The following is a 72,089-nucleotide window of genomic DNA, read 5'->3' on the forward strand; positions in this document are numbered from 1 at the left end:
GCTGCCTTTTTCTTCTCCCAAAATCTCATCTTCTCGCTGTGGCTCTTCTTGCGATCTTCTGACCAGGTTTTGTTGAAGGTACAGGGTAGTGTTTGGATGATGTTTAAAGCGGTGATTGTCGACTAACTTTCTGAACTTAGATCTGTCTAACACAATGTTATATGTGATGCCTGTTTCCTGAAGATCTTTTCCAACTTCAAACAGCCATTTTTTTATTATTTTTACTTTCATTGATAGGGCATGGTTCAGAATTCTTTTGGTCAATCCCTGATTACTCATTCTGAGAATATGTCTGTAAAATATCAAACTTCTTTTCCTAAATGTGTCTGAGATTTTCTCTGAGTGTTGCTACAGGTCATGAGATTCCCTTATCATCCAGATTCCTCCCGAGACTGGTCCAAAAAATTCCTTAAGATTTTTCTTTCTTACTTTTCTATAAATCAATGATCTGCCCTCAATGATCAGTGTTTCAGATGCATATATTGCTTCAGGCTTGATTATAGTGTTATAATGCATTTATTATTATTACTATGATTATTATGATTATGATGATGATGATTATTATTTTTATTATTATTGTACCGGGAGGTACACCTCTACGCCACACATTTAAAACTTGCGTCTAAAAGAACTCCTCTACTGGAGGAACCGTGAACTTGAAACTAGACCTATTTAAACCTTTACTCACAAGATGTCGCCACTAAAACCTGATGGTATTTTGTTATTTTGAAGTTTCCTGAACTGACTGTATTTCTACTTGTTTTGTTTGCCCTTCATCAAGAAGTTTGGACATTCTTCCATAGATGTCACTGCTAAAAAAACTATGATCATGCACCCTGGTGCAAAGTGAAAGAACCTTTGATTTGAAGAAGTTTTGTATTCTTAAGTTTCTTGACTAATTGATGTCCATTTATTTTTGGGTTGGCAATATTTATCTTTTCTTTCCGCCAGTTTTGAATCCAGCCAGTCCCTAATTTCTGTAATTAATTTTCTACCAATCACAGTCTTCTTCTTCTTCTTCTTCTTCTTCTTCTTCTGCTTCTTCGATTTTCAGTGTAACTTTCGAACTGACCAATACATTGAGAGGGTGTGGCTGGTTTATTCGCGAAAGGTCTCGAACTTGCCCCGAGGGTTTATAAACTGCGGATTTTCTCGTCTCTTGGTCAATTGATCGTCATCTAACCTAGTGTGTGTGTCAAGCAGGAGGCGGGAGGTGCCTCTTTCATCAGGCAGCAGTACACCGACAAGGTAATGGCCACATAACATCTTTATTTCTTGCTTGCTCCGCAGTTTAACCTGAGGGAAAGGTCCGAATCATCACCTATGTAACCTACTTTTTTGAAAATGTAACTTCTGCCAGCTTATGTAATAACTTCATAAAATCTTTAACTGTTAAACGGGGATAGAGAGTGATGTACCCTCTCGAGCTCCCCTTCATATTAGTTAGAGGTGACTACATTTTGTAACTGGTTTTCTTCCTTTCTGTAATGTCTTAATTTATTCTTATACTAGCTGATGTACCCGTGCTTCGCTACGGAAATCTAAATTTTATACAGAATTCTAGGTTAGGTAGTGTAAACGTTGTGAGCAAGATTGTATTAAGTTGCATAGCTCTTAACGTTGCCCTAGAAGCACGACGGGCAAGTCACCAACATCTTTTCTCAATCAAGACTGGGTTAGGGAATTTTCATTGTAATGGTAGGCCACCTTGCCTACCGTCATTCACAATCAGGTTGGGGAGTTTTCATTATAATGGCAGACACTCACTCTCCGCCTGCCTTTACAGATTCTCAGAAAGACTCTCTTAGTGGTTTTCTCAACTGAAATGAACATAGGTCATTACAATGACGTCGGTAGGAATGGCGCGATTAAAAGCCTTCATATGAAATACTCGATCAAATGAAAAACCACACATTGTTTCACTTTTAACGAACAATACTGTAACAGTAAATGTGGTACTTCGGTAGAGATGAAACGCAGGGCGTGTACCATTCGTTGAAGTGCATACAGAGGGAGAGGGTTTGTTTAAATAAATCTTAAAATTTTTTTCCAGAGTTTATTAAGAAATTGAAAGTAATGTCACCTCTGTACAGCGGATACAGTAGAAAATGTTCCTCGTCCTATGGCTGGCGATGTCCTTGGATTCCGGCAGCTCCATTTTCCATATCAGCGAACCACCATTCGTCCCCCGATGGAAGTTCTAGAAAATCCATTCGATGTCTTGAAGATCCATGCGACGTTAATGAATGGCGTTGAGGTAGTCCTTGTGAATGGTGAACATGAATGAACATCGTTAAGCCCTGGGGCGAGTTAATGTAAAGGCTGCTTCTGCACAGATGAGAGGAACGTTTATAAATGGTTTTAACAAGGTTCAAGCACAAAATGTATCTTTATCACACGGTGAAATGTCACTCAATTTTGTCCCGTGTTAAGTGAAAGAATGCCACTAGACTCGAATAAGCATGTAAGTTAATACTCATAAAATAAAAGTCCACTCGAAACTTATCGTCGAGTTTAACAGAGTCACTTAAAGTTTGTGGCACTTGGTACAACGTAAGGTAATGCCGCATGACTTAGTTCTTTGAAGCACTGTTCAACATAATTCATTGAAAATAAAGATGTTCCACTCGTGAATTAGAACTCATTCACGTATTGCAAATAACATGAAATTAAAAGACGAAATTAATCGAGTATTGCCAGTCCTTGGTTCGACTGTTCGTAAACTGAATGTTCGCAGAATTGAAATGTGCTGTTTATTAGAATTGAAATGCACTGTTCACACATGCACAGTTCACAGTTCACAGTTCATGACCTAAAATATTGACACAGTTCATGGAATGGTAAATTAAATTTGGATTCAAACACAGTCTTATAACTCGAAGTATTTAGTACTCGGTAAGGAGCAATCAGTTCTAAGTCCTGTCCATAACATAAAACTTCAATTTCGAGCACTCGAAAACGTTTGCGAGTCTTAGACACTCGTATAGAGTAACAGTCAATAGATAATGTCCAGACGATACACAATTCATCTCACGTCCTATCGGAGTAAAAAGTTGTCACAGTATAAAGAAATCTGCAGAAGTCCATATTCAACACGATTAGGTGAAAGTCCACGGACTTGAAACTTAATAGCGGCTTCACGCTCGATCACGGTGCCCGCGAATCGACTGTGCGAACACTACAGTCTAGCGTGCACATTGATACTCCGGCCACACACTGGCATCACACTCTGGCAACATGCTGTAACACACTGCAGCACACTCTAACATGCTGGAACACACACTGGTCTGCTGAGCGAAGCAGTACGTATTTATATCTAATCCGGGCCTCCACCCCTTGTTCCATAACTTTATCGTCCCAAGTCAGATTCACGTGAAATTCGGCAGGAACATAGCTAAGGGATCAAGTTATATGGTGATGTTGTTCAATTTGTTCAATTATTATCGTGGGAAAAGTTATTACCCGTCGAAACTCGAAAAACAGTCTACATCAGTCTAGGCTCTGTAGTGCGGCGAGGCATGCTGTGACGTCACCCGCTCACTACGTCACACGCGCACAGCTGTTGCTCGCCGTCCAGTCAGTCCTTCGTAAGCGGCCCGGAGCGTAACACGTAAGTTTTAAAATTTCTATGACGGGGACTTAGTTTGTACCGCCGTTACCGGTACAATACTATGCTGCCGAACTAACAGTCCAAAGCTACAGCGCTGGAATGACCAAGACGCAGACATCCGTGATCCATGAACAATCTTCGTCCTTTATTTCGGCGGGGGGGGTGTGTGTTCAAATAGTGGATAGTCCCAGGGCAAAAACTATGCCCGTTTACTTATCTGTTTCCTGGGAGTACCCGATGAGTCGGAAAATCTCAATTCACTACACTGGCGGGGGAAAGAACTATCTGACGTGGAGGCAATTTTTCCTCCAAGCCAGAGAAGAAACCGCATCTTCGCTGCTAATTTGGAATAAAATTAATGTAGATTTAATGAAAGTGAAGAGGAAGAAGCTTTTCCTAAGAAACAGCTCTTTTCAAGATTGAATTTTGAGTTATTTAGTGAATTCTGGTACTATAATTTGGAATAGGGCTAAAATGTAATCCCAGACCAGTTCATACTACTACTAGAGGAAAATCGGGTAATATGGAATAGTCGGGCAATAAGGAATACCACAATATCTTGCCTGTAAGGTACTGCTCTCACGTGGAAACTCGTCGAATTACGGTAAATGTTCTCATGATGCTTTGTATTCAGTTTCGACATGCTCGTGAGTGAGGTTAGTGCGTGGAGCAAGAATATTTGTTTTTCATATTTGAAAAGCTTTTGCAGGTAATTCTTTTAAAGCTTGTATTAATGACCAAGGCTGAGTTTAGTCATGGGAAATCCAATGTTACATATTGTACAAGAGTTACTTATATTGCTGCACCACTGTAACTTCCTTGTTGTGCAAAGTTTAGGGCATGACGAATCCTTTAATTCAAACATGGTGTGTCGGGATATATGGAATACTGTTTTAGTTTCAAAGTAAAATTACGTTTAAAATTAATTGCATTAATCCTGGTATATTATAACATTTAATTACCTACATATCTCAGTTTCTGCATCTGTGACTTTTGTCACTGAATGAACAAGTGGCTGTAAAGAGAAAACTCTGAATAATTAGTGTATACAGATTATCATTTAAGTTAATTACCAATTTTATTCTTTCGATTTTTAAAATTTCTGTACGTCCACCTGTAAGAACGTTCCTTAAATATAACTGAATGAATTTATTGAAGTTGTATTTTAATTTACATATTATTTACCCTACTATTCCATATTACCCACCAAGTGCAACTTTTTGAAAGAAATAATTTTGACGTGAAGACATTAACAATTTACAATTTAAAAATATAGAGAATCTTGGCTAATTATTTGAATTTTCAAACCATATTTATTTATATTTCATAACTGATTTCGGTAAGAAGTTATACTGCCAAAAGTAGTATCGAATAGCTGGCATACTATGATGAACCAGTGTGTTACGTACCAGCAGTATCAGAAAATGTATGAACCAGAGGATTGGCATGCTAAAGAAGAAAGTTATCTAACTCCTCAGCTATTTCCCGCCAATATTAAGTTAGGCTGTTATACTCGGTACGCAGCAGTAATCCCATCTATCGGAGTTGAATGTCAGCATAAGAGACAAAGAACATTACAACAAACAACGGTCTGTGTAATCGTATTGTTGATCTATGTTACGCGCTTTCGATATTGTAGGCCTTCACATTATTAATTGTCTTCCGGTTCTGAAATACCACTCTAATCATAGTCGGTACGGTAAAACTGAATAAAACATAAATGATCGGAAATTATTTTTTCTATAACTTTTGTTATGTAGTACTTTTCCATAGGACCAAGAACATAGGTATTTAAAAATTAAATTTTAGGTGCCTTCCCCTAAACTACCATTTCACCCAGGGTGAATAACATTGTTTATAGTTTAAACTGTAGTTTCTTATTCTCCGACTCTATATACCGATTTTCATTAAATTCTCTTTACCCATTTTGTCGGGGCTCGGCGTTGATATGAACTTAGCAACAAAAATCCAAATTCATTAATATCTCTGTTATCATAGCCGGTACGGTAAAAATGCCAGTATCCAGTAATCGGGAGATAGTGGGTTCGAGCCCCACTGTCGGCAGCCCTGAAGATGGTTTTCCGTGGTTTCCCATTTTCACACCAGGCAAATGCTGGGGCTGTACCTTAATTAAGGCCACGGCCGCTTCCTTCCAATTCCTAGGCCTTTCCTCTCCCATCGTCGCCATAAGACCTATCTGTGTGGGTGCGACGTAAAGCAAATAGCAAAAAAAAAAAAAAAAAAATGCATAAGACGTAAATGATCAGAAATGATCAGTATTTATCGATATGACCACTAGTAATATAAATATTTGAGAATTGAATTTTAGGGCTTCCCCTAAAGTACCATTTCACTCAGCGTGAATAAAATAATTTATAGCCTAGATTGTAGCGGCTCACCCCCCGACTCTACATACCGATTTTTATTAAATTCTCTTCAGCCGCTCTCTCGTGATGCGTCTACAGACAGACAGACAGACAGACAGACAGACAGACAGACAGACAGACAGACAGACAGACAGACAGACAGACAGACATTACGGAAAAGTAAAAATTGCATTTTCTTGTTACTGTGGACATGATCGATACAGAAATACCATTCTTTTCAAATTCTGAGCAATGTACAGACAAAACTCTTATTTTATATATATAGACGAGTCACCTCAGTAGTTTGGGAATAGCCCCTGTTTCACCGGCCTAGTGCCCTTTAGGTTTTAAGGGTTCATATATATGAGTGCAAGCGCGCCTCCATTCAATTTGTGTTTCGGGCCATTTACTTCACCTGTTCTTTTCGGCAAAGGCCCTGTAGGTTGGGTACTAGATACCTCTGTGTAATTGATTTCTATTTGTAAATTGTGCCTTGTAAGGCCAGAGATGATTAGAGTTTCAGGCTATATTGCCTTGAGTAGGCTTGGAAAGCTGAGAGCACGGTAGCTCTTTTTCATGTGTTGTAAAAGTGCCTCTGGGAGGCTTAATATTGCCATTTTGAGAGCAAGTGCTCCAGGTATTAGGGGATTTCTGCCCTTTTGTATATTTGTGTTCTGTTGTAAATTTGAGCTAGGAGCTCGAGAATTGTAAAACTAGGGGCTTGTAGCCCGAGAGTGTTAAAGTTCTGAAATCTTGAATATTTCTAAAGTCTTGTACCTGAACTGTCATTGTTATCTCACTAAGTGAAAAGTTGTTAAGTTTGTTGTCTTTCGAAAATATAACCTTCAGTTTAAGTTTTTAAATCCTTTTCTTGACATTGTAGTTAGACCCATTCTTCCCGGTACCTTCTTTTACCTCGGTGATCCACAAAAAAACACGGAACAATTATTATTATTATTATTATTATTATTATTATTATTATTATTATTATTATTATTATTATTATTATTATTATTATTATTATTATTATTATTATTATTATTATTGTTCCGAGGTATCTGTGGAACAGCAGAGGTGAAAGAAGGTGCGGGGGTGAACAGGTCTCAGGCTACGAAATTAAAGTTAATTTAAAATTTAACAAGGTTATATTTTCTTTTCAAAATTCAGAAATAACAAGAATGGCAGGTACAGAGTAGCAAGGCAACAAAAGTACAATTACAGTATTTACCGGATTTGGGCTTCGAGCCCCGAACTCACAATTCTTGGGCAATTAGCCCAACTTTACTCCAAAATAAGTTTTAACAGAGGGGCAGAAAACCCCATTCATGCCCAAGAGCACTTGCTCCAAATTACACAGAAAAGCCTCCTCAAGGCATACAACACTCAATTTTCAAGAAAGAGCCACTCGCTTTCAAACTTTAAGCCTATTAAAGGCCACACCAAACTCCACCTTCAAGTTGTCCTATAAGGACATAAACACAGGGGGGAAAAATACCCAACCTACTGAGGCCTATTAAGTGAGAAAAGGTTAATTACATGGCCTCTAAAATACCAATTTGAGAGGAGGCGATCTGCACTCCTAATACATTTTGTTTAAAACCTAATCTGGCTCTCGGCCGCTAATGCAAGGGCTAATCCCATACTAAAGAGGTGACTTTAGAAAGAAACAATTTACATTACGTTAAGGAAGAATCGGTTGTGAAAAATAAGTTCACCTCAAAACAATATGAGTGGGAGCTCGAGAGGGTTAAGCACTCTCTATCCCAATATGTAGCTTTAAAAGAGAATAGATACTAAGAGTCTTTACATTTTAGGGAAAAGTTACATGGTGAAAAGCTTCGGACCCGCCCCGAGAGTTAAACTGCTGAGCTAGCAAGAAAAGAAGTTATTAAACGGACATTACCTTGTTGTTGAACTGCTGGCCGAAGAAAGAGGTGCTTCCCGCCCCCTGCTATGTACTTTACACACTGAAAGATGGTACTGAAGTGGCGCAGAGACCCGAAAATCAGCAGTGTATATACTCTCGTGGAAAGTTCGAGGCGTTTCAGAAATGAGAACACCCGCCCACAAAAACTTTATTGGCTAGGGTTAAGCAAGATATTCCAGTTGGAGAAGATACACCTGATTGGTCATAAATTAATTAAAGAAATTCGGGATTGGCTAAATTCAAAACAAGGGGAAAGAAAGGGTTATACAGCCAACTTAAACAATAACAGAAAGAAATTTAACAAGGAACAAACTTTTGAAATAAAAATTTCTCCAAAAAAACAGTTCTTTCACTTCGCACTAGGGTGCACCATTGTAGTTCTTCAGTAGAGTCCTCTAGAAGAGAAAGTTGACACTTCTTACTACAGGTAAAACAAAAATACATCGAAAACGACCCAGTTCAGAAACTCCAAAATTTCCAAGTAGTGACATCTTCTGAGAAACTTGAAAATTAACACCTTAGATAAAGTTCAGACTTCCTCCAGCAGGGGAGTTTCAACTGGCGCAAAGTTTGAATTAGCGGCGTGGAGGTCTACCGCCTGGTACAATTATTATTATTATTATTATTATTATTATTATTATTATTATTATTATTATTATTATTAACTCGGGAATGGGGTTAAGAGAAGTAGAGGGAGACCAACAACCAAGACGATGGTTAGACGCGGATTCTAATGATTTAAAGATAAGAGGTAGAGAACTAAACGAGGCCATAGAGTTAGTTACAAGTAGAGGATTGTGGAGGTGTTTAGTAAATTCACCGAGGCTTGTAGACTGAACCCTGAAAGGCATAATAGTCTACAATCCTACTCTTTTGTCGGAAATCTCCCGGAAGGAATCGAGCTACTTTTCTTTGTTTTTTGTTTTTTTCTCGAAGCAAGTAATCTTGGTGAGGGTCCCATACATCCCACACATCTTGTAGATCACTCAGTATTCTCTTGGAAATTAGCCACTTAAAAGCAGTACCCGCATCGTAGCTTATTCGAATCAGTTGAGATTAATGCCGATAAAAGTCACTTCGAATGGTCTTATTTCTAATAATGACAATATTACCGTTACTCCTCCAACAGCTGGTATTATTCTCGTGCGTTAGAATGTCAGACACATACAAGATAGTGATAAGATAACTTATCGCATTGACACGTGGGAAGCCGAATAATTTCGATTGAAAAACCTCCCATTATAATAGCAGTATCTATGTGCTTCACTGCACGTACAGTCCGACTCGTTGGCTGAATGGGCAGCGAACTGACCTTCGGTTCAGAGGGTTCCGCGTTCGATTCCAGGCCGGGTCGGGGATTTTAACCTTCATTGGTTAATTCCAATGGCTCACGGGGCTGGGTGTTTGTGCTGTCCCCAACATCCCTGCAACTCACACACCACACATAACACGCAGTTACCTACACATGGCAGATGCCACCCACCCTCATCGGAGGGTCTGCCTCACAAAGGCTACTCGGCTAGAAATAGCCACACGAAAAAACTGCACGTACAAAAAATACACAAAAAAAAACTTTTAAGAAAATAACACGATAACGTGCATCTTGCCCAGTGTTGCCAGGTCTCCCGAAAAAAAATTTGCAACACACCAGAAAAACAGAAAAAGCAAAAAAACTCCCGAAATTTCTTCTAATCCACATTTAAGGAAAATGAATAATAATGGTGCATAATATATTTGTGCGGAAAAGCTCTTTCCTCGTCTCACTGCGTGACGTGTTATCGATGACATCACTCGTTAGATGCAGTACTTCCCCGCATTCATTTTAGGCTCTTGCCGGGCTGAGTGGCTCAGAAGGTTGAGCCGCTGGACCCCAACTTGGCAGGTTCGGTCCTGGCTCAGTCCGGTGGTATTTGAAGGTGCCCAAATACGTCAGCCTCGTGTCGGTAGATTTACTGCACGTAAAAGAACTCCTGCTGGTCTAAATTCCGGTACCTCGGCGTCTCCGAAAACCGTAAAAGAGTAGTTAGTGGAACGTAAAGCCAATAACATTATTATAATTTTAGGCTCGAATTACGTAATCTCTCCCCTCTTACTGAACTCAAAACTCACGCTTGACTGCATCATTCGAAGGGAAATCCCCGACCTGCTAAGAGTTCAAAATTGACACACGATTTATACGCCTGATGAATAACTACATTTACAGGAAGATTGGGGAGTAAGATAAGCAGCAGCAGAAGAAGAATAAGAAGACAGAGAGTATGGGTGACTGAAATTGTATATTTTTCTCACAATAAGTTAAAATGACTATTGCATTCTGTAATTTAGTTTTATTATAACATTTCAGTGCTCGAGAAACTACCGAGTCCACCTCTGTGGTGTAGTGGTTAGCGTGATTAGCTGCCACCCCCGGCGGTCCGGGTTCGATTCCCGGCTCTGCCACGAAATTTGAAAAGTGGTACGAGGGCTGGAACGGGGTCCACTCAGCCTCGGGAGGTCAACTGAGTAGAGGTGGGTTCGATTCCCACCTCAGCCATCCTGGAAGTGGTTTTCCGTGGTTTCCCACTTCTTCTCCAGGCAAATGCTGGGATGGTACCTAACTGAAGGCCACGGCTGCATCCTTCCCTCTTCCTTACCTATCCCATCCAAACTTCCCATCCCCCACCAAGGCCCCTGTTCAGCATAGCAGGTGAGGCCGCCTGGGCGAGGTACTGATCATTCTCCCCAGTTGTATCCCCCGACCCAATGTCTGAAACTCCAGGACACTGCACTTGAAGCGGTAGAGGTGGGATCCCTCGCTGAGTCCGAGGGAAAAACCAACCCTGGAGGGTAAACAGATTAAGAAGAAGAAGAAGAGAAACTACCGAAATTTTCATTAAAACTCCCGAAATTTTTACGTACAACCTACTGATTTTTTATTTGTAGACCTGGCAACACTGATCTTACCAGCGAAATTGACCAAGTTACATAACGCCGTCAGTACCGAGCAGTGTAACCGCGCCTGTTACCACACTATAATTATACAGAGTGTTTCAGAACTTTGCCGGCAAAAAGAATCAGGGATGCTCATCGTGTCATGTTAAGAACGATGCTGTAATTGGATTGGCGGAGAAAATTTTTATTTTCGGTAAAATGAGATTACTTTGTTAAATTCGGGCGCGCGATTCAAATTGACGAACTCGCCGTATTTGCTATGCCAGAGCACACGCCGCTGTCGTGCTTCAGGGAAGACAAGGGGAGGGAGGGGAAGTGGGGTGTATGATGGAGACAGAGATAATGCTCCAGCACAAGTTTCCTCGTTCAACTCGCACAGGACTGCCCTTGCCTCTTACAGACAATATCCACAGTTTTTCATTAAACAGCTGTAACTCCACATACAGTATAATGAACACATTGTAATTAAGACACACTTGTCAGACAAGGAATGCACCAGATCGGTTACCCTCTCGTCTATTGGTCGCAGTAACGTTCTTTATTATTTAACATGCTCGAAGATGCAAGGCATAGACAAGTGGACTGAGTGGTGCTCGAATTATGGTTTCAGCTCAGGACTGGTATTACTACTCCAGGGAGCCCTATTTTCTGCTCCAAGCTCGCCGAGAGCACAGTCTACGTTTCTGCCTTCTCCACCGAATATTACAGAGCAGCGAAGTGGATCGTCATGTCTCCTTACGCCGTTACCATCACCAGCGAGACCAGTACCACCACTACATCGACGACTTCTGTTGCGTCAGCCGCCCTCGACTCCGCTACCGTAGCCTACCATGCTGCCATCATGTCCTCCTTCGCTGATCCCAACTACCAGGCGAGATTTCTACAATAAGTTCCATCTCCAACGTGGGACACCAACATCCCTCAGTATAAAAGGTCCCCCGAACCACCCCACCAGAAGATGCACAACCAACCCGACGCTTGGCGGTAAGACGGGCAGATACTCGTCACGTCAATCTCCATCTGAACCCTCCCACCAGCGACTCACTTCCAGTCTCAGGAGCCCGCCGTCCTTTCAACAATTCACCCCACCTACTGGTACCCACCTCTATCTCCTTGAAAATCCAACTCAGCTCCCCACGCAACATACTTTTCACCCTCCTTAAGTTTAAGATGTGCCGTGAAGAGATTGTAGACATACGGCAAACCACCAACGGCGTTATCATGAAATTGAATGGAGACCTCGCTGCCCAAAATATTACTCTGTCAGTTGGAGCAGGTCAATTTGGTTTCATCGCTCTCTTCAAGCTTCTGCCAAAACCAGCGCTCAAAACACTACCTCCGCCACCCAGACATAGCCTCTTCAGCTGTGTCGTTCGTGGTATAGATCCAACTATCACCGAGGAGGAAATCTTCACCGAATGAATCTCCGAAGGTATTTCAGCTCGTAAAGCCTACCGAATTCGGAATGCAACAGGCCCAACTTACATGGTCAAAATTCTACCTCCTACCATTTCAGATCTCGACAGGGTGATGACTTCAGGTGTGTCCATTTACCGACGCCACTACAAAGTTGAATCTTCACGTGCACCACCATCGCCACCTACTCGCTGCGAAAGAAGTCTGGTATACAACTCACACACTACCAACAAGTGTCGAGCTACGAACCCTAAGTGCGGGCGTTGTTCATAAGAACATCCAACGTACCAGTGCCCTAACACTGCGCAATCTCCTGTCTGCAACTCCTGTGGAGAAGCACACCCGATCTACGCCTGCAGATGTAAAGCTCGCCCCGCCCCTCCTCCTGATAACCCCGAACTCGTCGCCGCTATCCGCACAGTCGATTCACCTACCAGTTTCAGCCGCTCTCTTTTCCCATATCCTACAGTCGAGGATTTAATTCGATTCGTCACCATAGCCCTCTACAACATTCTCCTGTGCCACCGTCCTCTCGTCCTAACCCACATACAAGCTGTCGCAAACCAAACCCTAAATTTCCATTTTCAAAATTCATATTCCGGCCTAAATACTCACTTCCATTTCACTCCATTAGAAACTCTTGCCTGAACCCTGTCCCTCACTCCCCCCCCCCCCCCCCCCCCCCGCCAACCCTTCCCTTCAGTGAACACTGTAGCTTCCAGTCAGCAAACAGAACGATGATGGGGGAAGAGAACTCCACCACCACATCTTCGACAAACACCCACCGCTCTTCCAGTTCCAGGAGGATCGTTTATCGATTTTTTTCTACTTTGTATTATTTAATTATTTTTTATCCAGTCATGTAACTTTTTATTTTAAATTTATTTTTCCCTAGATCAGAATATAAGTATTTTTCGGTAACAACGCTCGTTCTCCAGAGGAGAAATACAAAAAGGAAAAAATTATTTAACAATCTTATTGGTAGCTCTAACTTGCTCTCTCTGTTCAACTTGTCTGTCCCTAATCCATCTACACGCCCAAAATATGTTACTTTCTACTGCTCTAGATCAAGAACCCAACAACATAGTAATTCACCAGTGTTAAACTCAATGAAAATATTTAATAAATATAGCAATGAGTATAGAATAGATATATTTGCAACTACATACACATCCATAGTAAAACAATGTAAACAAATAGCTTAATTGTTTTCTGTTCTAAGTTAAAATCCCAATTTGCTGATTCCTATTGTTAACCTCACAACTTTAGTTAATATTCTAGTTTCTAGTTATACCATCTAGCTCATCATCATTATTATCTTTGATAACATCACTACCATCATGTATAATTACAGTACTAATGCAGCTTTAAAGCAGTTCGTAAATCATTTTAATTGTAATATTTTAAATACCTTGTTATAATATGTGCATATGTAACTGAATATTTGTAATACTATGTTACTGAAGAAAAGTGTATTTTTTATTTCATTTATGACTTTATTTTACAAGGACTTTCATAAGAGGTATTATAATTTTAATTTAATATTTGTTTTTATCTAATGTAATATTATATGTATATGTGTTTCACATCATTAGGTTTGTACCTGTCTGAAGCACAATAAATAAATAAATAAATAAATAGCTCCTGTAAATGTAAACGAAATAAAATAAAGTTATTCGTTAGCTGAGAGGTCAAACCCCCTCTCATCTCCTCCCTCTTCACATCCTTTACCCACCTCCTTCCTCCATCATATCTCCCCAACCCGCCCGCATCTCTTGGCCAGAGAGAGGGAGTAACCCTCTAGGTGGCCCACCCCACTCCTTCAGGGTGGGAATGAAAACATTGATATATATATATATATATATATATATATAGATAGATAGATAGATAGATAGATAGATAGATAGATAGATGCAACGCTGCCTTCCTTCACTCACAATATTATAAATGGAATGGAATACTGAACGAAGGATCAATACATCCAGTGGTTTGATTACAGGAGATGTTCACTATGTCCCCTTCCTACTACGATGCACAGTTCACAACGATATAGTAGTGCCCTTTGGACTCTGTTCAGGATGCGTGGTGTGTCGTGAACGACCTGGGAAGCTGCTTGTATTCTCGGTACAAGTTCATCTTCTGTTTCTACGACGTTCGCATAAATGTCAATTTGTGCAAAACAAACTGTACACTGCCTACTGGGACTGAGAAGCGACTAAGCGAGATGAACGGGGAACTTGTGCATTCATACCGAGAATTACCTCTTTCTCCCACTTTCCACTTCCCCTCCCTTCCCTTCCGTCCTTGGACACACAGCAAGAGGGAGCGGCTGGCTCTCTGGCATAGCAAATACGAAAAATTCGTCAATTTGAATCGCGCGCCCGGAAGCATCTAACTGTTTTTTGCTATTTTGCTTACGTCGCACCGACACAGCTAGGTCTTATAGGGACGATGGGACGGGAAAGGACTAGGAATGGGAAGGAAGCAGCCGTGGCCTTAATTAACCATTTGCCTGGTGTGAAAATGGGAAACCACCGAAAACCATCTTCAGGGCTGCCGACTGTCGGATTCGAACCCACTATCTCCCGGATGCGAGCTCACAGCTGCGCGCTCCTAACCGCACGGCCAACTCGCCCGATGGAAGTAACGAACTAACTACATTTTCTCGAAAAGAAACATTTTCTCCGCTAATGCGATTGCACCATCATTCTGAACATAACGCGAAGAGCATCCGTGATGTTTTAGTTCTGATACATTCTGTATAGCCTAGGACAGGGATGGCGAACCTATGACACGTGAACACGACTTCTGTGACACGCCACACAACATACTACCATATTTTAATGTTTTTTTGTACCGGGCGGTACACCTCCACGCCGCTTATTTAAAATTTGCGCCAATTGAAACTCCTCTGCTGGAGGAAGTCTGAACTTTATCTACGGTATTAATTTTCAAGTTTCTCAGAAGATGTCACTACTGGGAAATGTTGCAGTTTCTGAACTGGGTCGTTTTCGACGCATTTTTGTTTCCCTATTGTAAGAAGTGTGAACTTTCTCTTCTAGAGGACACTACTGAAGATCAACAATAGTGCACCCTAGTGCGAAGTGAAAGAACTGTTTTTTGGAGAAAGTTTTATTTCAAAAGTTTGTTTCTTGTTAAATTTCTTTCTGTTATTGTTTAAGTTGGCTGTATACCCCTTTCTTTCCCCTTGTTTTGTATTTAGCCAATCCCGAATTTTTAAAAATTAATTTCTAACCAATCAGGTGTATCTTCTCCAAAGGGGATATGTTGCTGTACCCTAGCCAATAAAGTGATTGTGGGCGGGTGTTTTCTTCCCTGAAACGCCTCGAACTTTCCGCGAGAGTATATAAACTGCTGATTTTGGGGTCTCTGGGCCACTTCTGTTCCATCTTTCTGTGTGTAAAGTACATAGCAGGGGGCGGGAAGCGCCTCTTTCTTCGGGGAGCAGTTCTACACCAAGGTAATGGCCTTTTAATAACTTCTTTTCTTGCTAGCTCAGCAGTTTAACTCTCGGGGCGGGTCCGAAGCGTTTCCACCATGTAACTTTCCCTAAAATGTAAAGATACCTTGTATTTATTCTATCCTTTAAGCTATATATTGGGATAGAGAGTGCTTAACCCTCTCGAGCTCCCACTCATATTGTGTTGAGGTGAACTTATTTCTCACAACCGATTCTTCCTTAATGTAATGTAAATTGTTCTTTTCTAAAGTCACCTCTGTAGTATGGGATTAGCCCTTGCATTAGTGGCCTAGAGCCAGGTTAGGGTTTTAAACAAATGCATTAGGAGTGCAGTTCGCCTCCTCTCAAATTGGTAGTTTAGAGGCCATGTAATTAATCTTTTCTCATTTAATAGGCCTCAGTAGGTTGGGTATCTTACCCCTGTGTTTATGTCCTTAGAGGACAGCTTGAAAGTCAAGTTTGGTGTGGTCTTTTATAGGCCAGAACATTGAGAGCGTATTGCTCTTTGAAATTTGATTTCTGTGTGCCTCGAGCAGGCTTTACTGTGTAATTTTGGAGCAAGTGCTCCTGGGCATGATTGGGGTCTTCTGCCCCTTTGTTGAATTCCTGTATATTGTAAAATTGGGCTAATTTTTCAAGTATTGTGGGTTTGGCTCTCGGAGCCCATCCGGTAACTCTGTAATTGTACATTCTCGAATTGTGGCCTTGCTACTCTGTACCTGCCATGCTTGTTATTTTTTGATTTTATAAAGAAAATATAACCTTGTTAAATTTTACATGAACTCTAATGTCGTAGCTTGAGACCTGTTCACACCCGTACCTTCTTTCACCTCTAACTACCACGGAAATCTCCGTAACATTTTTAACATTAATAAATAGGTCGAAAATCTACGAACATGGCATAATATTTTAATATTACGCTTTAACAAAGAGGTATGTCATAATTCTATGGACATACTTTTTACAAATTTTATTAGGTTAGTTTATGTTGGAATCCGTTTCACTCCTTCCCCAAATTCTGAACTGTATATTTAGGGATTCAGTCAACTTCACAGCAATCACATAGCACAACAAGGAACATTCGACTTCGTTTTTAAAACTTAACTTACAAGTTCGCCGCCTTCTCGATTTACAGCAACATTGCTTGTTCAGACGCAACGTCATAAACCAAGAATATATCTTATTCTTAAAATTTACGTTTTTGAAATGTAATTTCCAGTGATGGTTGCAACATAAAATCATGAAACATTCAGTCGAATAGATTTTTTTTTTTTTTTGCTAGTTGTTTTACGTCGCACCGACACAGATAGGTCTTACGGCGACAATGGGGCAGGAAGGGGCTAGGAGTGGGAAGGAAGCGGCCGTGGCCTTAATTAAGGCACAGCCCCAGCATTTGCCTGGTGTGAAAATGGGAAACCACGGAAAACCATTTTCAGAGCTGCCGACAGTGGGATTCGAACCTACTATCTCCCGAATACTGGTCGAATAGATTTATATGTAATGTAATCCAATACCAAAATGAAGTCAAATGAGAGGATTTCATGTATTTTAAAGAGAAATAACCGATGATTCACTAAACAGTAAAAACTAGTAAACAAGACATTAACTGACACGCTAGTTGGAAAAGGTTTACCATCCCTGGCCTAGGGTGACCAGACGTCCCTTATTTTCTCTGAAGAGTCCCATTGTCCCAGCAAAAAAAATATGTGGGATATATATTGTCCCATTTTCCGTGAACTGCCCGATATATTTTAAAATACCGTGTTTAAACTTTATTTACCACAAAGCTCTGATGTATATTCCTCATTGTGTAAAGTAATTATAGTTTGTTTGGTTGGCACTAAATGTAACACCGAGCTCGATAGCTGCAGTCGCTTAAGTGCGGCCAGTATCCAGTAATCGGGAGATAGTGGGTTCGAGCCCCACTGTCGGCAGCCCTGAAGATCGTTTTCCGTGGTTTCCCATTTTCACACCAGGCAAATGCCGGGGCTGTACCTTAATTAAGGCCACGGCCGCTTCCTTCCACTTCCTAGGCCTTTCCTATCCCATCGTCGTCGCCATAAGACCTATCTGTGTCGGTGCGACGTAAAACAAATAGCAAAAAAAAAAAAAAAAAAGCTAAATGTAACAAACCAGTGAGGCAGACATATATGAAATGTAAAAATGGCAACCAGCCATCCTGCACTGTTTTTTGCAACACTTGATGTTTTGGTTATGTATTGGAATTGGGCCGCTTCCATGTTTAATAATAATAATAATAATAATAATAATAATAATAATAATAATAATAATAATAATAATAATAATAATAATAATAATAATAATAATAAAACCTAACCCCATGGCGCAACAGTCCCACAGGACCTTGGCCTACGAAACGACCGTTGCTCAGCCCGAAGCACGACGAATCCTCTTGGCCGTTTTCTTTGGCTATCTAGACCAGGGCCGCTATCGCACCGTCAGATAAACGTTCGCTGCTGAATGAACCTCGAACCAACCCTCAGATCCTGGTAAAAATCCCTGGCCTGGCCAGTAATCGAAACCGAGGCTTCCGGACAGGGTGCGAAATCAGAAGGAAATGGTGGTGGGGGGAGAAGGAACATAGGGCTTAACTACTAGTTTTTATTTCAGGCAGTATTCCACGGGGGGGGGGTATAAATTTCTCCTTTAATTTTATTACCCCCTTCCCCCCAGAAAAATATAGATTGTAGATCTTTTTGTTTAAATTTTGTTGTTATAAAGAGAATGATAAACAGAACGTTATTCCAACCAGCTGAGAAGTTTATGAAAGACTGTCGCTTTCTTAAGAAAGGCCGGACGAGGCGCTATTTGTCCTGATTTATTGCTTTATTAGTGGAACCTTCCTCTATCAGGGCTAAGTTTTAACTGAACAAATTTATCGGTTTGCACACTGCGTAAGTGAATATTGTCCTATTGGCTACCTATCGGAAACACATCCTCTCCAAGGAGCACAGGAGTGGTGTAAGCTCGAGCTACTTAGAGCAATGATAAAGGAGGAGAGATTCAAGTTATTTATATTTTTGCCCGGGTTTCAGACGAACTTGTCAGAGTGAAATATGAATAATAGGCTGCAGGTCCGGATTACCACTGCTGCGTTGTTTTATTGTTCAAGGTCCGGCAGCTATTTGAATTAATGCTGATATTTTTATGAAAATACGCACAGTAAAAATAATTAATTTTAGTAATAAATTATATGTGTTCTACATTTTCCTCATTATTTTATAATGAAAGAATCCCCCCGGGCAATTTTAGTGGGGGGTGGGTAACCTCTGAGATAAAATCGTCGGTGGGGATGGGGAAATCCCCCCTCCCCCCTGCGATTTCGCACCCTGCTTCCGGGTAGAAGGCAGGCACGCGACCCCTACACCGCGGGGCCGGTGAATAGTAAAGGTTAGGGTTGCCATAATATATTTTACAAGACATTTCCAAATGTTATACTTAAACGTGTGGGACATTCAATATTCCCTTTAGGAAAATCAATTGATGATAAATATGTCTTTCAATGAAATGAAATGTCGTATGGCTTTTAGTACCGGGATATCCCAGGATGGGTTCGGCTCGCCGGGTGCAGGTCTTTCTATTTGACTCCTGTAGGTGACCTGCGCGTCGTGATGAGGATGAAATGATGATGAAGACAACACACACCCAGCCCCCGGGCCATAGGAATTAACCAATTAAGGTTAAAATCCCCGACCCGGCCGGGAATCGAACCCGGGACCCTCTGAACCGAAGGCCAGTACGCTGACCGTTCAGCCAACGAGTCGGACTGTCTTTCAATATGAAATTAAAACTCATGACGACTGATTTATTTGTGTCTAAAGACCTGTTTCCTAGAGACATCTTTATGGAATTTGGAGTCGACAAGTGTGGGATTCAGTGCTTCAGAAGGGGAAAACTGACTCAGGGCCTATGAAACAACCAGGAATGAAATAATCAGTTCTCTAAGCATAGTGACATGAGGCCTCTAAGTGTCTCAGTCATGGCCATCTATCAATACTTCACACCACAGACCTCAGGGTTGCTAGGTAACATCGCATCACATATTTTGTATCGCTCCTCATTTCAGATAACCCCGGCCATAAGACATACGTCATGAAACCGGGATGTGATTAAATTACAAATTCAGAAATAAATCCATCGCATATCTTAAACCACAAGTCACTGTCACATTAAAATATTTTAAAAAAATACTTCAGTCCGCCTCTGTGGTGTAGTGGTTAGTATGATTAGCTGCCATCCCCAGGGGCCCGGGTTCGATTCCCGGCTCTGCCACGAAATTTGAAAAGTGGTACGAGGGCTGGAACGGGGTCCACTCAGCCTCGGGAGGTCAACTGAGTAGAGGTGGGTTCGATTCCCACCTCAGCCATCCTGGAAGTGGTTTTACGTGGTTTCCCACTTCTCCTCCAGGCAAATGCCGGGATGGTACCTAACTTACGGCCACGGCCGCTTCCTTCCCTCTTCCTAGTCTATCCCTTCCAAACTTCCCATCCCCCCCCCACAAGGCCCCTGTTCAGCATAGCAGGTGAGGCTGCCTGCGCGAGGTACTGGTCATCCTCCCCAGTTGTATCCCCCGACCCAGAGTCTGAAGCTCCAGGACTCTGCCCTTGAGGCGGTAGAGGTTGGATCCCTTGCTGTGTCCGAGCGAAAAACCAACCCTGGAGGGTAAAGAGATTGAGAAATAAAGAAAGTTACTCCATAATGTACGAGAGTAAAGATCATATTTTAAAAATTCATCGGAGTATTCATCAGATTTAATGAACGTGTTGAACACGCTCAAGAAATTCCTTTCTTTTGATACCTGGGCATGGAACTCAGCTCAAAACAAATTCTTAAATTATAACAATAATTGCGCGTGCTTATTTCTAGCCGGGTGCAGCCCTTGTAAGGCAGACCCTCCGATGAGGGTAGGTGGCATCTGCCATGTGTAAGTAACTGCGTGTTATTGTGACGGAGGATAGTTTTATGTGTGGTGTGTGAGTTGTAGGGATGTTGGGGACAGCACAAACATCCAGTCCCCGAGCCAAGGAAATTGACCATTTAAGGTTAAAATCTCTGACCCGGCCGGGAATCGTACCCGGGGCCTTCTGAAGCGAAGAGCACTGCGGTAATCATTCAGACAAATATCTATCCTCTATGAATTATCCAAAGAGCCTCATATATCTGTCTCTCTGTTAGGTCATCATCCCAGAGGCTGGTTGGATCCTCAATTAGCACCACAAAAGGTTATGTGGTTATAAGGAAACCCCAAAAACCAATGGCAGCACCAAAATGAGGCGTACTAGGCAAGATGAGGAGTGAGGTAGTTTGCCATTGCTTTCCTCACTGGGTCAGAAAGTACTACTGCTGCACGACTGACCCTATGAGCAGCACCTTTCATAACACTCAGATGCACTAGTCATGCTCTGAATGTCATTACTCAGCACTACCCATACCCCAGCAACTTCCATATTGTCACAGCCATGGATGTTGACTGGGACTTCGGTGGAAGCTACACTTTACTCTGGCCTGTGCTAAGAGATGGATGCAAAAGTACTGTATCCATCAAGAACTGACAGCAGGCAGGCCCCATATATATATATTTATTTATTTATTTAAAACAGAATAACTTATGTAATCCATCCTTCTGTTTCCCCTGAAGAACTTGTAAAAGCGCTATATCTGAAGAAGAAAAAGTCGGGACACTATTTCGTGCAATTAAAATTCAGGACGAATAGGAACTCAGATATGGGTATAGGACTACATTACTCCTGTCTTAACATGATAACCCTAGATGAAAGTAGTAGTGTTCTGCTCTGAATTATGACCTCTTTGGTCCTCTATAACTTACTGCACAGCGCTATAAGGAATACTGTCAGTGTCGTGTTACAAGTTGCTATCAATACATCACTGTCTCATGTTTGAATAATGGTGAATACATTCGGTACACAGCTGTTGAATGTCTACAGTTATAGTAACTGTACAAAGTGGCAGTTTGTGTGAGCCAAATATGAATGTGTAACTCACAGCTATTCAGTGTGTCCAAAATAGACATATTCACCATTCAAGTTATTAATATACTGTACTTGCCGATTCTAGAGTTCAGAATTCAGGAGATCTGTTTAAATGATAACAATTTGGCTTGGGACCTACGCCGAAATAATGATGGTGCCAGCATAACACAACTAGAAAGTTACGAATCCACCGTACGAGTGGGTGTTGTGGGAAACAGGTGTCAATAGACTACAGAGAACTTAACGAGTCGGTACATATGGGAAAGTGGTCTCTTTCGTCACCCAGGACAAACTGCAAAGCTTCTAAGATAGCGCGAAAAGTTCGGCAGTATACACGCCAAGAAACATCTATATATATAAAATAAGAGTTTTGTCTGTGCATTGCTCAAATTTTAAAAAGGATGGTATTTCTGTATCAGTCATGTCCATAGTAACAAGAAAATGCATTTTTTAATTTTCCGTAATTTCCGTCTGTCTGTCTGTCTGTCTGTCTGTCTGTCTGTCTGTCTGTCTGTCTGTCTGTCTGTCTGTCTGTCTGTCTGTCTGTCTGTATGTATGTATGTCTGTATGTATGTACACGCATCACGAGAAAACGGCTGAAGAGAATTTAATGAAAATCGGTATGTAAAGTCCGGGAACAAGTCGCTACAATCTAGGGTATAATTAATCTTTTTCACGCTAAGGAAAATGGTAGTTTAGGGGAAGGCCTAAAGTTTAATTCTCAAATATTTATGTTATTAGTGGTCCTATCTTAATGAAAACCGGTATGTAAAGTTCTAAGATAAGTCGCTACAATATAAACTATAAATAATCTTATTCGCTCCGAAAGAAATGGCAGTTTAGGGGAAGGCATACAATTTTATTCGCAAATATTTGTTATTATTAGTCCTATCTTAATTAAAATAGGTATGCAAAGTCGACGAATAAGTCGCTACAGTCTACGCTGTAAATAATCGTATTCATGCTGAGAGAAATGGTAGTTTAGGGGAAGGCCTAAAATTTAATTCTGAAATATTTGTTATTAGTTGTCCCATCGTAAATAAAATCGGTATGCACAGTCGGGGAACAAGTCGCTACAATCTAGGCCATAAATAACTTTATTCACGATGAGCGAAATAAATAGTAGTTTAGGGGAAGGCCCAAAATGTAATTCTCGAATGTTTGTGTTGTTAGTGGTCTTATTGACAATTATTATGTAAATAAAGTGACATAGTATTAAATTTTCGATCATTTATGTCCTATACATTTTGACCGTACCGGCTATGATAATGGAGATATCCATGAATATGGATTTTTGTTGCTAAGATCATATCAGCGCCGTCACGACAAAATGGGTAAACAGAATTTAATGAAAATGGGTATGTAAAGTCGGGGAATAAGGAACTACAGTCTACGCTATAATTAATTTTATAAGACGGCCTTATATTACAGAGTCGAAAGAAAACTGAATGTAAAGGCCTACAATATAGAAAGCTCATAACATTGATCAACAATAACATTACATTGACCATTGTTTGTTGTGATTTACTTTATGTCTCTGTTGCCATACTGCTGTATACCGACTATTTTTTTAATTTGCTCTACGTCGCGCCGACACAGAAAGGGCTCATGGCAACGATGGGATACAAAAGGGCTAGGAGTGGAAAGGAAACCGCTCCTACGTTAATTACGTTACAGCCCCAACATTTTCCTGGTGTGAAAATTGGAGACCACAGAAAACCATCTTTAGGGCTGTCGACAGTGGAGTTCGAACCCACTACCTCCCGGATCCAAGCTCACAGCTATGCTCCCCTAACCGCACAGCCAACTCACCCGGTCGTACAGAGTATAACAGCCTGCCTGAAAATTGGCGGGAAGTAGCTGGGGAGTTAGATAAATTTCTGATACTATTGATACGTAACAAACTGGTTCATCATAGACTTCGAGCTATTCAATTCCCACTCTGAGGCACTGATTGGAATGAGCAGTGTGCATATTTAACGGAATAATGGCAGAGAAGTGTTCACGGCTGTCTGCGGTCTGGTCATTGCAGCACTGGAACTTTGGACTGTTAGATCGGCACCGTAGTACTGTTCGTTAAAAGTGAAAAAAATGTGCGGTTTATTAATTTGATCGAGTACTTTATATAACGTTGCTTTTAATCACTACATTTCTTCTGACGACTTCAGGTAGGAAAACCACAAAGACAGTCTTTCTGAGAATCCCATCGCGAAGCACGGGTACATCAGCTAGTCAGGAATAAAACAGCGGAAACATCAACGCATGGAAATTAACACAAAAAAACAAGACATGCAGCACCACAGCATACCATTCACTGGAAAAGCACCATGCCAAACATCCAGAGCCCTCAGACGGACACAAACTCCGCAATTCATAAAAAGGTCGAGGAAGTGTCCATTAATCCCCCTCCCGAAGTCCGCAACTTGCCCTTCATAGTAGTGGGCGAATCTAGTGCAGAGAGGCACTGAAATGTGCTGTTAGACGTTTAGGATAGTGATAATGAAAAAGGAGGCAGCGTAAATGCAATGTATGGTGAAAGGGGTCAGACACTCCTATTTTTTAAAACTTTACATTCAGACATTGTAGGAAAGTGAAATCTACTATTGATCAGGGTCGGAGATGCTCGAAGAAGGAGAAGAACTGTAATGCCAAACTTTTAACACTGGGTAGCGAATATGTTTTGTCTAGGTACGTGGGAAATCACACTCATGATCCATTTTGAGAAGAGTACAAATATACCGTTAAAATCGGCTTAAAAGTGTCGACACTGCTTCCGAACCAAAAGCTGACAAGAAAACTAAAGAACGACATCCAGAAGTAAATTGTGCAATGGTAAAATGGACAGATTGCACTTTTTGAAGGTGTTTCGTGCAAAGTTGAAATGTTATCATTAGCTTAGAAATATCTTCTGAATAAAAGTGCTTGCAAGTTTCGTACAAATATTAAATGTTATCCTTAGATTAAAATATCTTCTGAATAAAAGTGCTTGCAAGTTTCGTACAAATATTAAATGTTATCTTTAGCTTAAAAATATATTCTGAATGAAAGTAGATGCGATTGAAGCTCGTTATTATATGGCTTACTGACATGTTGCTGGGAGTGGCCAAGAAATAATCACAGGTCTGCTGCTAGTTGCGGAGTTCGGGTGCTGAGCAGGTAAAATTTGCGGACCGAGCTCGATAGCTGCAGTCGCTTACGTGCGGCCAGTATCCAGTATTCGGGAGATAGTAGGTTCGAACCCAACTGTCGGCAGCCCTGAAAATGGTTTTCCGTGGTTTCCCATTTTCACACAAGGCAAATGCTGGGGCTGTACCTTAATTAAGTCCACGGCCGCTTCCTTCCCACTCCTAGCCCTTTCCTGTCCCATCGTCACCATAAGACCTATCTGTGTCGGTGCGACGTAAAGCAACTAGCAACTAGCAAAAAAAAAAAAACGGAGTTCGCGTGAGCCGGAGCCCTCAAAAACCATACCATATTCATCAGTTTCTCAACCATAAATGAGCTGGGTCGGATTCTACCACACTCAGTCAATACACCAGATACATCCAAACAGACTGGTTTATATAAAATGCCTGTAACAAATGTGAATGTTTTTACATTGAAAAAACAACTAGAAGAGGATATCACATCAGATTCCAAGAACACCCGGCGGCACTTCGGCTACATTGGCAGAAAAAATCAATAGTTGCTGCACATGTACGTGACATAGGACATTCAAAATTCTCTCACCATTTTACACACACACATCCAAAAGGGATAAAATTTAATATTTTAGGAACTCCAGAAATGTATAGATGACAATTAACTCAATATATGCTCAATGATAAAAATGAATATGTAAAATCAATATTAAAATTTAGCAGCACCTATATATTTCTTGGAGACGATAAACACACATAACTGACTCAAAATGGATGTTATAAATCCATAATGCACATAGCTTCTACTCTTAAATGAAATACAGTAGTTTAATTTTCTTTGAAAACAATTGTGTATCACCTCCAGCAGAGGTGCTCAGCTGGGCGCCCACTGAGGCTAGCCCAGTGCGGCCGGGCTGGTGTGACGTAAATGCGGGCAGCTTACGTAGCAAGCATTACGTCACAGTGAAGAGAGAGAGCGAACACACTTTGCGGGGAAGGGAGGGGGCATTGACGTTCAATTGTCATTACGAAGCTCTCCTCCATAACTCAGCGAAATTTTGATTGCGGTACAGTATTAAAAATAAAACTCTATAATTGATTTATACTGAGCTCTATATAAACAGTCTGTTTTGTTTTCTTCTATTTATTCAATCAATGAAAATTGACACGTTATAATTTTTGTGGTACTGTCTAGTGTAAGGTACAGGTTTTAAGCCTACAAGCTGCGATATACAATTTCTTGGATGGAAATGACAATATTTCCGTTTATAGAAAAGTAAAATTCCTTTTGCTCATTAAGTAAACAGTAATATAATTACATAATTCAACAAGTTTAGTGCTTAATTTTACAAAGTGTTGTAGTGTTGTGTGACTTTCCCTGTTCACTGAATTTATGAAAATAGGATTTTAAACTTATCAGGCATCCGATGAAAATAGCTAGCCTCCAAATGGCGAGGGAGTTTAATCATGAGTGAGGACATAAGATATTTACTATCCAAGGTTAACGTACAACAACAATGCAAATGCATCTACCAAATAAATATACAGTGTGCCTTCAAATAAATAATCTAACTGATTTTATTCCCGGTAACCATGATTCGATGGTTGGTGTTTTTATCAGATAATTTAAACCCGAACAACTACAAGCCACAGTTTATCCATCTTAAATCCGTATTATATTAGAACTGTTTCTAAAGCACCTCTTAAAACGTAACAGTGAACACTGTAATACATTACGTACATTATAAAAATATTTGTGGTTGTAGGCCTAACTGTTTACTGTATCCGGTAAAAATACACAAACTGCAAGGAACATTTTTTTGCTAGTAACTTTACGTTGCACCGACACTGATAGGTCTTATGGCGACGATGGGACAGGGAAGGCCTAAGAGTTGGAAGGAAGTGGCCGTGGCCTTAATTAAGGTACAGCCCCAGGATTTGCCTGGTGTGAAAATGGGAAACCAGGGATGCCGACAGTGGGATTCGAACCCACTATCTCCCGGATGCAAGCTCACAACCGTGAGCCCACAGTTCATCGTTGGTGGTTGGCACTGGGTCAGAGCGCCGCACCCGTCGTTTCACCATATCTCACACATTCTCGATTGGCGACAAGTCCGGTGATCGGGCGGGCCAGGGCAACAGCCTGTGAAGCGTTATTTAACAAAATACGCTTGTTATGTGACATACTCTGGATAGTCAACTGTCTACGCGACATACATTTAAATTGTGTCTCTTATCGGCAATTGTAATCTTTGGTGGATTATTTCATTCTGCTAAGGATCTTGTATTCGCGGCCTAGTGACTGTACGGAGCTGTGATATTACCACGATTATATGAGACTGAAATTCTACTATATTTGAAGTATTGCATGACTAAACTTTGTATCTGGTTGACTCTGATAATTTAGTGCAGGAGCGCTCTGAGCTGTTAGCCTACTGGTCATCTACTCTGTTTATATGTGGCGAAGAGGACCTTTCGTCACATAGTAATTCTGCATGTATTACCCCTAATGGTATAATTGCATTGTGGACGGCTACACGAACTTCTACGCCATCTATGAGAGTACGTAGCTACTGCTGTGTATGTTTAGACAGCGCCCACCAGGGCGAGTATCGGGTCTAGTCCGTGCCGCTCCTAGCGGGGAACTTGGAAGTGCGCCGGTCTACACTTGAAGGTGTTTGAAGGCAGACGTTATCTCGGAGCAATGGCTTACGTTTCCGCTGGAAATACAATGCATCTGCAGACTGGTATAGGGTGATGCCCTAAAAACCTCCACGCCTGAGGAATTATGTTTTTCTAACCGTGTAGTTTTGTACTATAGTTCTTCTAGTGTAAATATGTAGTTGTAATAATGTGAATATGTAAATTTTATTTCTTACTGGTGAGTTGTAGTGATAGTTCAGAACACGGTTGCCTTACCTAGGCATATATGGATTAATGTAAGTACGCTTTTATCATTTCTTTGTGCTCATACTTTTTGTTTCCCTTGTGTAAGTCTGTTATATGATCGTGCGTGTGTCCTTTGTGATTTTATAATATATCTTAGTTTGGTGGTAAGACGTCATGTTTCAAGTGTGTTCTGTGTATAACGAAGTAGGCCATTATCGCCTAGGTAATTTCAAAATTCTCCTCCGCCTTGATTGAAAGTTGATTTCCCCTTGGTTTTATTTGTTTTCTGTATTTTGCGTGTTATTTTGACCTTTGTTTGTATGCGTGTGCCGTTCTTATTTGAAAAAATATTGACATTTTTGCTGTCGTGCTGTGTGTTTGGTACACGTAACGGTGTGCTATGTGGTTGTGATACTCATCTAAAATTATTCGATTTGCTTTCTGTGTGTTTTGGCATTTCATTGCCCGTGTTCGAACTAACACTACGCTTACACTAGTCTCAAAATTTTATTATTATTATTATTATTATTATTATTATTATTATTATTATTATTATTATTATTATTATTATTTTAGTAAATATCTTAAATTGTTTTATCTCTTTGGGAAAATTTATTTGGATATAGTTCGTTTATGTTCATTCCTATTGCGGGGTCTTAATGAGATCCTTGTTCTAATTATTTTAGAAACCCGCATTTATGTTGACGGTTGGTCAACAATGCCACTGTAACGTGTTCACTTAATCGAGGGCTTGGACATCCCTAGTGCGAATGATATGGAGCCTGGTTCTTAGCTTATCTATCCTGATTATTGTTGTTTATCTCTTCGTGCCTGACGGTTACGTAACTTATTATTGGGGATGTTGTGAATTGTCGCGGGCGCGATGAGAGCATCTTGCGGATTGCTCCGTGAATACTATTATGAATTGTTTTCTTCTGAAACTGTGTGTTTATTTTTTTGGTCTCGGTGATGTTATGTGAACTGGCTCGATCCTGTAAATTATGTTCCGGTGTTTAATTTATTGTCTCTCCTTTACATGACCTTGTGATTTTAAATTTGGGTTTTATCTGTGTTGTATTTTTATTTCTGGGCGTGTCTGCTGTGGGGATATTATGGTCTGTATTTGTTGTGTTCTGTGTCAATGGTGATATGTCGGGTGTCCTTCATTAATATGTGGTTTGGTGGGATTTTGCTTCCACTGGGGTGCTGTCAAAAGCCCTCGATTTACCATCCAACCGTTTGTGTTAAATTTTAAATTCAAATTAATATTTATATTTTCAAATATGTGTTCATCAAGGGTAATTAGTTAGTTATGCTGATGCATCAGTATATATTTTTTCGGGGGGGGGGGATAGAAAGGAATGAATTATTATAGGTCTGAATTTATTCACATCTGAGTCATTTATTTTAAGGAATATTCATTATACTCCTTAATGTTGTGTTTTTTGCAAGTTTCATTATTCTTCAGAGTTATTTATGTTTTTCAAATATGTATCGTAGTTGTAAAAGATTATTTATTAATTATATTTTTATTTTTGAAAATATTGATGTCACTTTGAGGTGATTTGCTTTGTAGTTCCTTGGATCCCCTCCTCTTTCCTTTTAATGGGTAGGTTCCAGCACTCTTCCTTGCTCCCTTGTAATTTTGATTTCTTATTTTCTGTTTTGGTTTCATTTGCTCCTTGTTTATATTTATCTTGTGTGCACACGTCCCTATGACTCACGTCATTCATCATCATTGTTTGGAGGTGTTGCATCTGACCTCCTGTGACAACAAGAAGGCACGTGTTTGTGCAGCAACATGTGGTCGCGCATTGTCGTGCAGAAAGAGTATGGCTGCGGGTCGCAGGATGTCATTCATGTACCCAGACTGCTCACAGTCCCTAGACATGCAGCAACTGTGATTTGTGGTTGTACCTAATAGCATCCCACACCATATGGCCTTAAGTTGGCACTGTATATCTTGTACGAATTTAGTCAATGCGATGCCTCTCCCACTGTCTGTGGCGAACTAAAATGCGGTCATCATTTTGAAACAAACAGAACCTGGATTCGTCCGAAAACACTATCTGCTGCCATTCCTGTCTCCAGCGACTTCGTTCCATACACCATTGCAATCTAGCATGTTTATGCACATTAGTGAAGGTAACGGTAGAAATGGATGACGTTCCGGTAAACCAGACCGTAATAAACGGTAACGGTCTGTCACTCCTGATAGTGTACGATGTGTTACTGTTCCACTGTTGCGTCAGAGCCGAGGAGGACGCAGATCTGTCCTGCAATGCCATTCGAATGAGATGGACGGGGTGGTGTGACCAGACCCATCTCGTCGTGTTCTGCGCCCTTCTGTGAACCATTCTGTACCCACCCGTTGCACTGTCGACACACTTCGTCCCACACGAGCAGCAATTTCCCTGATGGATGCAACACGTTCTCTCATGCCAATAATGCGCCTTCTTTCAACCTCACTCATTTGACGGTACGGTTCTCGCATACGTCTGCGAGACATCCTGCACGTCTGCTCTAGTCACCTTCGGTTTATAGAGACAACGAGGGCCGCAGGCACATTTTACCAGTCGGTTGTAGTGCACCGAGATATCGATGTGGTCCTTGAAACTGAGGACCGGCATGGTTCAAATGCTAATCATTTCTTCAGAACATACTAGTGCACATGTCCTGTGAATATGAACTTCCTATCTCTAGTCTTTCAAGATGTTCTGATTTCTATAAACACGAGTGTACTAATCAGTAGGCCCGGATTCTTATGTAATTACATATTCCATTCCTTTACTTGTAAACAACTGAAAATGTCGACGAATTGTGGATCTGATAGGTTACACTTCAGTTTTATTTTACATGTTTGTATACACTAAATGGCCAGAAGTCATGGGAAGACACTGAATGTGATGTTAATAACGAGTTGTTCCTCCGCGAGCCCTCAAAACGGCAGCAATGCGGCGAAGAATCGTCTCTACAAGGTGTTGGAATCGTTCTGGTGGGATCTGGACCTACGTATCTTGCACTGCTACCCACAGTTGGTCTTGTGTAGTTGGTGGGGGGTTTATGGAACGTACACCAGCATCGACAGCATCCCATAAATGCTCGTTTGGATTAAGATCGGGGGATCTGGAGGGCCAATACATGGTCGTAACTTCACTGGAGTGCTTCTCCAACCACCTGTGTGCACCACTAATGTTAATTCATTGCAACATGTGTATAAGGAATGTGCCGATATTGCCGATATTTTTGTTGACAAGTGCGTTAATGTGATGATACAATGTTTTTTAAATGAGAAAAATGACAAATCTAACCGTAAAAGTTCAGGCAGTAATGCTAAAGAAAAAAAAGTAATGCATAAATGAAAGATCAACCCATTTCGCATCTTGTTTATATATCTAATTTCAGTCTTTAAATAATAACCTTTTAATTAATTCTTCATTCATTTATCCAGAATTGCTTTAGCAACTTCGAAGTTAATATCTCACTAATACTTTCTTTCTAGGCGTAATTTATTTATCCATTTTCGTATATGCATTTCCATTGATATTTGAATTTAGCGTGACTTTTCAGGTCAAGTCACTAGGAGCGCCACCGTCGAATTGTCTCCCATTTTAACAAGGCTAAAATCCGTAAGTGTCGTTTATTGTCTCTACTGTATTTGTTTATAGCTATATACATGAATAATGGAATTTTTACAAGGTGGTGTGAAATTTTTACAATTTTACAGCTAGATATTTACAGCTAGATATTTACAGTTTTGCAGGATATAATTTTTACGATATTGATTATGTTGCCAAAAGATTTTTACAGTGTATAGATGTTAAGTCGTTGAATACTTTGGTCTGGAGAGTACTTGCTTCTGCAACAGGTAAATTGTATTAATACATTCCTTTTAGTGTAATTATTGATTTATTGAGGAGAGGGAGGAGGTCGACGATGGCTCACTTGTTTTTATGATTTTTGATGGTTTTCTTGTTGTGTGTGGGGTAGCAGATACTCCAAGCAGCATGTTGTATTCTCCAAAGAAATACAAAGGTTTTGGACGCTACAGAGCTGCCTGGGAAGTATACCTTCAACGTATTAATGTATGTCATCTCCTTCTCGGCTCTAATGAATGTTCGCATAAACTAGATCTACAGTTAGTCGAAGTGAAACTCATACACTACTGTAACTATTATATGTTTATGAATAGAAATGTGGACAATAATTTATGTTCGCATTTAGTGTGTGGAACAATAAAAGTATGTCTTGAATTATTAAGTCACCACAGGAGAGTTAGTGTATCCCTTAACTTAGCAAGATATAAAAGTACAGACAAGTTCCGGTGCTATCATGGGTCGTCAAAGAGGACAGTCTTCGAAAGAAGAAGGAGAACTGATTATTTTTCGCCATAAGAGAGGAAAATCACTCCGAAATATTGTTAAACTTGTAAACATGAGTCATGGAACTGTACAGTGCGTTATAAATAGATATAAAAGTACACACAGCATTGAAAATAAAGATGAAGTGAGTGCAAGAAGAATGTTCAACCTCAGGGAGGAACGTTAGATAATAAGACAAGTGAAGAAAAATCCAGTGAATAGTGCTCCGAAACTGGCTGTGATGTCTGAGGAACACACCAACAAGAGAGCGCATCCAGAAACTATTCGACTTATCCTAAGGAAAAGTAACTTGCATGACGAATAGCTAGGAAAAAACATTTGTTAGCAACATTAATAGGGAGAAAAGGTTGAGCCTCGTTAAGGAGTATATAGAAAAATATTTTTACTTCTGGAAGACCGTTATTTTTACAGACGAAAGCAAATATAATCTCTTCGGATCAGATGGAAAGGTTAATGTCTGGAGGAAATCAAATGAGGAGTTGAAACCTAGCAATCTACGTCCAAGTATCGAAATGGTGGAGATATTGTAACTGTCTGGGGGTGCATGTCAGCTAGTGGACCAGGAGAGTTGACTTTTATTGATGGGACCATGGATCAATATGTGTATCTAAATATACAGAAATAACATTTACGAACTAGTGCACAAAAGCTTGGAATCCTTGATCGATTTAAGTATTACCAAGATAACGACCCGAAGCTCAAAGCGCATAAAGTACGGATGTGGCTGCTGTGCAATTGCCCAGAAGTACTCGAGACATCTCCACAGTCGCCAGACTTAAATGTGATAGAAAATCTATGGCATTACTTGGAAGTAGCGATAAGGAAACACCAGATTTCAAACAAAGAGGATCTGAAAATGTCTTTATGTGAAGAATGGACGAAAACAGGTCCATCTTATTACGAAAAGTTGGTACAATCTATGCCTAACCGTTTAAGAGCCGCGAGAAGTGCTAAAGAGTATCATATAAAGCATTGTGTTATTAGTAATCTCTTAGGAACTACTTGAAGGTATGCGAGTTTTACTTTTACCTGTCCCATGCACGTTTAAGAATAATGTATTAATTTTCTTTGTAAGTTTAAGAAATGGGAGTTGATTTACTTTGTACTGTAACTACTTTTTTGATGAATACTGATAAATAAAATCAATAATAAAAAATATATAAATAAAATTACTCAAAAACTTAATAAAATTAATAAGCATAATTAACCGAAATGTCCGTAGTATGGGCGCCAGAGTTCACCAGAATGGATCCCTCGAATTTAGATAAGAGCATGATAAACTTTATATCCCAGGGCGTGTACATAATGCTGCGTACTGGTACATCTGCTGCAGGCCTTACCTAACCTCCTGAAAACGACTAATTAGGTAGGAACTGAACCTAGGTTCATCAATAACACTGATTCTAAAATAGCTAACTATATTCTTAACAAATTCCGTGCATGAGCACCTCATCAACATACAACATTATACATATAATACACACATAAAATATTGCTGGAAGACTCCATATTTACAACAACGACAATAATAATGAAAATCGTGGGAAAACGAAAGCGAGAACTAAGTTACCATTTGTAGATAGTCCGATGAACAATGTACATGTATGAAGATAAATACCCTTCACTGTCTCTATATCAATTCGACTTACCGATTCTCATAATCGGCAGTTATCACATCACACAGATACAGTACCTTGTACTACTGTGTTCACATATTTTAACACTTGTTGTAAAGATATATACACACGTCTGTCGATCCTCAACATAAATTTATGGAAAGTCTGAGATAGCTTTCACCAACATATAATGCTAGGCCGCCACAAGTGCTACAATACTTAATGCGCAAGCACTCTCCACAATCAGTCACTTTCCACGAACATAACAAGACTACGCTCCACGAACGTTTGAAATCCAGTCCATTGCAGCCGTGTCACTCCAGTACCGTGTATCAGCACCACTTCCTTCCCGTACAGTGCGTCAGTTGTAGTTGTAGTTGTAGTTGTAGTTATCTTCCTTCTCGTTCCTTTACAATCACCTCTACAATCACCCTTACAATGTTCTCGGTTGCCGCCGTATGATCAACCTTTATAGACATCAACATCCCCCTCCTCACAGATGATACGTCTGGATTGGTGCTTGCCAGCCAATCATGAGTGAACCTCTTCTTTCTCCCAAGTTATAAACAAACACTCGGGAGTTTTACATGAATCACCAAATTTCCCTGGTACAACAACAAGCTCATCTCATCAGGCTGGGATATATACATGACTAATGGAATTTCCTGACACAAGTACATCACAACAGACACTGGGGTAGCCATATGACTCATTCAAATTACCAGAGTTATTACAGCAATGTTTTCCCACTCGTGCAAAACAAATTACTCATACCTACATATGTGGATATCTTCCAGCTTACCAATATAAATGGCAAAGTATACAAATGAAATAATAATAATAATAATAATAATAATAATAGAATACTGACAATAATATCTCTAACTTCTACATATAATTCTGGGGTGTGATATATGTACTATCACAGTACCTTAGTACAGAAATGTATATCTGTTAAACCAGAACCAAGTCTAAAATAAATAAGAGTTATAATTTTTTGCTGAATACAATTAAACAATCTTTCCTCTAGTGTATTAGTTTCATCTTGTCTCACTGTATGTATCAAACAGTCCAATTCAGAACTTGTAAGTGCCCGTCAACTGAGACAAGACCTAGTTTAGTTTACTAATGTTTTATTTTACCTGGCAAGATTAAAGCCTTCAGGCCTTCTCTTCCATCTAACCAGGCACTGAAATATACATATATTACATTGTTTTACTTTACACTAATGAAATTAAATTAAGAGAAATAAATTAGATATAATAAAAGGAAAAATTCTACGTGTAAAATAGAGATAATACAAAAAATTAATAATATTTGAAAAAAAAAACGTTTAAGAATTTTAAAGTAATCTTCTACCAGGGCATACATGACAATAGAATGGTTGTGAGTAGCAGCATCAAGTTTACAGATGATCCTTACTGGTGCGTAAAATGTCTCCAAAGTGCTTCCTTGAAAGTGCGAATGCTTTGGGAAGGAGGTTCCACTCACGGCAGGCAATTACTGTGAATGAATTATCGTAGATGGTAGTTCTATGGATAGGTAAAACAAGGATGGAATTATTAGTAGATCTAGTGTTAAGACTGGGATAGGATGAGAGGTATTTGAAATATGAAGGTAAAATGGCTGTGAAGCATGAATGATTTTATAGAGATGGCATAGTGTATGCACAGTGCAACGGATTTCTAGTTGAGACCAAGATAGGTGATTATATGATGGAGTTACATGGCCAGAGTACCTAGGTTACAGACGTACTTCATACACGCAATTTGACCACGTTGTAATCTGCTCAATAACCTGCACTTAGGATCTCTAGGCCTATATGTCGCGTCACAATAGTCGAAATGAGGGAAAACCAGAGCTTTTACCAGCAATTTTTTTTTAGTTTTTCAGGAAATAAGTATTTATACCAGCGGAGCGTGTTCAATGCAGAGAATGTTTTCTCGGTGATGTTCGTAATATGCGTTTTCCATGACATGTCATCATCGAAAGTAACACCTAGACCTGCGCCTGAAAGAATATAAAAGATGATGCTCGTTACATCATAAGGGCAAAGGGGTGACAAGATGGGTGACAAATCCTGACAGATTATCGAGCAGTGAATGGGGAGATTCATTCAAAATCATTGCTAACGTTTGTCCGTGAGAAGTTGTGAAATGGTGCTGATAACATTAGCCATTGCCGATATGCAGACAACAAATATAGCGCGGCTGTACCATACACCAGCCTAGAACTATGCGGTCGAAAACGATGTTTACTAATGCAAGGGGTGCATTAGACCGGCAGCGCTGAGTAACATGCTGCGAGCGACACTCCGTTTCTTATTTCTTCATATTCTGATGTAACCTGCCCGCTGGCAGTAGTTCCCCTGTGAAAGTCAGTTGGTAGACATCCCATTCATCACTTGTGCATGAGGGGCATTTATAAGTAGAAAGTACGGCGTTCGAGAGCCACCTGGTATATTGTGCCAGTAAAAGATAACCCGTCCTAACTGATGATTTAAAAGAGTATGGATGACAGTTTTCAAGACGTTTCCTAGGCGAAAATAGCTAGGGCTTTGTACAGGAGGATAAGTTCTATCTACAATAAGTGAAGATATTTATATTTTGAATATATAATGTATTCAAAATTATTGACAAGTTGAAATTCATATCACCTTGGTGCAGTGACCCACCATCTCCCGAATAGTCTTCCCGAATGGTTCTCCAGGCAAACTCGTACTCCTGGGTCCTCTCGTCACCATGGAATTGGACTCGTACTCCAGAATCCTTTCGCTACCATGCAACGAACCCGTACCTCATTCCGCAAGGTCTCGAATTTTTCGAAGGTCTGTGGCGATCTTGATGCAAGGTAAATCACTCGTGACTTAACTTTATACTAGTGTCCACAGTCGTACAGTCCCCCGACACGTTCAGAATCATTTGACACCAAAACTGACTTTAATTAATGTAGTTTGAAGTATGCCAAAAACTTCACTCGACACTTGCAGATAGAAATTATTGAATGTTACTTCAAAAGTTGAAAATGCGGATAGCATTGATTTAAGAAACGAAATGACGGAACACAGTTCATGGTTATTTACCACTGAAAATGATGCTAGGGGCTTTACGTCGCACCGACACAGATAGGTCTTATGGCGACGATGGGATAGGAAAGGCCTAGGAGTTGGAAGGAAGCGGCCGTGGCCTTAATTAAGGTACAGCCCCAGTATTTACCTGGTGTGAAAATGGGAAACCACGGAAAACCATCTTCAGGGCTGCCGATAGTGGGATTCGAATCTACTATCTCCCGGATGCAAGCTCACAGCCGCGCGCCTCTACGCGCACGGCCAGCTCGCCCGGTCTGAAAATGATGAAACTGACTTGTAGTGCTCTGCCTGTGGTTACTTTCCACAACGAATAATAATATTGTCGCACTTGGCACAAAAATGGCTATTTAAGAATTTGTCCGTAAGACACTGCTAATATCGATGAAAGAAATAATAACTTGTCAGTCACTCTTAGCACAGTGAGTCTAGTAAAATAACGAAGTCACTGAAGAACAGTTACAAGTAATTATGTACAAGAATGTGCAGAAATCAGTTCGAATACAGTTAAGACCAACACTATAATGGATTATCAGATTACGTCGCTCACTTTTAAAAGTGCGTTTGACAGTTTATCGTACTCAAAATTTATCACCAGTTAAGGAGCACTTAAGTGTTGAAATGCAAGAAATAGACCAACACGTGTGTTATCACGATGAAATATTTTAACACCTTTAACATATCACAGTTACTGAAATAATGTGTTAACACTTGCATAAAAATTAAAGTCATCTTCGTACAGGTCATGAAGGCCCTTGGAGGGGTAGAAGGTAAAGGCTTCCACCATTCGTAACCTCGGCATATGATGGGGTAGAGTGGTTAGCTCTGCGCCCGGCCGCCTTTGCCCCCAGGAATTAACCTGGTACTCATTTTTGGTGTAAGTTGAGTGAACCTCAGGGCCATAGGCACCTCCGGAAATGGAAATCTCGTTTCTTAAATTTTGCGACTTCCTGACGGGGATTCGAACCCACGTCCTTCCGGGCGAACCGAGCACGTCTTTACCGCCTCGGCCAGGCAGCGCCTGTAAACACTTGCATCGCAATGGAATAAGTTAAAAACTTCCCTTGGGTTTTGACCGAAAAAATACTAAGTATCACAGTTTCTGAAATAATATTTTAACACTCCATAGCAATGGAATAAGTTAAACACTTCACTTGGTTTCTGTCCGAAGAAAAATTAAGTCGCGTAGTTTGAAAATTACACTGAGTTCGGTTCTCGGCGTGAGAATTTACAGGTCGCGCTTGATAATTACTACGTTGTCGCTCAACTCTACTGTTGACTGCATAATAACAGAGGGTCTGGCCATGCAGAGCTCTTGTCGAAGAAAGCTTGTCTATTGCTGGGTAGCCTCGCCTTTTATATGTTCAAGGCCTACACGTCATCAGATAACGTGATTATTTAGAAGTGGATTTACTCAAAAATCCCTCGGTGGATTTTCTTGACATTTGATAGTGGAGACGTTCTTGTAATTGGCTATAGAATGGCGAATCTTCCAAGACGATACAACCATTATTAAAGTAGTTTTCTAAATCTCTAAATCGAAAGTTCTAGAAAGCCTGACTCTTTTTCCATGTGTATCCACGTCACGAGGCAAGTTGATGAGTTAGGCGGGTTAATCTACCTTGCTCCTACATCTACGTCACTCATAGCTATTTGCACGCATGCTCGCTCGTCTTGGTAGATGTAAACATATCGAGCTCCGAGTTCTCGGCGCACGTGATGATTATACGACTTCGCTCTTAGAAATACGGCAAATACCGTGCGTTCCGCGTACATTATATACAGTATATATATCAGGGGCGTATTCTCCTTGAATGCAAGGCATTCATTGCATGCGTTATGATAACACAAAGAACTGTCTGATGTAAGATTTTAGGTTGTTTCAAGTCAAATATTAACGATTTCATCTCTCAGAAGTTCAAAAGGTCCGCGCAACTGTATTGGTTCCGTTGCTTGACTACGTGTGGTGCTGGTGTAGTCTCGCCGTCTACTCCACTCTAGGAAGGAAGAGACAGCGAATGCAGGAGTTACGGATGAAAGGCATTCAATCTTAAAATTGCATTCAGTGGCAGACGTAGTACTGAAACCCTCCGAACGATGTCGCTGCAATTGAAACTTGGTCAGAATTTGTCACCCCATACCCGTGCTACCGTCTGCCATCTGTTAGCAACTTGGAGAAAGTCGGCATCTTTACCCCCCGGCGAGAACCCAATGTGACGAAACTGACCAATGCCACTGGGTGACCTACCTCCAGTGCTTGAGTTGTGGCTAACAAGTGAGTTAATTCATTGTGTTTTCGGTGTTTTGTTATATTTTGCGCACATGTGGTATTAACGATGGATGAGTCTAAAACGGATATAATTGTAAATCAGTTTGAAAAGCCATTTACTGGCCGTTCGTTTGATGAAAAGATTCAAATAGTTAAAGCCGGGAGACCTCTACCTTCCCTCGTAAATTTCTTCTTCTTCTTCTTCTTCTTCTTCATCTGTTTACCCTCCAGGGTTGGCTTTTCCCTCGGACTCAGCGAGGGATCCCACCTCTACCGCCTCAAGGGCAGTGTACTGGAGCTTCAGACTCTGGGTCGGGGGATACAACTGGGGAGGATGACCAGTATCTCGCCCAGGCTGCCTCACCTGCTATGCTGAACAGGGGCTTTGCGGGGGATGGGAAGATTGGAAGGGATAGACAAGGAAGAGGGAAGGAAGCGGCCGTGGCCTGAAGTTATGTACCTTCCCGGCATTTGTCTGGAGGAGAAGTGGGAAACCACGGAAAACCACTTCGAGGATGGCTGAGGTGGGAATCGAACCCACCTCTACTCAGTTGACCTCCCGAGGCTGAGTGGACCCCGTTCCAGCAGAGCCGGGAATCGAACCCGGGCCTCCGGGGGTGGCAGCTAATCACACAAACCACTACACCACAGAGGCGTACTCTCGTAAATTTAAAAACAGAAAACAAGAATTGTGTACGCACGTTCAATACAGAAACTTACAGTAAAACTATTTGGCTCGAGTTCATCTACATGTAATTAGGATGAGTAGAATTGAAATTTACTTAATACATTGTGTTAACTGCATGGTTACTAGTTGCATGCCTCAGTGGAGATTCCAGGATACGCCACTGATATATATATATATATATATATATATATATATATATATATATACAAGAAATAATTTCTTCATTTTTAAAAGAAATTAAAGATATAAATTGTCAATTCTGTAACATGATAAGTTTTTGTATATACTGTAGACACACTTATTTCAAAATTTAACCCTATTTTTAGTACCCTTTAAGTGGATTTTCCGAAAACAGCTGTGTTTAGACCGCTGAATTTGAACACAGTGCCACTGGCTACACAACAAACAGTGACTGTTCGTTGGTTCGATTCCACAGTCCAGTAATTCACAGAGTCACATGCAGTGAACAACTCAACAGTATTCAACAGCAGGACGATACTCACAACAGCGAACATTAACACAGGTCTATTTATCCTCTCACTCACGATAGCGGGTTTCCTCGCTGACTCATGGCGATACCCAGTCCACAGAATTACACGAATACGCAGTGCAGCCTTCCTTTCGGTCGTCTCCACCCCAGTCACTTGACTCTCCGACACCACAACAGCTCCTGGTTCGGACAGCGACAGCTAGCAACTTTGTCGCTCTCAGCCCAGCCACCGAACCCCAACACACCGAGCCTCACACCGACTCCACCTCGGAGCCCAACTGTCACTCCGAGTCCAACACTGAGTGACTATCCGCGGCTAGCCTCCCTTTTTGTAGCTCGCGTGATTTGAGCCAGATTTTTCGTGATGTCACTAGAGGCAGAACATTCCCGTTGAATCTCCAAGAAACTCACAGGTAAGCCGGCTGACGAGAACAATACACGGAAAGGCCGGCCCCATCCCACAAGCCGGCTGGGAGATCCCAGGTCGTCTGAGTCACCAGCCCCTTCCTGGAAGTACCGAAATGGGCTAACACGGGGCTGGCACGTAACAATACGATCTCTGGTGCAATGCACACCAAGAGAGTATCATTTTCGAAGTAAAACGTGGTATTTTGGTATATATTTTCATTGCTATACTGTAATTACGTTTAAATAATTTGGTGCAGGTCTTTTGTGAGGAACGAGTCGTGGTGTTGTGAGAGATGGCTATGTGGTGGTACACTTAACACTATGACTGTTGCTAGATGCAAACATATGGCAATTCCTCAACATACAAATTCTAAAAAAATATTTCGACTGAATTTACAAAACCGCCCGTACAGAGTGACATTACGCTGGATATGTATATAAAATAACATGTCCTGACTGACTGACTGACTGACTGACTGACTGACTGACTGACTGACTGACTGACTGACTGACTGACTGATACATCGTCGCTGAGACAAAACTACTGGACATGTAGAAATGAAATTTTGGGGATACACCTATGGTACAGTGCAGGTGCTCACTAAGGGAGGATTTTTGGATATTCTGTCGCTAAGGGGGTGAAAACGGGGGGGTGAATTGTTTAAATGAATATGTCCATATTTCAACAACTTAAAAGGGTTACGGACGTAAAAATTGGTATTTCGAATTTCCCTTAAAAATAAAGAAACACGTATTTTTTGTTTTCGGAAAATTCCATTTGGAGGGATGAAAAAAGGGTAAAAAGTGGCTGAATACTTTTTATGAGGATACTTATATCTCAAAAACTGAAGATATTACAGACATGAAAATTGGCATTTGGAGTCTCTTTTAGAAAAATAGAACCACGTATTTTTTGGTTTTAGGGGCCGATAACCTAGATGTTAGGCCCCTTTAAACAACGAGCATCATCATAATTTTTTTGTTTTGGAAAATCCAATTAATGGCGGGTGGTAAAGAAGACTGGCAAAGGGGGTGAATTTTTAGAAAGACTATATCTACAGTATATCTCAGAAACGTAAGATGTTACAGACGTAAAAATTGGTATTTGGAATCTCCTGTAAAAATAAAGAAACAATGGCTTCTTAAACAGTGGACAGTCGAGATTTCCTTCTGATGAGGCAGAGCACAGTTCTCTGCGAAACGTAAAGAATTTCACCTTATTTTCTTGACGCGGCATAAGCCCAAAAGCCTATACAGTATCATGTCTATAAGTACGGGCCGTGAAAGCATCAACGGCAACATTATGTAGAAAGTTTGCTGAACATTTAACTTTTGCCACACATATTTGACAACAGTCTATAATGCCAATAAGAAGTTGGTGTAGTAACAATCAGTCAACTGATTTTCAAACGAGATCTCTCTGCACGAAGGTAATTATAGACTACTGTAGGCTTATCAGTTGTGCTGTTGGATATTTTTTAACTTGATTTGTGCAGTATTTGATTTAATTTCGTTCGTAAATTTTATGGTGTGTGATCTAAAACGTTATTATAAGTGAGACTTCCGGATCGACTACAGAGTATAGTTCTGTAGTTACTTAAAAATGAAACCAATTAAACTGGTAGGTCCATGATACGCCGGCACGGGATTCGCGGCTGTAGGCCGTCATGGGTGAGGACATTGGGAGGTTGAGATTTAAAACAATGCATAACCCCTTTGTTTGTATAACTTGACAATGAATTGCATTACTTCTGCCTGCTGTGATTAAATGTATATTAGTTATTTATAGGTTTTACATTTTATTTGAATGGGCCTGCATATTTATTTTGGCAGGCGGCCCCGTATGATATGCGGTACACCCCTGTGAGGAGGTTCTTGAATCACAACCCGACCCAGAAGGCTGTAAACGGGAAATAAAGAAGAAGAAGAACTGCTGGTCTAGCGGTCATTGTCCAAACGTTCCATTCTCTGCTCCTCCTTTTCTCCACGCGGACTAGGAAAAGTGCAGATAAAATATAAGCTGGATCATAAACTTTTCAATATCGTCACGTCTTGACAAATCTTCGTTTTTTTATGTAATTGTATAAGCACTGCTGCAGTTGTGATAAGAGACAGAGCGTGCAAGAGATAAAATGTTTACGTTTAACAATAAGAAATCAACTTAGGACGATACAGTTCGTATTTATTGTGTGCATTTCCTAACAATAAATCTGCATGGACAAAGAAATAACACATAGGACCTCTCCATATGGTTATTATTATTAAATGAAAAGCGCACAATGTGCAAAAACAATTTTTGTACAGATGGTCAATTATGCTAATGCTATTCTTAATATTGAGATTGTCCTCATTTTGCAGTTTTGTGCATGGTACCTTTCACAATGATCGTTGCACAGGTTACATACACAGTCTTCGTTCGGCTGGTGGAAGTTTTTGGTTTGGCAGAATCTGTGGTGAAATCCATGAGTGGCGTAACGTGTAATTACGTGCCGTAGCTCGTCATTTGCTTGTTTCCACTCTTCCGTCATTATAGCGTCAGTGGAGTAGAAGTCGGACCAAATAGCTTTTCGTTTCGCATTTAAGGTTCGGCGTGCTTTCTCGTAGGGCTTGGTGTTTGGTAGACAAAACTGTGTTTTGATATCGTCAAGGAAGTAGTCCTCTTCGGTTAGAACTTATGTTAACCTTGAAGGGGCTGACTTCCCAATGCTTAGGCCCGGTTTCATCAACACATGTTAGTACTTAACAAGGTGTTAAATCATTTTAACATACGATTTAAGAAAATTTGCGTTTCATCAACAAATGTTAACATTAACAAATGTTAAACTGCGTATTAAAGTTAACATCAGCCATTTCCAATGTTAAATGGCTAACATTAGCATTTAGCAACCTGTTCCAAAATGGCTGCTGTGAATCTCGCTTTCGAGGCGGAATTGCTCTATTTAGATCTTTTACAAAACAGTCCTGATCGAAGAAGAGTTCAGCGACGTAATGACTTTGAAAATTTGACGGATCCGAAATTTCTTCATAGATACAGGTTATCGAAAACAGTCGTTGCTAAGGTTGTTGACGAAATTCAAGTGAGGTTAGAATATCCTACGAAGAGAAACCTACCTCTTTCTCCAATGTTGCAGGTACTGATAATATTACGAGCTTTTGCTACTGGTTATTTTCACATAATGGCCGGAGACAATGCTGGAATTTCTAAAGCCACTGTTAATAGAGTTGTTTGTCGTGTGTCTGCAGCCATAGCATCCATGAGAAGGAGGTATATAACATTCCCTTCAGTAGAAGAGCGTCAGTAAATTATCCGCGACTTCTATGAAATAAGCCGTTTTCCTGGTGTTTGTTCTACATGCAATAGATTGCACACATGTAAGAATCCAATCACCTGGAAGCAATTGGGCCGAAATATATCGTAATCGAAAGGGATATTTCTCTGTTAATGTTAATGTTCAGGCGATTAGTGAGCCTAACCTCCAAATCAGGGATATACTTGCTAGGTAGTCTGGTTCTGCACACGACAATACAATATTTAATAACTCCCATATCGGAACACAGTTTGCAGTGGGACAATTAACAAATTGATTTTGTTAGGTGACAGCGGATACCCGCTAAAAAAAAAGTATCTGTTTACCCCCGCTGAAAACCTCGCGGACTTTTCCCGCGCCTCGTCCTTTTCTTTTATCGTAAAGCCATCTGTGCGCTTGCACTCAATAACTTATATATATATTTACTAACTAATTCAATTAACAACTCTTCTTCGAAGGAGGAAAATATAGAACTACGATTCCGTTTCACTTCACGCGCCATATTTTACAGCTGTGCTCAAACAAAAGCGCATCGGAGCGCGCTGTAAAACGGCATGTTCGTACCACTGCCTCCTTGATTCGCACCAGTTCGCAATATTGGGAGAGTTAACAGTCGATTAGTTAACATTTCACAAGAAAAGTTTGATGAAACGCAAGAAACCTAACAAGATGTTAAATTTCTAACTCCGTATTAACTAACTACTTGTTAGTATATATTTAACATGTGTTGATGAAACCGGGCCTTAGAATTCTCTTGAGATATTGGGCCTTGACTTTTTCTATTGTCATCAGGTCGCTGAGTGTGAATTTTTCCCAGGTGATGCTAATCCCATAGGTTACTATTGGTGATATGGCTGTCCTGAACAGTAGCATTGCTGTACGCAATTATATTTGTTGAGGTTGTTGAATGTTGTAGATGGCTTTTATTGCCGCGGCTGCTCTTTCTTTGACGTGGATATTGTAGGATGTTAGAGTAGTTTGGAGGGTGACTCCAAGGTACTTGAATTTCGGCACTACTTCTAGAGGTTTGTTGTGCATGGTTATTGTATTTTTAGGTGCATGTTTTCCTCCTTTCCTAAAGGTCATTTGTTTAGTTTTGTTGCGGTTTATTTGCAAACCGTTTCTTTGTGCCCATGATGTGAGCCTGTTGAGGACCTCTTGGAGCTCTTCTATGTTTTCTGAGCCTATTGCCATATCATCTGCGTAAAGTATAAGCAATGTTCAGGTATCTATGATTATTTCTGATGTCTGCTGTCATGATGTTGAATAAAATTTGGCTGATTGGATCACGTTGTAGGACTCCGTTTGTTTGGGTTACGTTTTTCTCCATATGGTTATGAAAGTGTGGTTTACAGTAGGGTAGAGTGGGGTAATTTGATGGTACATTTTGCCATAGGTGATTATGACTTATCGCTGGGGATCATCTGAGAATTTACGCTACGACATTGGTGATACAAAATGTGAAAATGAAAAACCTACAACCTATTTTCCAGTCATTGACCGGGGCAGGGATGGAATGCGGCGAGGATAGGGATTGTGCCGGCTGCCGAAGTCTGTCGCACTCCTCTGATTAATAACTGACAGATGAAATGAAATGATAGTGGAGTGTGTTGCTGGAATGAAAGATGACAGGGCCGGAGTACCTGGAGAAAAACCTGTCCCGCCTCCGCTTTGTCCAGCACAAATCTCACATGGAGTGACCGGGATTTGAACCACAGAACCCAGCGGTGAGAAGCCGACGCGCTGCCGCCTGAGCCACGGAGGCTTTGATACAAACTGTTTGACGCGATAATACCTGAATGTGTAATATAACTATTTATAATAGTTTTATTTAAATCCGCCTTGGTCAATACACTCAATAAATGAAAGAAACATTATTAATTAAACCATACATGTTTCGGGAAATCTCAACCATTCCCTTCATCAGTGGTTAGATCAAAGAATAACACAATATGACACAATCTTTTGTTTTACAATTTGAAGGAGTATTGTGTCCCAATACATCATATCAAAGAGTAAAGAGAACTTATGAAATATTATAAAAATGATCAATACATACAATTTTGGTTGAACTGAATGAGAACACTACACAAATTTAGGATCTTCAAGTTTTTCTTCTTTTCTTCTTCTTTTTGTTCCTTAAATGATTATATGCTAGCCTAAACAGTGGGTTATCTTCTGTACTTTTCCCATTTAAACTTGATTCAGAATTACATTTTTGTGTACGGTAAATTTCTAAATTTTCCAAAACATTCATCAGTTTTCCCTTTTTGGTCGAATGTAATAATTTCATGTCATTGGAAATGTCTGTAAATTTATGATTCATTTCAACCATATGTTCTCCCATTGCCGAATATCTTTTATGTTTGACAGCATTAACGTGTTCTTTGTACCTTATAGCCAAACTTCTTCCGGACTGTTCTATGTATCGTTGTTTACATGTTTGGCATGTTAATTTGTAAATTCCTGATTTATTAAATATACGTTTATTCTCTATTTTATCTGAATTGAAAATTATCTTATTAGTATTATTATCCGTTTTGTATGTGACATTGATGTTCTTTTTCTTGAAAATTTTAGCCAGTTGATAAGAGTGCTTATTTCGAAAAGTTAGAACTACGAATTTCTTTTTCTCTTTTCGCTCTTTAATTAAAGTTGTTTTAGGTTCATTTTTCACTTTATTTATCATTATATTAATAAATCTGTTGGAATATCCGTTGCGATAATACCTAGCAACGGTGCAGGCTGTGATGAAAAGTATTGACGGATGACCATGACTGAGAGACATATAGAAGGCTCTGTTATCAAAGTGGCCTCATCTCATCACACTCTAGAGCACTGATTATTTCATTCGTGGTAGTTTCATAGGGCCTGAATCAGTTTTCCCCTTTCCATTCATTGAATCCTACATGTGTCCACTCCCCATTCCATACAAATGTCTCTCGAAAACGATTCGTTAGATGCAAATAAATTAATAGTTTTCAATTTGAGTTTCATTTATTCAAAGACAAGAGGGGCCCATTCACAGTCGAGCGGGTTGGCGATCCGGTTCGTGACCTTGGTCGCACTGACCGGCTCGAAGGTGTATGGGGGGTTGTTGAGGGCTGGGCTCGAGGTTGGGTTCGTGTTGGCGGTTCGACAGCTAAGCCGGCGAACCCGACCGGTTCGCCAACCCGTCAGTGTGTGGATGGCCACTACCTGACCGGCTCGCTGTGGTTTCGTCTGTATCTTAATTTTGTTTCTGTGTGAGTTAATTAGGCCTACCTCGAATAACAATGACTTTTGAGGAGAATAAGCAGTTTTGGGAAGAATTTATTGAAATGTACCGGGCGAGTCCTGGAGCTTTCCCATCCTTGCGTCACGTAATACCTTCCATGTGTTAGTGCGACATTCAAACACTAACAACAACAAGAAGAAGAAGAACCCATGGTCTCCCGATACCCTCCTTCAAATATTATTAGCCTATAGACCAATCTGATATGGCATATATGCCTCTAGCGCCTCTGCACTAAAGTTGTTAATACTGTTAGTATGCATCATCATCTTCTTCTTTTCTAGCCTATTTCAATCCACTGCTGGATATAGGGCTCTTCCATATGCTTCCATCGTCTTCGGTCTTGAGCCACTTGGAACAGCGTGTTCCAGCCAACAGCTTTATGTCATCGAGCCATCTCTTCTGGGGTCTTCCAATGCCTCTCTTGTGTTCCCATGGTCTGCAGTGAACATACATTACTACAATAGTCAAATTTTCTGTATTTCATAATTAGTAGTGAAATAAGATTTCTCAAACTAATCACTTTCAAAAGAATATTACGTTTGTTATATAAAAACGATCGTATAATACATCACAATCAAAATTGAGTAGGCCTACTTACGTGCAAATATTCCGGCTGCAACGTATTGAAGATTGCCCAGCACGTCTCAGGAATGATTTTTCCAAGTACTGAGGAGATATTACACTGCTAAATTTCAGGTCTTCATAACTTCTCCCTGTCGCTAGAAATCGCAATGTTAAATTAACCTCTCTTCAGCACTGCTGGTATCTCGATGTGTGTCTCCTGTTTCTCTATGTTTGGCCGAATCAACTCCAACAATTCGCAAGAATTGTCACTGTCCATATGCAGAAAGTTCTTATAATCTGCTGGTTCTTGTACGCACAGAGTTCTTAATAGGCTGACGTGTGAAAATCGTGGTTTATTCCTCAACCATTCCTTCATCCACACACGTTTCTTCTTTTCTTCATCAACGCACAATAATGCTGCAACAGCTACAGCCACTTTGGAATGTTTTCGTTGGGCAATAACAAAAACTAGGCAATGCATATACTTTTTGCCATACATACTGGTGGACTGGTCCGCCAACGGGTACGCCAGTGTATGGTCACGGTCGAGTCAGTCGGGTTCGGGGTGGGTATTTTATACATGGAACGGCTCGCCAACCGGCTCGACTGTGAATGGGCCCCTAAGTGTATGGGACCCTCACCAGGATTACTTCATTCCACAAATGGAAAAAATACAGAGGAAAGCAGCACGATTTGCTCAGGGTGATTTCCGACAAAAAAGTAGTGTTACAAAAATGTTGCAAACTTTGCCCTGTAAAGACTTGGGAGTAAGGAGACAAGCTGCTCGACTAAGCGGTATGTACAAAACATAAATTTTGACTCAGAAGTGTGGAACAATATAGAGTCAAAATCAATGAGTAAGGTCGATAATGGTCCGGCCCCGCGGTGTAGGGGGTAATGCGTCCGCCTGTCGCCCGGCGGCGCCGGGTTCTATTCGCAGCCGGGTCAGGGGTTCTTGATTGTAAATGATTAATATCCCTGGCCCGGGGACTGGGTGTTTGTGCCGTCCTTGCACGTTCCTTTCCTCACATTCAACACGTTACACTTCTGCCATTTACATAATACACGCAGGTTCCTCACATATGATGCAAGTAGGGGCAAAAGATCTTCATAGGTCGACGCCCCGAACAAACAGCATTTTTTTTAAAAGGTCAATAATAATAATTGTAATTTTAGTATCTTGTTCTGTTTTTATATTTTTTCAGTCTTGTTAGTGTTGCTTGCGTATTGTATATGCCCATTTTATAGCTAGTAGTTCACTGATATGTACTCCGTAGTGTATTCCTTTCTAATTAGATTTGTACCGAGCTCGATAGCTGCAGTCGCTTAAGTATTCGGGAGATAGTAGGTTCGAACCCCACTGTCGGCAGCCCTGAAAATGGTTTTCCATGGTTTCCCATTTTCACACAAGGCAAATGCTGGGGCTGTACCTTAATTAAGGCCACGGCCGCTTCCTTCCCACTCCTAGCCCTTCCCTGTCCCATCGTCGCCATAAGACCTATCTGTGTCAGTGCGACGTAAAGCAACTAGCAAAAAAAAAAGATTTGTTTATTGTTTTGGCTGTAATAGGTATATGCCTAAATGCCAATAAAGTGAAAACTCTCTCCTCATTTTCTGGCGATCCAGAACTGGGGGGGGGGGGTGAATGGAGTATTCTATTCTCCAAGGATCCCGGTATGTATAAGCAATTCAGTGAAAATCTATAACAGATATATACACAAGAGGCTTATACACGGTTTATTAATAATAAATTCCACATTATGTTATTATGTTAGATTTGAATCAATTTTTATATGTAATAGCTCTCCGGATTTAGAAGGGAAAATTACGAAAATTTCCGCCCAGACTGGTGAAACTCTAAACCTTTCAATAATTATTTCCGTATGGACTCCTAATAACGCTCCCGTATTTCAACTTCAGACAGGGAAGGCTGTTAGAGAGCATAAAAATAACTTGCTTTCATGCTGTGAAATAGCCTTAATGCCCTCATTAGGAGACCCTGATGCGATAAACTTCGACTGTTGAGTTGCCAAACATGCGGGGTGATTGACTGTGTTCTGTCCAACCGTACTTCAGTATGTCGACACCTCGCAGAACTGTACAGACTTGGAAGTACAGTAAACTTGTGACGTACCCACTTGGCCCACAGATTAATGACAAATTTATAACGTGGCGGGTCACTTTAATATTAAAATAAATAAATGATATGTCATGGTTTCTCCAGAAACAGTATCCCAAGGGCGCCAGTCTTCAAGCTTATGGCTTGAAAACAAAAGTAGATAATTAATAATAATAATAATAAATAAAAAATACGTAATGAGACTCAAAAAACTCCCAGGGGTGAGCTGAACGGAACACAAATCATTAAGTACACTAACTTGGAATTTAAGGATCATTAATAATCATTTCGTAAAATACAAATTAAAGCAGCTATTTATTAAGATGAAAACGTGACGTAACGGCGTATTAACGAAATCTGAACTTACGGAAGCAAAAGAAAAAGTGAATGAAATTAACTTTAAGAAAATGAACTGTTGCGCGAAGACTTGCAGTAACTTATGCCATAAGCTCACCATATGTAGACTCTGTTGTCTTGAAGCTGAAGATGGGTGGATCTCTCGTACAGGCTGCCTCATCTGTTGTTGGATTCCAGTCCTACATCCACATTTCCTGTCTTTAACACTTCCTATTGTACTCCTTACATAAAGTCGTAATGAGTCGTAATTTTAAGTGCAAAACCACCATGGGTTATGTTCATGGAGAGAATACCTTCGTATTCTTCCGTATTACGGAACAGTAGCGTAGCTAAATTCATAATAAAAGCTCTCCTCCCCTATGCCAGTCAGAACCGGTCTCCCGTTGACTACCTCTCGTCATTGAGATAACAAGTACCAATGAGAGTAACTTTTGAGTAGAATATACTCAGATGCGAAGTGAACTAAGTTAAAATCTTCTCCGATGTGTAGACGTTGAATCGTAGTAAGAGTATCTTCCAAGCGTGAGAATCAGAATCAGAATGTCCGAATCTCCGAATCTGAATTTGAATGTGAGTCTGAATGAGAATCACCTCTCCAGCCCTTGTCGGTGGTATATATTGGTTCAAAAGTCTCCTTCCATCAGCCATATCACATGGTCCAGTAAGATTCGAGGTCTCATCCCTTCTCCGATGTACAGCTGTGAATCCATCACGTTGCTTCATTACGTTCATTCACATAGGCTGAACTTTCCCGCTGAAATAAAGCGTCTCGAAGCTGAGTTTGAAAAGTGGGTGTTAATAATGTATCAACTGGCTTTTCATGAGGTGGAGAGGGTAATATCTCTCGTAACCTCGATGACGTACTTTTCCTGGAACTGGGCTGAAATTAGCCTGCTGACTCTGGTCACCTCACAACGGCTATTGGAAAATTTACTGCATGTTATAAATATGCGTGATGTTGAAATACTTTACCCAATAATTTGTTCGTTCAGAATACGTTATAGCCGCGATACAAAGAAATGAAATGATGATTGAAATGGATGATAAAGGTCCTATATATATACATATTAATTTAAAATGACCTATCAGTGATTAAATATATACATCTTATCAATTAAATATATAGTTCAATAATTAAAAACATTCAGTGATGTCCCAAACATCACAAACTAATTAATATTTCACTGCAATGCTTTCATCGTCAGCTTTGGACACTAGTCTGGTGTGTAACTGAGTTAGTTACTACTTTTTGCTGTGTGCTTTACGTCGCACCGACACAGATAGGTCTTATGGCGACGATGGGATAGGGAAGGTCTAGGAGTGAGAAGGAAGCGGCCGTGGCCTTAATTAAGGTGTGGTGTAAAAATGGGAAACCACGGAAAACCATCTTCAGGGCTGCCGACAGAGGGAGTTAGTTAGTCAGTCAGTCAGTCAGTTAGTTAGTTAGTTAGTTAGTTAGTTAGTTAGTTAGTTAGTTAGTTAGTTAGTTAGTAGTTGCCTGAAAGATGTCTGTACTATTTTCTCTTTATTTCTATTTCTTCCTTTTCATCTTAACCTTCTTAAATGTCCTTTCTCTCAGTAACGGCGATTAGTGGGTGGGCGAGGGTGGGAGGGGGCATGGGCTCCACTTTTTGAAGAAAACATGACAATTTATTGCATTTTAGGCGGCTGAAACTTCTTCTTCTTCTTAATCTGTTTACCCTCCAGGTTCGGTTTTTCCCTCGGACTCGGCGAGGGATCCCACCTCTACCGCCTCAAGGGCAGTGTCCTGGAGCTTCAGACTGTGGGTCGGGGATACAACTGGGGAGGATGACCAGTAGGCGGCTGAAACTACAAATTATTTTTAAAAAATCAATTTGTACAAGGCGTGTTATCTTATCAGCTAATTATTTTCTTTAACTTAATTATTAACAACATTTTTAGTGGAAATACCGTCTTTCGTCGCGCCACAGCAAGTACTGGACACTTTGCATGTGCAATGAAGAAGGGTAGCAGGGATATATTTTTTTTGCCAAGGTCATGGATACTTGCCGCGCGCATACGTCAGTCTGGCAGTCTCTTTAGTGTCTGTTAGTGTGTAGTCAAACAGTACATGATTTTAATTGTATAATCACGCCGTACTTCCATTTAATTGTAATACATGAGTTATGTCCGGCTCCATGGCTAAATGATTAGCCTGCTGGCTTTTAGTCACAGGGGTCCCGGGTTCGATTCCCGGCATGGTAGGGAATTTTAACCATCATTGGTTCATTTCCCTGGCACAGTGGCTGGATGTATGTGTTGTCTTCATCATCATTTCATCACAACGCGCAGGTCGCCTACGGGAGTCAAATCAAAAGACCTGCACCTGGCGAGCCGAACTCGTCCTGGGATCTCCCGGCACTAAGAAAAACCATACGCCATTTCATTTTCACTGGACAAGAATAACATGAGAAAAACACAACGAATAATTATTTACAGTACAGAATAAACATAAAAAAGTGAAAATAAAACCCAAAGTAGAAATTCAGAGAGAGATGTGCAATACATGAAATAGAAAAAATACACAAACACAAACAAAAGAAAAATCCATTCAGTGTTGAAGACATTCTGGGGATATGACCTACGAATTTTAGCTAAATAAAATATAATAAATCAACTATGAAAATATATTCCTATCTATATATATAAAATAACTTGTCCTGACTGACTGATTCATCATCGCCGAGCCAAAACTACTGGACATAAAGAAATGAAATTTTGGGGATATATTCATATTAAAATGTAGGTGCTCGCTAAGAGAGGATTTTTGGATATTCCGTCGCTAAGGGGGTGAAAAGGGGGGTGAAATTTTAAAATGAGTATATCTATATCTCAAAACTTTAAAAGTTTACAGGTGTAAAAATTGGTATTTAGAATCTTCTTTAAAAATAAGGAAACACGTATTTTTTTGTTTTCAGAAAATCCCAATAGGAGGGGTGAAAAAGGGTGAAAATGGGGGAAAATGGGTTGAATGCCTTTAATCAGGATACCGGTACTTATATCTCAGAAACTGAAGATATTACAGACCTGAAAATTGGTACTTTCGATCTCTTTTAAAAATAAAGAAGCACGTATTTTTTGGTTTTTGTAAAATCCAATTAATGGGAGGGTGAAAAGGGGGGTGAATTTTTAAAATGAGTGAATCTATATCTCGAAACTTTTAACGTTTGCAGATGTAAAAATTGGTATTTAGAATCTTCATTTAAAATAAAGAAACACGTATTTTTTTGTTTTCGGAAAATCGCAATAGGAGGAGTGAAAAGGGGTGAAAAAGGGGTTGAATGCCTTTAATGAGGCTACTTATATCTCAGAAACTGAAGATATTATAGACCTGAAAATTGGTGTTTGGGATCTCCTTTAAAAATAAAGAAACACGTATTTTTTTGTTTCTGGAAAACCCAATTAAGGGGGGTGAAAAGGGGGTAATATTTTAAAATGATTGTATCTATATCTCAAAACTTTTAAAAGTTATAGATGTAAAAATTGGTATTTAGAATCTCCATTAAAAATAAAGAAACACGTATATTTCGCTTTCGGAAAATCGTAATAGGAAGGGTGGTAAAGGTTGAAAAATGGGTCGAATGCATTTCATGAGTCTACTTATATTTCACAACCTGAAGATATTACAGACCTGAAAATTGGTGTTTGGGATCTCCTTTTAAAATAAAGAAACACGTATTTTTGTCTGTGGAAAATATAATTAATTGGGGGGGGGGTTGAAAAGGGGGTGATTTTTTAAAATGAGTGTGTCTATATCTCAAAACTTTTTAAGTTTATACATGTAAAAATTGGTGTTTAGAATTTCCTTTAAAAATGAAAAAACACGTATTCTTTTGTTTTCGGAAAATCCCAATAGGAAGGGTTTAAAAGAGTGAATAATGGGTTGAATGCCTTTCATGAGGCTACTTATATTTCAGAACCTGAAGATATTACAGACCTGAAAATTGGTATTTTGGATCTACTTTAAAAGTAAAGAAACACGCATTTTTTCGTTTTTGGAAAATCCAAATATTGGGGGTGAAAAGAGGGGGTGAATTTTTTAAAATGAGTGTGTCTACATCTTAAAACTTTAAAATTTACAGATGTAAAAATTGGTAGTTAGAATCTCCTCTAAAAATAAAGGAACACGTATTTTTTTTGTTTCCCGTAAATCCTAATAGGAGGGGTGTAAAAGGGTGAAAAATGGGTTGAATGCCTTTAATGAGGATACACATATCTCATAAACGAAAGATATTACAGAACTGATAATTTGCATATGGGATCTCCTTTAAAAATAAAGAAACACGTATATTTTAGTTTTTGGAAAAGCCAATTAATGGCGGTTAAACAGGAGTGACAAATTGGGGTGAATTTTTTGAAAGACTATCTACAGAATATCTTGGAAACGTAAAATGTTACAGACGTAACGAGTGGGTGTAAATCTCCTGTAAATGTAAAAAAATATAGGTGATTTGTTTTTGGAAACTCCACTTAAAGGGAACTCAAAAGGGGTGAAGTTTTAAAATGAGAATTTTGACAGTATATCTAAAAAAAACTTAGCATGTTACAGAAGAGAAAAATGGTATTTTTTTATCTCTCTTAAACATAAAGAAACGTGTACTTTTAGTTTTCGGAAATACCAGTTGGTTGGAGGGAGGGGGGGGGGGTAAAAGTGACTGAAAATGGTGATGAATTCTTTTAATTAGGCTACTAATATCTGAAAAATGAAGATGTTACAGACGTGAAATTTGATATTTGCAATCTGCTTTAAAAGTAAAGAAACACGTATTCTCGGAAAATCCAAAGAACGGGGGGGGGGGGGTGAAAGAATTGAAAAATTGACTTAATTGTATGAGAATACATACATCTAATAAAAACTAAAGTTGTTACAGACGTGAAAATTCGTATTTGGACTTCCTTTAAAAACAAAGAAGAACGCGTTTTGGTGGGGAAACCATCTTGCAGGGCGGGAGTGTAAAGGAGTTGAATTCCTTTCATGAGGACACATAAATCAAAAACTGAAGAAGTCAGAGTCGTGATAATTGGTATTTAGAAGATCCTTTACTATTAAAGAAACAAGTACTTTTTGCGGGAAATTCACTTAGGGGAGGGGGGGGGGGGGGGGAAGGAGTGTGAAAGGAAGTGAAAGAAATTGAATTATTTTTTATGGGGATATTTACATCTCAAAACCGAAGGTAATAGACGTGAACTTTGGTGTCTGGAATCTCCCTTAAGCATAGAGAACCAAGCATTCTTTTAAATTTGTTGGTGGGGGGGGGGGTGGCGGTAATTAAACTTAACGGCGGTGGGGGGTGGGGTGTAGAAGGAGGTGAGACCAATTGAATTTACTGTTATTAATGTACTTATCAGGATCCTCCGTTTCTCAGGCGGCAGCGCGCCGGCCTCTCACAGCAGCTGGGTTCCGTGGTTCAAATCCCGGTCACTCCATGTGGCATTCGTGCTGGACAAAACGGAGGCGGGACAGGTTTTTCTCCGGATACTCCGGTTTTCCCTGTCATCAGCCATTCCAGCAACACATAATAATAATAATAATAATAATAATAATAATAATAATAATAATAATAATAATAATAATATTCCGGACCGTCGTCAAATGAGCGGACCGCGCTGGAAACGGCTCCTGGACGGGTAATGACTAAGAATGCAGTCCGGCGCGGGTTCAGTGCCACCAAGGCACCCAATATGACACCACGCCGGATCTCCTGAAGGATTTTATCCATATTAAAAATATTGTAGGAAAAGATGGCAAAGATTTACGAACCCAACTGACCGGGAGGAATACCTGAGCCTAGCCCGGGAAGTACGAAATCGATTGCTGGAAAGGAAGATTTAAAAATGGGAGGAAAACGTGCCGTAAAATCATAGAAAACCAGTCAGATCGGGAATTTGGGTGGATTCTCGCAGAAAACGAGTCAGATCGCGAATTTCGGCGGATTATATATCTAAAACAATAAGCATTCAATTATAAATTTCAGTATAATACCGTAGCGAAGCACGGGTGTCTTGCTAGTATATATATATATATATATATATATATATATATATATTCCTAAAGCCGGCCCCGTGGTGTAGGGGTAGCGTGCGTGCCTCTTACCCGGAGGCCCCGGGTTCTATTCCCGGCCAGGTCAGGAATTTTTACCTGGACCTGAGGGCTGGTTCGAGGTCCAATCAGCCTACGTGATTAGAATTGAGGAGCTATCTGACAGTGAGATAGCGGCCCCGGTCTAGAAAGCCAAGAATAACGGCCGAGAGGATTCGTCGTGCTGACCACACGACACCTCGTAATCTGCAGGCCTTCGGGGTGAGCAGCGGTCGCTTGGTAGGCCAAGGCCCTTCAGGGGCTGTAGTGCCATGGGGTTTGGTTTGGTTTTGATATATTCCTAAAAATTCAATCCTTTTCTTAATCATCATTATCCAGTAGATTAGATTTGCAGTTTGCCTTTTTCTACCACTACGAACGCTAATGTGAGTCAGTGCAGGGTTTCACTTAAGCTCTTATTAGTACATTCGGTGTGGTAATTTTTCAAAAAATCAAAAAACACCTCAGGGAATTGAACCATGGAACACATTACAAAAATAATTATGTAAATAAGTTAATTTGGCTAGGATTTGAATAAAAAAGAAAACGAGTGAAGAAGCAAGCTATTTTATTTTTCCGGAACTGCATTTAGACCGGAAGTGATTTTCGAAATGTGTTTTTCTATTTTGATAGAGCTATCCAAGACTCACAATTTGAAACCTTCCGAGGCCCTTTAGCCCTTCAACTTTCGACACAATTGAGGAAATTGCTTAATTTAAGTTTTTTGTAGTATGGGAACCGCTACTTTGCTATGAAATGATTTCAATATTAAAAAGCAGAAATGATGCAAAACATAAGCAAATACCTAAATTAACAAATAAAAGACGTGAACTAAACTAGGATGTTTAGTTGTTGCAGCCACTGGATAGCCGTTCTTGAAGCTGTCAGAAGTTCGTCGATAGTTCCGGAGAAGGCTCTATGAGGGCAACTGAGGATGATGTGTCGCATTGTCTGGAATTCTTCAACACAGTTACGGCTTGGAGAAGGTAGAAAGCCCCATGAATTCATCGCAGAGCCACTTCTTCCGTGTCCAGTGTGCAGTCTACAGGGTCTTTATTTATGCTTGGAAGGGACTTTCTCGCTCGACCTTGGCCGCCAGTGACGGTTCAGTTGTCGGCTACCGCGCGTGCCTATGTACGGCAGAATACGGTTCTCAAAATCATTATCATGCATTTTACTCACTATGTTTACAGTTTATGCTCAAAATCATTATCATGCATTATCATGCATTTATCATGCATTTTACTCACCACTTTTACAGTTTATACTGAAAATGTTCCCCGTGCGCTGCCAAAATAATCGGCACCTCCTAATGAAGTTTTCGGTTATTCTACCAAGTTCTTCAGCACTGATGGATGCCATTTCTACCACTCCCTACCCTGCTACCATGACACATCAACACAATACACGACATACGGGTTATTCACCTAACATGTTACACGCAAATAACTTCTAAACCATTAAAGATATCAGCATTCTGTTTTAATATTCGTAAATGGTACGCAGGGTCTTGTAAAATAACGTGCTACTTAGTCTCATGGGGGTGATTAACAACCGAGATATTGATACTAATGCCATATTTTTAAATAGAATGGCATAAATTTACACAGCTGATTTGAAAGTTCATCTGCGTACAAGTTCAAATATGTAAGTATTTTCAAAATCGGACAATTACTTTTTGAGATATAAATAAGAACAGCATGCGCGGTTTTGCATGCCGCATCAGACGGCGTGAAGTCGGGCAAGGACATATTGAGGCGCAAGCTGCTTCCTGGCCTTGATTCCAGCCACAGAACGGATGCCAGGCATGTACTGTAAACATAATGTGATGTACCGTAACATACCCTGGGTGTGCAACGTTATTGTATGACTGGTGAGCACACAACGGGGAAGGGAGATTAAAGTTGTATTGTTTTGTTTTGACATGTAATAGGCTGCACTCAGTTTAGCGTTTTTTTCTGACGGATGGGAATGGGAAGGATTTGGAAAGAAAGTCGGCCGTGGCCTATCACAAAGGTACCTATCCGGTATTTGCCTGGTGTTGAACATGGGACACCATGGAAATCAATGTCAGGTTGGGCAAGGCAGGACTCGAACCTACGCTCTCCCGAATGCACGCTACTACAGTCGCGCTGGAGCTCTGCGGAGATTAATGCGTGTAAAATAAAACATAAATAATAGTGTTGCTGCCATCTCACTACGATCAGCTCTGAACATTTGCTTTTCTAAAAGGAGCTTTCCGGTGTTTTGTGTTATGTTTATTTCTCAACTCATAGAGTAGTATGAACTGTACACTAATACCAGTGACAATTATAGCTTTCGTTATGTTCCTTTCAAGGCAAAGTACTTATTTTATTTGTTTTAAACACATCAACCCTTTCTGTCCTGTCATGTGTTCGCCTGTCATACACACTTTGCAAAACCATCACATGTGTACGAGGTGCTTACATGCCTGGTACCCATTCTGTGGCTGAACTCACTCCCAGGAAACTGCTTGCGCCTCAATATGTCCTTGCCCGACTTCACGCTGTCTGATGCGGCATGCAAAACAACGCATGCTATTCTTATTTATATCTCAAAAGTAATTGTCCGATTTTGAAAATACTTACATATTTGAACTTGTACGTAGATGAACTTTTAAATCAGCTATATAAATTTGTGCCGTTCCATTTAAAAATATGGGTTTAGTATCAATATATCGGTTGTTAATTGTCCCCTGAGACTAAGTAGCACGTTATTTTACAAGACCCTGCGTACCATTTACGAAATTGAAAACAGAATGCTGATATCCTTAATGGTTTAGAAGTTATTTGCGTGTAACATGTTAGGTGAATAACGCTGTATACACGCAGATACTTACCTCACTTACCTCACTTCATAAATTGCCGTGGATCGACTGGAACGAACTAAAACAGTTCGGTGCTGGACCCGTGCATAGACAAAAGGGGAGCGAAAGGACAGAAAGGCAAGAACCCGTGACCCCCATGAATAAAAGGATGGATCAAAAGAAAATGATGTTTATTATAAACACGCCCAATATTGAAATGAAAACAAAAATGGGAAGCTGCATTAAAAGTTACTTACATAACTGCAGAGAAATAGAACATCAAGTAGTATCTCGTTCAGTCACATAGTAAGTTTTGTGTTACACGGCGACAGTACACACGATCGCACTATTCACTTCCGTATCACCACATAAAAATACAAATTCGTTTCGGAAAAATAATGTGACGTGGAACACGTTATCGAAGGAATCAGAAAATGGAACCACGAAAGGGATAATGCAGACGTACAAATGCGGACCGCGCACATATCAACAGCATCCATGCTCCAAACGAGCGTCCACTCGATGGTAGCGCGTCACAACAACAATGCCAAAGCACAGCCTCCCAAAGGAGCAGAAGCAAAAGAACAAGATGTTGCCACAGTTACAAAAACAAAACTAATCGTCGACAATGGAGCAGATAACGGCCTACAAATATAAAATAACACACCACACATGGCCCGAACCGGCCAACTAAAACGAAAAATAAAAGTAAAAGAAAGAAAAATTAAAATTACGAGATACGGAGATTACTATAAACCGTACACAGGCAGACAGCACAGGCATGCACACACACGTATGAACAAGAAGAGAGACCCAATATAAAATCGACCCAGACCAGACCGACATGTCAAGGCGCGACATATATTATCGCACAGGATAGCGATGGATATCATAGACTCACGAGCTTGGTTCGAACACCACAGATACAACGCTGGACCACCGCAAAAATAGGCAAGGCTGATCCAAATATAATCATAGCAATCACAACATTCGTCGACCCGCTACCCGACACATCCAAATTGCCTCACGTGGACAAACATGGATTAAACCCCGTAGCGTCAAATCACACAATATACCAATGCTCAGCCATGATTCCAAACGATGAGGAAACAGAAGTGTATGGTCTCAAAACCCTCAAACACACACAGGCCCAAACAAACAGATAGGTAAATACCACTCTCCGTACCGGGCGAGTTGGCCGTGCGCGTAGAGGCGCGCGGCTGTGAGCTTGCATCCGGGAGATAGTAGGTTCGAATCCCACTATCGGCAGCCCTGAAGATGGTTTTCCGTGGTTTCCATTTTCACACCAGGCAATGCTGGGGCTGTACCTTAATTAAGGCCACGACCGCTTCCTTCCAACTCCTAGGCCTTTCCCATCCCATCGTCGCCATAAGACCTATCTGTGTCGGTGCGACGTAAAGCCCCTAGCAAAAAAAAAACAACACTCTCCGTTCTCGGGCGTATGCACACAAACAAAGAAAGAAAAATTTAAAACACACACAAAATTAATTAACTAAGAGCCTGCAAACACAGGTGAAATAAGACTACCGAAATATAATCACATACAACCGTTTTTGTAACTATGGTACGTAAAATGAAATAAAACGAATGAATTCCTGGGAGCAGCAATCAGGAATCTCGAAATATTTACGTCAATCAAAATAGAGAGCCGAGCCTTGAAACAAGTAAATCCACGATAATAGCAATTCGTAGATCAAGAAGCACATTTTAAATCCCAGTTTGTTCATCATTTTCGATCCCTCCATTGTTGATATCACGAACATACCATCTCAACACTCGGAGAGCTAGAGACAGACTGTGAAACGAATACTTTAATACACCAATACCGGACAGCTCTATCTCAACAGCATTGAGTGGATTGCGAATAGCGACAGTGGTGCCACCTAGCGTGCTGGTGTGAACTACATACTTGTCTATGCTACAGTTGAGAGGAATGCGCTACTCTCATTGGAAATATTTTTGTTAAAACAATTAAGAATGAAATTTTAAAATATGAAATGCCTCCTTCATAAACCTCCAAACGAGCATTATGTTAGCCGTGTCTTTCGCTATGTCTTAAAAATTATAAAGCAGAATTTGTTTGAGGATCCACCCATCCTCTGGGGGAAATATTTTACACCTACTCTCTCCTCTTCTTTCTAGCCGTTTCTCAATTACCTAGCGCAGGATTTTGTATAGACTTAGCCTAGTTTTCCGGCCGGATGCCTTTCCTAACAGCAATCACGTGTGGAGGGATATGTACCGTACTCACTACTGCGCGTTTCTGTGGTTGTTTTTCGTATGATGAGTTGTATATACTTGAAGATGCGTACGAAAACGAACACAAACCCGTAGCCCTCGATCTACAGGAATTAACAGACGCGATTAAAATCTCCGACTCAGCCAGGAGTTATACCCGACCCGGGTCCTCTGAACCGAAGGCCAGTACGGTACGCTGACCATTCCTTGGTGGTGATTGTTTTAAGAGGAAGTACAACTGACCAGCCATCCTGTATTAACACTAATCAGAAGGGAAATGGAAGAGGTACAACACTCCGAAGAATGAAGGTGAAGGTGAAGATAAAGATAAATTAACATCATCCATGATTTATTAAGATTTTGGGAAAGAGAAGCTGCAATTAAGGAACAGGAGTTTTGGTCCATTATTTTGACTTGTTCTTCTTATTATTATTCTTCTTCTTCTTCGGTACGGCCGATCTTCCCGGACTCTAACACTCTACAGGGTAACTCACCTCACGCTGCTATCTCGCTTTTGCTGTACTTTTAATTTTCTGTTTTACCTCTGAAGACAGAAATACATAATATATATAACACATATCGGGTTTACGTGGGTGAACTACCATGTTCCTGACAAGGAAGAAGTGTTCAGAATTTCCTAAAGTCTCTTTCATAAATTTATGCATGAAGAATTACCGTACACACGTATTAAATTAGGACTGGTGCTCAAGCCTATGCAAATAATACACTGAAATAATTTGCTTATGCCAGCCTGAGTGGCTCAGACGGTTGATGCGATGGTCTTCTGATCCAAATTTGGCAGGTTCGATCCTGGCTCAGTCCGCTGGTATTTGAAGGTGCTCGAATACGTCAGCCTCGTGGAGGTAGATTTACTGGCATGTAAAAGAATTCCTGCGGGACTATACTCCGGCACCTCGGTGTCTCCGAAAACCGTAGACGTACTTAGTGGAACGTAAAGAAAATTATTATTATTTTCTTACAGTAAAAAAAAAAAGTGACTGGATTCGAAACTCATGGTCTTCAATTTTCAGTTTCTAGACTACCGCGATAACCGCTACGCTACAGGCCCACAAATTTTCAATTGTGAAATTTAAGATACTATTTAAAAATGTGGACCCTCAAGTTTGACTGTACTAGAGTTCCATATTTGTAAATGTTATTGGTTTTACGTCCGACCAATATTTCAGTAGAGTGGTTGATTGATTTTCTTAATATAAGGGGCAAGGAATGTAACCTCAACACAGATGCGAGGTCATTACTTTTTTTTAATACTTGCGGTCCTTATCAGTTCTCATGCTCATTATCCCGCTGGGTAATTTGTTCAGCGCATAACACTTTTCTTGGAATATAATTGCAATGTAAGACTATTTAATGACAAACACTGATACATTATAAACAATACGGCAGTGAGCCAAGAATCATACAGATGGCAATATGTTATAGGGATGTACTGAAACACTACCGATAGATGTCTCACGTGTAGTACCCGGTATGCGCTTGTCGATCGTCATTTGTTTGTATGTGTTTTTAATGGAAGTTACCTAGTTAAATGCTGAAATTAAAGATTTAAAATATCGTTACGACAACAAAGATGACAAGAAAATTGTGATGCCTGACTATTGCTGTGTCCCAATGTCCCAAAATCAAGGTCGACCGTATTCATACCATCAATTTCCTAAGCAAGATGCTTTTCGTAAAAAGTGGTTGCATGCGATTCGTAGGCAGGACCTACGAATTAAAAATATGACTCCGAATATCAAAGTCTGCACGAAACATTTTACAGTTGAAAATTATGTCATTACTGAAACTGGTAAGTAAGCTAATTAGTACTACATACATACATTATCATTACCGGTATAGACTGTTATGCCTTTCAGCGTTCAGTCTGCAAGCCTCTGAGAATTTACTAAACGTCGCCACAATCCTCGATTTGCAACTAGTGTTGTGGCCTCATTTAGTTCTATACCTCTTATCTTTAAATCGTTAGAAACAGAGTCTAACCATCGTCGTCTTGGTCTACCTCTACTTCTCTTACCCTCCACAGCAGAGTCCATTATTCTCCTAGGTAATCTATCCTCCTCCATTCGTCTCACATGACCCCACCACCGAAGCCGGTTTATGCGTACAGCTTCATCCATCAAGTTCATTCCTAAATTAGCCTTTATCTCCTCATACCGAGTACCCTCCTGCCATTGTTCCCACCTGTTTGTACCAGCAATCATTCTTGCTACTTTCATGTCTGTTACTTCTAACTTATGAATAAGATATCCTGAGCCCACCCACCTTTCGCTCCCGTAAAGCAAAGTTGGTCTGAAAACAGACCGATGTAAAGATAGTTTCGTCTGGGAGCTGACTTCCTTCTTACAGAATACTGTTGATCGCAACTGCGAGGTCACTGCATTAGCTTTACTACACCTTGATTCAATCTCACTTACTATATTACCATCCTGGGAGAACACACAACCTAAATACTTGAAATTATCGACCTGTTCTAGCTTTGTATCACCAATCTGACATTCAATTCTGTTGAATTTCTTATCTACTGACATCAATTTAGTCTTCGAGTCATTGCACCTATTTTCAAGTTCCAAGATATTAGACTGCAGGCTTTCGGCACAGTCTGCCATTAAGACCAAGTCATCAGCATAGGCCAAACTGCTTACTACATTTCCACCTAACTGAATCCCTCCCTGCCATTTTATACCTTTCAGCAGATGATCCATGTAAACTACGAACAGCAAAGATGAAAGATTACAGCCTTGTCTAACCCCTGTAAGTACACTGAACCAAGAAGTCATTCTACCATCAATTCTCACTGAAGCCCAATTGTCAACATAAATGCCTTTGATTGATTTTAATAATCTACCTTTAATTCCATAGTCCCCCAGTATAGTGAACATCTGTTCCCTCGGTACCCTGTCATATGCTTTCTCTAGATCTACGAAACATAAACACAACTGCCTATTCCTCTCGTAAATAAATAAATAAATAAATAAATTAGCCGTATGAATCCCCTAAGGGCTATGGCCTCCTGCAATGCAGGGACAGTGCTCAGTTTAGCTCATCAGGTGAGCAGGTCCTGAAGAGCATTATTATATTGGTTAATCTGTAGATTTTTCATGATAACATATTACCACATATTGTACATTTGTGTAGTCTCACCCCCGAGTGAATGCAATTGTGTTTTTCTGGAACAACAATTCGCGAAAACGCACTGTTGCATAAATGACAGGTGTACACTTTTATCCCAGGGAGGGTTCAGGTTGTTTCTAGGTAAAGGCGTAAACTTGCACTCTTCGTTCTTGCATAGCTTCTTCTCCGAATGTTGTAGACTTTTCTTGTAATTTCTTGACCTTATCCTCCGTTGAAATTCTCCTGACATACATTGCAAGTGCATATCCTCCTTCCACTATGTGTTACGTGATGAGTTATTCATGTCACTACTGCATGCAAACATTTATCTGTTTGACATTCGTCTTGCCATTCTCCCGAGTGCACAGAAGATGACCATCACGGTATCCTCTTCGTCGAAGCGTACAATTGTATGTTGTATTCTTCACCTCTGTCCTGAGAGCGTATTTCAACATATTTTACACTTGCTCGGCTTCTTTCCGCAGTGTACGCGAGGATGATAATTTTATATTCACCACTTCATAAAAACCTCTTTTATCAATTTTACTGTATTATGCCGTAGTGATCAGAGAGGTGATCTCCAGGTCTCTTTGCGGAAGCGCACTGTTGCATATTTCACTGCTGCACAATATCTATAATATGTGTCTTGATCGACCTATGTTATTACAGGGCTTGAGCAAAGGTGTATCCCGTATGGTCAGTGATCTCTGCACACAATTTTTCCCAACTCTTTCCACTCTTGCCTTATCTTTGCTGTTCTTGTCCATTGTTTTCCTCCCCATCTTGCAAACCAGTCTGCCCATCTAGTTCTTTGCCTTCCCACGTTTCGTCTTCCTTGTCTGGGATCCCACATTGTCATTTTGTAGGTCCATCGATTTTGCTCCAGTCTCGCTACGTGTCCTCCCCATTTCCACTTTAACTGATCGGCTGTCGTCAGAGCGTCCTTCATGCCGGTTCTCCTTCGTACATCTTCGTTCCGTATTCTGTCTCTCAATGTGACCTGGAGTATTTTTCTTTCCATTTTGCGCTGGCATATCTGGATCATTTTCCTTTGTTTTAGTGTTAGCGCCCAGGTTTGGCATCCATATAGTAGGACTGGTATCACACATTTTTCTAGGACTTCAGCTTTAAGGGTGAGTTTCTGAGTCTTGTCTGTCAGTATGAACTTTAGAGACCAGAACCTCTTCCATGCTTGTCCTATTCGCCGTTTGACCTCTTTTTCTGAACAGTTTGAGAATGATATGTTCTGGCCAAGGTATACACATTCCTCTACGTATTCCAGTATTTCTCCGTTTACGCTAACTGGAGTTTCCAGTGCATTAGTCATCAATTTAGTTTTTCTTGGATTCATTGTCAGGCCTGCTTCTTTGCTGATGTTGTCTAATTCTATTATCATTTGTTCTAGCTCCGTTGCCGACTCTGCCACCAATACGATGTCGTCTGCAAATCGTAAGTGCGTTAGTCTTGCTCCATCTATTTTAATGCCGTATTTGTTTTCCCAATCTAGTTTTCTGAACTGATTCTCCAGTAAGCACGTGAATAATTTTGGTGAGAGAGGGTCCCCTTGCTTAACTCCTCTTTCTATCTTGATTTTCTTTCCTTCTCTTTCTGTTTTTATTCTGGCCTCACTGCCTTCGTAGAGTTTATCCAGGAGTCTGATGTATTTGTTCTGGATCCCTTGTTTGCTCAGTGCTTCTAAAACGTATTCCCGTTCTACGGAGTCGAATGCTTTATTGTAGTCCACAAATGCTATATATACATCCAGATTGAATTCTTGTGTTTTCTCGATCAGTTGATTCACTGCTTGTAGGTGGTCTGATGTACTGTAATTTGTTCTAAAACCTGCTTGTGTCACTGGTTGTTGTTCATCTAGTGTCTTCGCCATTCTCTTAGTTAGGATCTTCATGAAGAGTTTGTAAAGATTTACAATTAGGTTGATAGGTCTGTAGTTATTGATATCGTCTTTGGCTCCTTTTTTGTGCAGAAGTATGATGGTGCTTTGTTTCCACTCCCTTGGTATGTCTTCTGATTCGAGTATCTTGTTAAATAGCGTAGTGATGAATGGGGTTATGTCTTCTTCACCCCATTTCAGGAATTCATTGTAGATTCCATCATCGCCTGGGGATTTTGCATTCTTTGCTTCCCTTATGGCTGCTCTTACTTCACTGGGAAGAATGGGTGGTATTCCTTCCTCAATGTCCTCTTTTGGCGTCTTATGACACTGTGTGCCATTTTGGGAATTACTTGTATATAATTTCCTGTAGAATTCTGTCGCTTGTGTCACTATCTGTTCTCTCTTGGCTTGTCTTTTACCATTACTGTCTTTCACTCCCAGTATCCAATGTTTGTCCGGAGTTAATTCCTTTCGAATCTTCTTCATTGATTTTGTATTTTCCATGATTTCTTTGACTACTTCCGTGTTGTGGTCTCTGATGTCTTTTCGGATTTCCCTTTTCGTTTGTTTATTGATTTTTGTATATTCCAGCTTTGTGCGTTCATTTTCTTTGGCTTGTGGTTTCAGACGTTCTCTTTCTTCGATCAGTCTTTTAGTACTATCCTTTAATTTTATTCTATTTCTTCTTCTGTTTCCCGGTGTCGAAGATTGCTTGACTGAGAGGGATATGCAGTTTACGAGCTCTGTATAATATTGTTGTGCCTTCAGGTCTGTTTGTTGACTAAGCTCTTGGAGGTTGTGTTGTAGTGCTTTTGTGTATTCTGTTCGATCTGTACTCTCGTAGCATTTTTCAATTACCTGGCGCATACTGAAAATCTGATCCTGACAGCCCCTCTGTGGTCTGAAACCACACTGGTTTTCATCCAACTTACTCTCAACGACTGATCGCACCCTCCCTTCCAAGATGCCAGTGAATACTTTGCCTGCTATGCTAATCAATGAGATACATCGATAGTTGTTGCAATCCTTCCTGTTCCCTTGCTTATAGATAGGTGCAATTACTGCTTTTGTCCAATCTAAAGGTACCTTACCAACACTCCATGCTAATGTTACTGTTCTATGACGCCATACTGCACCATTTCAGGTCTAATTTCATCTATTCCTGCTGCCTTATGACAATGGAGTTTATTTACCATACTTTCCACTTCCTCAAGCATAATTTCACCAACCTCATTTTCCTCCTCCCCATGAGCTTGGCTGTTTGCAACACCACCAGGATGCTTTCCTTTTACATTGAGAAGATGTTCAAAATATTCCCTCCACCTCTCCAGTGACTCCCTGGGATCTTTTATGAGTTCACCTGAATTACTCAAAACACTGTTCATTTCCTTTTCCCCTCCCTTCCTAAGATTCTTTATTACTGTCCAGAAAGGCTTCCCTGCTGCTTGACCCAGCCTTTCCAGGTTATTACCAAAATCTTCCCATGACTTCTTTTTGGATTCAACAACTATTTGTTTCGCTCTGTTTCTTTCATCTACGTACAAACCCCTGTCTGCCTCGGCCCTTGTTTGGAGCCACTTCTGATAAGCCTTCTTTTTACGTTTACAGGCTGCTCTCACTTCATCATTCCACCAAGATGTTCGCCTTTTCCCATCTTTACACACAGTTGTTCCTAGGCATTCCCTTGCTGTTTCTACTACAGCATCCCTGTATGCCACCCATTCACTTTCTATATCCTGAACCTGCTTAATGTCTACTGCTCGAAACTTCTCACTAATCATATCCATGCACTTCTGTCTAATTTCCTCGTCCTGGAGATTTTCTACCCTTATTCGTTTGCTGACAGATTTCACTTTCTCTACCCTAGGCCTAGAGATACTTAGTTCACTACAGATTAGATAGTGGTCTCTATCATCGAAAAATCCCCGGAAAACTCGTACATTCCTAACAGATTTCCTGAATTCAAAGTCTGTTAAGATATAGTCTATTATAGATCTGGTACCCCTAGCCTCCCATGTGTAGCGGTGAATAGCCTTATGCTTGAAGAAAGTATTCGTAACAGCTAAACCCATACTAGCACAGAAGTCCAGCAAACGCTTCCCATTCCCATTAGCTTCCATATCCTCCCCACATTTACCAATCACCCTTTCGTATCCTTCAGTTCTATTCCCAACTCTCGCATTGAAATCGCCCATTAGCACTATTCTATCCTTGCTGTTGACCCTGACCACGATGTCACTCAATGCTTCATAAAACTTATCAACTTCATCCTCATCTGCACCCTCACATGGTGAATACACGGACACAATTCTTGTCCTAAATCCTCCAACTGACAAATCTACCCACATCTTTCGCTTATTTACGTGCCTAACAGAAACTATGTTACGTGCAATGGTATTCGTTATAAAGAGCCCTACCCCAGACTCTGCCCTTCCCTTTCTAACACCCGTCAGGTACACTTTATAATCTCTTCCTCGTTATCTCCCCTTGCCCGAATATCACTTACTCCTAGCACATCCAGATGCATCCTCTTTGCTGACTCAGCCAGTTCTACCTTCTTTCTTCCATAAGCCCCATTAATATTGATAGCTCCCCATCGAATTCCATTTCGTTCGCCAAGTTGTTTCCAAGGAGTCCCTCGCCTGTCAAGTGGGAGTGGGACTCCATTACTCCCATAGGTCCGAGGCTTGCTTAAAGTGTTCTGAGCTCGGTAAATTCATGAAGCAGGATGCTACCCTACTTGCACATAGTCCAAGTGAGGATCTCTCCTCTAACGGGTTATGGACCACCGGTGAATTGTATAGTCCTAGCCGCCTGAGCACAAGGAGGGCCAGGATTCAGAATATGTCCGAGATGCCCACTCCCATTCCATAGCAACTGGTATCCCGACTCTCAGGACCACTTACTAGGCCGCTCAGCCGTTGCCCATTGTTCACGAACTAGGACTTGACTACAGAAACCCACAAACATGAATTAAGAAATAATTTTATAATAAGGTAGTACATTCTGAAAAGTTAATATGACCTATTTCAATAATTTTAGGCGAAAGACGAAGACTTAAGGAGAACGCTGTACCTTCGATATTGTCATGGTATGGCACCGGTACCTTAGAAATAACTCCGAGAGCAAGAAGATATAGAAGTAGAAAAACATCCATAACACCGTGTGCGGTACGGTACCCTGAATCACACAGTGACCTATAATTTGACACTGGAGCACCATCATTTTCAGACTTCCTGAACATTACTTCCAAATTTGAAATTTTTATACCAGTATTTGTCTTATGGTCCGAAACAATATCCTGAAACTCGTGCGCTACACGGAAATGAAGTTCAGTCGTACTGGATGTAGCCCCAGGTACTGCTGTCACACCAATGTCGTGCATTATGTACGCCTATAACCGGCAAAGAAAAGAAAAAGTACCGTATTAGGAATGTTTTCAAAATGCTATTTGTACTTTCAGAATTCAATCTTAACAAAAACGCTAAAAGAAGGAGTTGCTGCATTTATTCCTTACTGGTACCTTTCAATCAACTCTTGCATTTTTCCGGATATTTTTTCGCCCCTTTTCTTCAATTCTGCTTCCAAATCCGCAATCGTCATTGCACCTATACCATTTCCCGTCTTGTTGAAAACATTAGCAGAATATGGTAACTCCATTTTAATGCATTTAAAGCAAAAGTGTCGTTGCGATGATCGCAAATGTAGGAATACTCCATATAAGTCTCATATAAAACAATCGAGCAGCAGAAAGCGCATACCGGGTAATACCATTACGCTGCCTAGCGGACAAGTTTTGCGTGATACATCCCTATTGAAGAGTTGGTCACACCAAGCCACGTAGGTAGCAGCACTATCGACTTTCTCGCTGAAAACCGCAAGCTGTTCGGTATTGTCATATTAAAGTATTTGCTGTGAATAAACACAGATGGCTAGAGCGCCATCTTCAAGGAGAAACTATCTGTTTCACGTCACATTTGGGTAATGTTATCGCTAATGACGACAAGGACAGTCAAGGAGAAGTAGGAATAAAGGAAGTGCACCACCAAGGCAGGCTTGGTTCGGCACAAACTGCAACTCTTATATTGTCTTTAAGTTCATCTAGCGTGTGAGGATTGTTCCCATAAACTACATTTTTTAACATTCCCCACAAATAAAAATCACATGCCGTTAAATCTGGGCTACGAGGGGGCCATAGATTTTTACTTATGATCCTCGTACCAAACACGCTTCAGTAAGGAGATGACGACCTTTACGTCTATTTTTATTGTTTACTGAACCTATATGTTTGAATCTCTTGGCCAGTTGTTTTATTGTCCGATTGATAGGAATGGTTCTCCCTGGAAATTTCGCTCGAAACTTTTGTCTTGTCCTAGCGCACGACTTTCTGCACTTAATGTAAGTATTGTGCAGATATACACGTTCACGTAACGAATATTTCACATACATTACAGCACTATACACAATCACAATAAAACACTATACAGTACGACATACAGTACGCAGTAGCTTCATTGAACACCCTTTCTCGGAGCTCAGCGCTCAACAACTGAAAAAGTGCCGGAATCCGCGCGCGCCAGCGGCCGGTAGCGGCCTGTCATCGGCGGCCAAGTTCGAGCGATAGTGTATCTTCCAAGCATAAATAAAGACCCTGTATTTAGTGGGACCACAGCCATCTTGATACAGAAGCCTGCTACCAATAGTTGTGACGTCACACGCTTAGTGCTAAGTCTAAATCCTCGCGTGTATACAGTAATTCCTATAGTACTGAGACGATACATTTTTTGTACCTTCCAAGCATAAATAAAGACCCTGTATTTAGTGGGACCACAGCCATCTTGATACAAAACCATGCTACCAATAGTTGTGACGTCACACGCTTAGTGCTAAGTCTAAATCCTCGCGTGTATACAGTAATTCCTATAGTACTGAGACGATACATTTTTTGTACCTTCCAAGCATAAATAAAGACCCTGTATTTAGTGGGACCACAGCCATCTTGATACAGAAGCCTGCTACCAATAGTTGTGACGTCACACGCTTAGTGCTAAGTCTACATCCTCGCGTGTATACAGTAATTCCTATAGTACTGAGACGATACATTTTTTGTACCTTCCAAGCATAAATAAAGACCCTGTATTTAGTGGGACCACAGCCATCTTGATACAGAAGCCTGCTACCAATAGTTGTGACGTCACACGCTTAGTGCTAAGTCTACATCCTCGCGTGTATAATTCCTATAGTACTGAGACGATACATTTTTGTAATAACATGACAAAATTCAATAATAAGTCTATAAACACATAATATCGAAGAAACTCTATCAAAATAAATTACACACAAATGCACGAACATATGCTCTGAATGTACAAGGTCACCCCAGAAGTCCGTTAAAATTTGACGAAGCAATAATTCAGGGAATATTGGAGGTAGAGAGCTACGGTAATGGCAAGGGGTTTTATTGACACTAAAAGTAAGTAAAAGCGCCTTTGCTGGTAACGTCAACATGCCGCGATTGCAGGTGCATCTGACACCCTCTCTAG

This window comes from Anabrus simplex, chromosome 13 (assembly GCF_040414725.1).
Source record: "Anabrus simplex isolate iqAnaSimp1 chromosome 13, ASM4041472v1, whole genome shotgun sequence".
Taxonomy (NCBI): Eukaryota; Metazoa; Arthropoda; class Insecta; order Orthoptera; family Tettigoniidae; genus Anabrus; species Anabrus simplex.